This window comes from Mustelus asterias, chromosome 31, assembly GCF_964213995.1.
Source record: "Mustelus asterias chromosome 31, sMusAst1.hap1.1, whole genome shotgun sequence".
In the NCBI taxonomy this organism is placed as follows: Eukaryota; Metazoa; Chordata; class Chondrichthyes; order Carcharhiniformes; family Triakidae; genus Mustelus; species Mustelus asterias.
This window is the reverse complement of record NC_135831.1, coordinates 12460603-12532691: the sequence shown is the minus strand read 5'-3', so window position 1 is coordinate 12532691 and position 72089 is coordinate 12460603. Positions and strand designations below refer to the sequence as shown.

Here is a 72089-nt window from a genome sequence, read left to right as displayed (position 1 = left end):
GGGTGGCGGTCGGAACCAAGGTCCGGTGTGGCGGTCGGAACCAAGGTCCGGGTTGGCGGTCGGAACCAAGGTCCGGGGTGGCGGTCGGAACAAAGGTCCGGGGTGGCGGTCGGAACCAAGGTCCGGGGGGGCTGTCGGAACCAAGGTCCGGCGTGGCGGTCGGAACCAAGGTCAGGGGTGGCGGTGGGAACCACGTTCTGGGGTGGCGGTCGGAACCATGGTCCAGGGTGGCGGTCGGAACCAAGGTCCGGGGTGGCGTTCGGAACCAAGTTACGGGGTGGCGGTCGGAACTATGGTCCGGGTTGGCGGTCGAAACAAAGGTCCGGGGTCGTGGGCGGAACCATGGTCCGGGGTAGCGGTCGGAAACAAGGTCCGGGGTGGCGGTCGGAAGTAAGGTCTGGGGTGGCGGTCGGAACCAAGGTCCGGGGTGGCGGTCGGAACCAAGGTCCGGGGGGGCGGACAGAACCAAGGTCCGGGGTGGCGTTCTGAGCCAAGGTCCGGGGTGGCGGTTGGAACCAAGGACCGGGGTGGCGGTCGGAACCACGTTCCGGGGTGGCGGTCGGAACCCAGGTCCGGGGGGGCGGACGGAACCAAGGTCCGGGGTGGCGTTCTGAACCAAGGTCCGGGGTGGCGGTCGGAACCAAGGTCCGGGGTGGCGGTCGGAACCAAGGTCCGGGGTGGCGGTCCGAACCAAGGTCCGGGGTGGCGGTCAGAACCAAGGTCCGGGGTGGCGGTCGGAACCAAGGTCCGGGTTGGCGGTCGGAACCAATGTCCAGGGTGGCGGTCGGAACCAAGGTCCGGGGTGGCGGTCGAACCAAGGTCCGGGGGGGCGATCGGAACCAAGGTCCGGGGTGGCGGTCGGAACCAAGGTCCGGGGTGGTGATCGGAACCAATCCGGGGTGGCGGTCGGAACCAAACACTCGAGTCGTCAACTGGAGATCTTTCATTTGTCGATTTGGTGGCTCTTAAGAGCCTTGGTGCTCAAGGTGGGTTTTAGGCGCATACCCCGCGGATGCGGCGGGCCAGCTGGATGTCTTTGGACATGATGGTGACTCGCTTGGCGTGGATGGCGCACAGGTTGGTGTCCTCAGAGTCCCACCAGGTAAGCCTCGCTGGCCTCCTGCAGGGCCATGACGGCCGAGCTCTGGAATCACAGGTCTGTTTTGAAGTCCTGAGCGATCTCTCTCTCGCACCAGGCGCGGTGCGAGAGAACGGGAGCTGCGGAACTGACATTTCTGGGCGGCACGGTAGCACAGTGGTTAGCACTGCTGCTTCACAGCTCCAGGGACTTGGGTTCGATTCCCGGCTCGGGTCACTGTCTGTGTGGAGTTTGCACCATCTCCCCGTGTCTGCGTGGGTTCCCTCCGGGTGCTCCGGTTTCCTCCCACAGTCCAAAAATGTAAGGGTTCTGTTTATTGGCCATTCTAAATTGCCCCTTAGTGTCCTGGGATGCATGGGTTAGTGGGTAAATATGTAGGGACATGTGGATAGGGCCTGGGTGGGATTGTGGTTGGTGCAGACTCGATGGGCCGAATAACCTCTTTCTGCGCTGTAGGATTCTATGGAAGGGCAGTTTGCGGATCAGCAGCTCGGTGGATTTTTGGTAGCGGCGGATCTCCCTCAGAGCCACAGTGCCGGGTCTGTAAGCGATGAGGTTGTAAGCCCGTGGCTGGAGCGCTCTTCCGGGCCACTCTGGCAGCCAACTGTTTGCGAGGAGCTTTCCCTCCGGTCGATTTGCGCGCTGTCTGCTTGGTCCTGGCCATTTTCTGAGCGGATTCAGCACAATTTGAGACACAAAGACTGTTAATCCAGGGTCTGCGCTGCATCAGCCTGTTTAAACCCTGAGGAACCACCCCCAGCGGGAATTGGCCCAGGAAGTTTCAATCAAACTCAGACCAGGGAATTAATGTCTGTAACTCAGATTCTGATATTTTTTTAATCGCCCATTTCATAAATTGCACTATTTTCTCCACAGGAAATAACCGCCTGTACAAAATACGAACCAGGGAGCTGCAGCCTGACTCTTGCTCTGAAAACCAGTTAGTGCGCCCTTGTTGAAAGTGAATGTGTGGGAGAACAGGAGGAAATCAGATCGTGGGATTGGGATTTATTTTATTGAACCAGACCTTGAAAAGTGAAACAAACTGTCTGTCTGCGAACTGGAATAGGGCGTGATGTGGAGATGTTGGACTGGGGTAAACACAGTAAGAGGTCTGACAACACCAGGTTAAAGTCCAACAGGTTTATTTGGTAGCAAAAGGAATGGGGCTGACGGTTCATAGAACATAGAACATAGAACATTACAGCGCAGAACAGGCCCTTCGGCCCACGATGTTGCACCGACCAGTTAAAAAAAAAAACTGTGACCCTCCAACCTAAACCAATTTCTTTTCGTCCATGAACCTATCTACGGATCTCTTAAACGCCCCCAAACTAGGCGCATTTACTACTGATGCTGGCAGGGCATTCCAATCCCTCACCACCCTCTGGGTAAAGAACCTACCCCTGACATCGGTTCTATAACTACCCCCCCTCAATTTAAAGCCATGCCCCCTCGTGCTGGATTTCTCCATCAGAGGAAAAAGGCTATCACTATCCACCCTATCTAAACCTCTAATCATCTTATATGTTTCAATAAGATCCCCTCTTAGCCGCCGCCTTTCCAGCGAAAACAATCCCAAATCCCTCAGCCTCTCCTCATAGGATCTCCCCTCCATACCAGGCAACATCCTGGTAAACCTCCTCTGCACCCTCTCCAAAGCCTCCACATCCTTCCTGTAATGTGGGGACCAGAACTGCACACAGTACTCCAAGTGCGGCCGCACCAGAGTTGTGTACAGTTGGAACATAACGCTACGACTCCTAAATTCAATCCCCCTACCAATAAACGCCAAGACACCATATGCCTTCTTAACAACCTTATCTACTTGATTCCCAACTTTCAGGGATCTATGCACACATACACCTAGATCCCTCTGCTCCTCCACACTATTCAAAGTCCTCCCGTTAGCCCTATACTCAACACATCTGTTATTCCTACCAAAGTGAATTACCTCACACTTCTCCGCATTAAACTCCATCCGCCACCTCTCGGCCCAACTTTGCAACCTGTCTAAGTCTTCCTGCAAACTACGACACCCTTCCTCACTGTCTACCACACCACCGACTTTGGTGTCATCAGCAAATTTGCTAATCCACCCAACTATACCCTCATCCAGATCATTAATAAATATTACAAACAGCAGTGGCCCCAAAACAGATCCCTGAGGTACACCACTTGTAACCGCACTCCATGATGAATATTTACTATCAACCACCACCCTCTGTTTCCTATCCGCTAGCCAATTCCTGATCCAATTTCCTAGATCACCCCCAATCCCATACATCTGCATTTTCTGCAGAAGCCTACCATGGTGAACCTTATCAAACGCCTTACTAAAATCCATATATACCACGTCCACTGCCTTGCCCCCATCCACCTCCTTGGTCACTTTCTCAAAAAACTCAATAAGGTTAGTAAGGCACGACCTACCTGCCACAAAACCATGCTGACTATCACCTATCAATTCATTACTCTCCAAATAACTATAAATCCTATCCCTTATAATTTTTTCCAACATCTTGCCGACAACAGAAGTGAGACTCACCGGTCTATAATTCCCGGGGAAGTCTCTGTTCCCCTTCTTAAACAATGGGACAACATTCGCTAACCTCCAATCTTCTGGTACTATACCAGAGGCCAACGACGACCTGAAGATCAGAGCCAGAGGCTCTGCAATCACTTCTCTTGCCTCCCAGAGAATCCTTGGATAAATCCCATCCGGACCAGGGGATTTATCTATTTTCAGACCCTCCAGAATATCCTGCACATCCTCCTTATCAACTGTAATACTGTCTATTCTACTCCCTTGCAACCCAGTGTCCTCCTCAGCTATATTCATGTCCCCTTGCGTGAACACCGAAGAGAAATATTGGTTCAATGCTTCACCAATCTCCTCCGGTTCCACACATAACTTCCCTCTGCCATCTATAACTGGCCCTAAACTTGCCCTAACCAACCTTCTGTTCTTGACATACCTATAGAACGCCTTAGGATTCTCTTTAACCCTATCCGCCAAAGTCTTCTCATGTCCCCTTTTAGCCCTTCTAAGCTCGCTCTTCAACTCCCTCTTAGCCAATCTAAAGCTTTCTAGTGCACTACCCGAGTGCTCACGTCTCATCCGAACATAAGCCTCCTTTTTCTTTTTAACCAACAAAGAAACTTTTTTGGTGCACCACGGTTCCCTAGCCCTACCAATTCCTCCTTGCCTGACAGGGACATACCTATCACAGACTCGCAGTAGCTGCTCCTTGAAAAAACTCCACATGTCGGACGTTCCCAGTCCCTGTAATCTCCTAGTCCAACCTATGTTTCCTAATTCTCTCCTAATAGCCTCATAATTACCCTTCCCCCAGCTAAAACCATTGGCCCGAGGTTCATGCCTATCCCTTTCCATCACTAAGGTGAACGTAACCGAATTGTGGTCACTATCACCAAAATGCACACCAACTTCCAAGTCTAGCACCTGGTCTGGCTCATTTCCCAGCACCAGATCCAATATAGCCTCACCTCTAGTTGGCCTGTCTACATACTGAGTCAAAAAACCTTCCTGCACGCTTTGAACAAAAACTGACCCCTCTAACGAGCTAGAGCTATAACAATTCCAGTCAATATTAGTCAAGTTAAAATCCCCCATAACAATTGCCCTATTACTTTCACTCCTAAGCAGGATTGACTCCGCAATCCTTTCCTCAACCTCTCTAGAACTTTTAGGAGGTCTATAAAAGACTCCCAACAGGGTGACCTCTCCTCTCCTATTTCTAATCTCCGCCCATACTACCTCAACAGATAAGTCCTCATCAAACCTCCTCTCTGACACTGTGATACAATCTCTGACCAATAATGCTACCCCTCCCCCTCTTCTACCTCCTTCCCTACTTCGACTAAAACATTTGAACCCCGGGACCTGCAGCATCCATTCCTGCCCCTGCTCTATCCATGTCTCTGAAATAGCCACAACATCGAAGTCCCAGGTACTGATCCACGCTGCAAGTTCACCCACTTTATTGCGAATACTCCTGGCATTGAAGTATACACATTTCAAACCCTGCTCCACCCCACCTCTGCAATGCCGTGCATTGCAGTCCCCATCCATGCATCCCTCACTTTCAGCCCCACTACTCAGGATCCCTTCATATTGAATTAGTTGCAGCAAATTGATTCTTTAAGAGGTGTTGGGTTAATGCTTTCAGAGACACTGTCATCGTTTCTTAAAAGACCAGTGGCGCTTGTTTTTTGTGTATTCAGTAATTTAGTGAATCTATTTGGAGCGGGTGCAGTTGCTCAGTATCTGTGCCTCTTGCCTGACCAGCTCCGCGGGCAGCAGCAGCTCCATTCCTGTCCAGATGTGCGGGACACAAACGGCAAATCCCAATTATTGTTCATTGCTGCCATCCCCTGGTTGAACGCGAGTTGTGCAGCACGGTAACCATTCAATCAGAACCTTTTTAGATGGAAAGGAAAAGGAGTCAGTGATGGTGGTATAGTGATGAGCAGAGCTGCCTTCCAAGCAGTTGACTCAGGTTCGATTCCCAGCCATCGCATTGAGAATTTATTTCAACCCTTATCCACGGCCTCCTGGTTTAAACGCCCAATTTGACGACTATGAAGTAAACTGGTTTTATTTTTCAGACATTAAAAACGAATTGAACCCGAATTTTATGAAAGGTCATTGAAATAGATTCCACGATGGTGCTGGGGCGAGGCGATAGTGCCGGGGCGAGGCGACTCAAGCTGTGCCCAGCGTACCTTCTAATTCTATCTTTCACTCTCGTTCTCTGCTTCTAAAACTTCATTCTAACTCTTTTAAACTCTCTAACAATGCTTTAATGCAATTTCTTACGGATTTGGCGATCCTTAGGCTTCCCTGCTGCTGTCAGACTTTTTAATGGACTTGCCTTGCATTAAGTTGATCTTTCTCTACACCCGAGTTATGACTGTAACTCTACAAAGAACAAAGAAAATTACAGCACAGGAACAGGCCGTTCGGCCCTCCAAGCCTGCACCGACCATGCTACCAGACTGAACTAAAACCCCCGACCCTTCCGGGGACCATATCCCTCTATTCCCATCTCATTCATGTACTTGTCAAGATGCCCCTTAAATGTCACTACCGTATCCGCTTCCGCTAACTGCCCCGGCAACGAGTTCCAGGCACCCACCATAATCTGTGTAAAAAAGAAAATCTGCCTCATACATCTCCTTTAAACATTGCCCCTCGCAGCTTAAACCTGTGCCCCCTAGTCATTGACTCTTCCACCCTGGGAAAAGGCTTCTGACTATCCAATCTGTCCATGCCTCTCATCATCTTGTAGATTATGAGGGGTCGCCCCTCAACCTCCGTCATTCCAGTGAGAACAAACCAAGTTTCTCCAACCTCTCCTCATAGCTAATGCCCTCCATACCAGGCAACATCCTGGTAAACCTCTTCTGTACCCTCTCCAAAGCCTCCACATCCTTCTGGTAGTGTGGCGACCAGAATTGAACACCATATTCCAAGTGTGGCCTCACTAAGGTTCTATAAAGCGTCAACATGACTTGCCAATTTTTAAACTCAGTACCCCAGCTGATGAAGGCAAGCATGCCGTATGCCTTCTTGACTACCTTCTCCACTTGCATTGCCACTTTCAGTGACCTCTCTACCTGTATACCCAGATCCCTTTGCCCATCAATACTCTGAAGGGTTCTGCCATTTACTGTATATTTCCTATTTGTTTCCGACCTTCCAAAATGCATTACCTCATATTTGTCCAGGTTAAACTCCATCTGCCATCTCTCTGCCCAAGTCTCCAACCAATCTATATCCTGCTGTATCCTCTGGTCCTCATCGCTATCCGCAAATTCACCAACCTTTTGTGTCATCCGCAAACTTACTAATCAAACTACATTCTGCAGTCTCTCATTTCCTTCTCTATGAACGGTATGTTTTGTATAGTGCGCAAGAAAGAATACTTTTGACTGTATGTTAGTACATGTGACAATAAATCAAATCAAGAAACAGAGGAAGAAGTATCTGAACTCATAAATGAGTTTTCAGTCAGAGACAAATATATAAAATAAAGAGAAAGAGACACATTTACCTCACTGACTGTGATCTCTTTAATCCCGGTGCCTGATGAAGTTAATATGAACATTACGGAGGTGGTTACATCATTTTGACAAATAAGTAGCTGCGATGGCCGAGTGGTTAAGGCGTTGGACTTGAAACTGAATGGGTTCCCTGGGCAGCGTCGAACCCTGCTTGTAGCGAGTGTGATTGAAGCTGTTCACTCCGCTCCCCAGGGCTGCTTAGTAAAGTTTTTTAAAAAGTTTATAAGGCTTACATTGACACTGCAATGAAGTTACTGTGAAATTTCTCGAGTCGCCACACTCTGACGCCTGTTCAGATCAATGCACCTAACCAGCACATCTTTTGGACTGTGGGAATAAACCAGAGTACCCGGAGGAAACCCACTCAGACACGGGGAGAATGTGCAAACTCCACACAGACAGTGCCCCAAACCAGGAATCAAACCCAGGTCCCCGGCGCTGTGAGGCAGCAATGCTAACTACTGTGCCACCGTACCATACCATACCTTGAGAGTGAAACGCAATTCCCAGTTGTTAGTACCCTGATCAGCACTCTGAATGTTGTAAGCTACAGGACTCTGGGCTGGCTGCTGGAAGGTGGTGTTTGAAAGGGCACCTGGGTGTGACAAGATCGGAAGAGCCTCCTTCTATGCTGTAACCTTTCTGAGGCTCTCTCTGTGATTGTTTGTGTTTCAATTTTTGGTTAAAGTGGGAGCTGGAAATAGATATCTGACCGTGAAGATGTTACTGCTGCATCGCACAACTCAACTCAAGGAACAGTGCATGGATTGGGCTGTTTCCGAATGTCACACAGAATGTTTTAAACTCGCTCCAATCACCCAGTCAGCAGAAGCAGATTGGTGTATTACTGAAGTCATCTCAAACACTGTTTAAGCTGATCGTTTACAGGTAGTTCCTAATAACTAGTGTTTGAATAATTACATTGATAACTTTTATATCTTTTATTTCATCTGTTCTTCAGTTAAATTAATTGTTTTTCTTTTTGCAGGCAAATGTTTGAAGAAACCAGATGATTTCTTGAAGCAAGCAGCCCAATTTCATCAAGCCAGTTCCAACACAAAGCAGTTCCAGTATCACTCTCAAAGCACAGAGATACTGCCAGCTCATTGGGTTCACTGTCACAGAGAGAAGTATTCAGCCCCACACTGTTCCCAAGGTAAGAGGCAACTTTTCAATCCAAGACTTGAACAGCACAAGAGGCTGATTTTTTTTTTCATTCCCCTCCAAAATAGGAAGATAGAATCAGGAGTGGGCTATTCAGCCCATTAAATCTGCTCCACCACCAATATGATCACGCACTTCAATGCCTTTCTCCCACTCTATGTTCATGTCTCTTTATGTCTGGCAGGTGGAGTATAACGTTGGCAAATGAGGTTATTCACAATAGCAAATTGGATTATTATTTAAATGGAAAAAAATTACAACATGCTACTGTACAAAGGGAGCTGGGGGTCCTTGTGCATGAGTCGCAAAAACTCAGTCTGCAAATACAACAGGTGATCAAGAAGGCAAATGGGATGTTGGCATTTATCGTGAGGGGGATAGAATTTAAAAGCAGAGAAGTCTTGCTGCATCTGTACAAGGCATTGGTGAGGCCGCAGCTGGAATACTGTGTGCAGTTTTGGTCCCCTTCCTTGTGAAAGGATATATTGGCCTTGGAGGGAGTGCAGAGAAGGTTCACCTGGTTGATACCGGAGATGAGGGGTGTAGATTATGAGGAGAGATTGAGCAGATTAGGTTTGTACTCGTTGGAGTTTAGAAGGCTGAGGGGTGATCTTATAGAGGCCTATACGATAATGAAGGGGCTGGATAGGGTGGAAGTGGAGAGATTCTTTCCACTAAGAAAGGAAACCAGAACTAGGGGGCACAGCCTCAAAATAAAGGGGGGTCAGTTTAGGACAGAGTTGAGGAGGAACTTCTTCTCTCAGAGGGTGGTGAATCTCTGGAATTCTCTGTCCACTGAAGTGGTGGAGGCTACCTCGTTGAATATGTTTAAATCACGGATAGATGGATTCCTGATCGGTCAGGGAATTAGGGGTTATGGGGAGCAGGCGGGTAAGTGGAACTGTTTCGCTTCAGATCAGCCATGATCTTATTGAATGGCGGGGCAGGCTCGAGGGGCTAGATGGCCTACTCCTGCTCCTATTTCTTATGTTCTTATGTCATTGACATTTAGAAATCTGTCAAAGCCTATTTTAAAAATGCTCAATGACTGAGCTTCCACTGTCCTCTGGGCTAGAGAATTCCAAAGACCCACAGCTCTGAGTTAAAACAAAACACTCTTCTGATCTGTCTAAATGTGGTACCCCTTATTTTGAAATAGACTGCCAACCAAGGCAAACATCTTACCTGCACCTAACCTGTCTATATCGATAAGTATTCTGTAGATTTCAGTGATATACAGGACCAATTTCCCCAAAATCTCTTCATAGGACAATCCTGCCATCGCTGTACACATCTGGCAAACATTTAAATTCTCTCCCTCTATGACAATAATATACTTCCTAATGTAAGGGGAGCACAATTGCACAAAGTACACTAGTTATGGTCTAACCAAGCTGCTATACAATTAAGGCAAGACTTCACAACTGGAGAACGCAAATATTCCTGCAGTAAAGGCCATTTTCAATGAGGACATCCTGGTCCCTTTATACATCTATACTGAAGTCGGAAATTATACCTCTATAGGCTGATATGAGCCAAACATACAGTCAGGCTTTATTCTCACAAGCTTATGGAACTTGACCCCTTGAGAGCGGAAGCCAAAGTTCTCACTGAACACAAGAAGCATGGATATTTATACATCAGGGTTCCCAATACAAGTCATGAAGCAAAGTCCAGTTAACAGTCCTTGATCGTAAATTATAGTTCCTTTAACAGCTTCTGATAGTCTTTGGATCATGGTTAGAAACCATCTGGTATCCTTGGGTCATAAAGCACAATTCTCCTGGTCGTTGCAGTCAAGGTGTCATCTCTGGTCCCCTGCTCTTCCCGCAGCGTTTCCTTTGAAGTGACTGAGTGACTGAGTGCAACTGTCCCAGTGGGAGTTCTCCTTCAAACGGCCATTCTCGCACTCTACCATTTGGTGGCTGCTTCCTCTGCTTAAATCACAGACAAGCCTCCGGGAAAGCCTCCTAACATCTATATTCAAATGTCTGTTTTATCAGAATGATATAAACAAGCGAGAGAACCATGAACAAATGGCTTATACTAAAGTAAAAGATGAAAGACATGAACAAATGGCTTATGCTACTACCAGGAGCAATATAAAAAAGGGATGACTAGCCACAAGTAAACGATATGTTTATGATACATTCCAGATACAAAGTTCAACCTTTTAGGCACAAAATACATTGAGTACAAAAAAACATTAACCCTTTCCCTTCTTCAATACTTTCAGATCTCTTATCATTTGAGAAATACTCTGCACATCTGTTCCTACTACCAATGTGGAAAACCTCATATGGGGTGGCACAGTGGTTAGCACTGCTGCCTCACAGCGCCAGGGACTCGGGTTCAATTCTGCCCTCGGGTCACTATCTGTGTGGAGTTGGTACCTTCTCCCCATGTCCATATGGGTTTTCCCCAGGTGCTCTGGTTTCAATCAGGACAGAGACACACAGATCTGGGAGTATCCATCCACAGATCTATTAAAGTGGCAGCATAGGTGGAAAAGGTGGAGAAAGAAGCATATGGCAAGCTTGCCTTCATCGGACAGGGTATCAAATTATGTATAAAACATTGGTTAGGCCACATTTGGAATACTGTGTCCAATTCTGGTCACCACCACCACCAGAAGGATGTGGAGGCTTTGCAGAGAGTGCAGAGAAGGTGTACCAAGATGTTGCCTGGTGTGGAGGGTTTTAATTATAAAGGGAGATTGAATAAACTGGGATTGTTCTCCTGGAAAGATGGAGGCCGAGGGGGCGATCTGATAGAAGTTTATAAAATTATGAGAGGTATAGATAGGTTGAAGAGTTGGAAGTTTTTTTTCCAGAGCAGAAATGACAGTTACAAGGGGGCACAAATTCAAGATAAGGGGGGAAAGGTTCAGTGGAGATATGTGGGGAAGTTCTTTTGCACAGAGGGTGGTGGGGGCCTGGAATGCACTGCCAAGTGAGGTGGTTGAGGCAGTTACATTCCTTGGCCACATTTAAGACGTTATCTTGATAGGCATATGAACAAACGGGGAATAGAGGGGAATAATCGGTTAGTTTAGAGGCAGCTCACCTCCACCTTCTCAAGGGCAACTCAGGATGGGCAATAAATGCTGGCCAGGCAGTGACGCCCGTGTCCCACCAATGAATAAAAGAAATCGGTAAACGTGATTGGCGCAGGCTTGAAGGTTCGAAGCATCCAAAGATGTGCAGGTTAGGTTATTTGGTCATGCAAATTACCTCTGACTGGAAGCACCAGTCAGGTGATTTTAAACCGGAGCACCTGGGGAAAACCCATATGGACATTGGGGAGAAGGTACCAACTCCACACAGATAGTGACCCGAGGGCAGAATTGAACACGGGTCCCTGGCGCACAGGCGGCACGGTAGCACAGTGGTTAGCACTGCTGCTTCACAGCTCCAGGGATCTGTTACATTTGGCCTACAGGTAGATACACCAATCACAAGATTTTAAAATCACCCACTCAGACATAAAACACGATCGCATTTGTCACAAATTAACTAACAGTTCATAGCTAGAACAGACAAAAATACATGTACAATAATGAATAAATTGCAATTAATTTGCTCAGAATTTAGACAGATACATGTTATGATACACGTCGGTGGTGGGCAAGTTATTGGAAGGTGTGATAAGGGACAGGATCTACAAATATTTGGATAGACAGGGACTTATTAGGGAGAGTCAACATGGCTTTGTGCGTGGTCGGTCATGTTTGACCAATCTATTAGAGTTTTTCGAGGAGGTTACCAGGAAAGTGGATGAAGGGAAGGCGGTGGATGTTGTCTACCTGGATTTCAGCAAGGCCTTTGACAAGGTCCCTCATGGGAGGTTAGTTAGGAAGGTTCAGTCGCTAGGTATACATGGGGAGGTAGTAAATTGGATAAGACACTGGCTCAATGGAAGAAGCCAGAGAGTGGTTGTGGAGGATTGCTTCTCTGAGTGGAGGCCTGTGACTAGTGGTGTGCCGCAGGGATCGGTGTTGGGTCCATTGTTGTTTGTCATCTATATCAATGATCTGGATGATAATGTGGTAAATTGGATCAGCAAGTTTGCTGATGATACAAAGATTGGAGGTGTAGTGGACAGTGAGGAAGGTTTTCAAAGCTTGCAGAGGGATTTGGACCAACTAGAAAAATGGGCTGAAAAATGGCAAATGGAATTTAACGCAGACAAGTGTGAGATATTGCACTTTGGAATGACAAACCAAAGAAGAACGTACAGGGTAAATGGTAGGACTCCGAAGAGTGCAGTTGAACAGAGAGATCTGGGAATACAGGTACAGAATTCCCTAAAAGTGACGTCACAGGGTCGTAAAGAGTGCCTTTGGTACATTGGCCTTTATAAATCGGAGTATCGAGTATAAAAGTTGGAGTGTTATGGTAAGGTTATATAAGGCATTGGTGAGGCCGAATTTGGAGTTTTGTGTACAGTTTTGGTCACCTAGTTACAGGAAGGATGTAAATAAGATTGAAAGAGTGCAGAGAAGGTTCACAAGGATGTTGCCAGGACTTGAGAAGCTGAGTTACAGAGAGAGATTGAATAGGTTGGGACTTTATTCCCTGGAGCGTAGAAGATTGAGGGGAGATTTGATAGAGGTGTATAAGATTTTGATGGGTATAGATAGAGTGAATGCAAGCAGGCTTTTTCCGCTGAGGCTAGGGGAGAAAAAAACCAGAGGGCATGGCTTAAGGGTGAAAGGAGAAAAGTTTAAAGGGAATATTAGGGGGGGTTTCTTCACGCAGAGAGTGGTGGGAGTGTGGAATGAGCTGCCGGATAAAGTGGTAAATGCTTTTAACACTTTTAACATTTAAGAAAAACTTGGACGGGTTCATGGATGAGAGGCGTGTGGAGGGATATGGTCCAAGTGCAGGTCAGTCGGACTAGGCATAAAATGGTTCGGCACAGACAAGAAGGGCCAAAAGGCCTGTTTCTGAGCTGTAATTTTCTATGGTTCTATGAACCATTTTTTCTCAGAATCATAAGAACGTAAGAACTAGGAGCAGGAGTAGGCCATCTGGCCCCTCAAGCCTGCTCTGCCATTCAATAAGATCATGGCTGACCTTTTTGTGGACTCAGCTCCACTTACCCGCCCGCTCACCATAACCCTTAATTTCTTTACTGTTCAAAACTTTATTGCTTTAAAAACATTCAATGAGGTAGCCTCAACTGCTTCACTGGGCAGGGAATTCCACACATTCACAACCCTTTGTGTGAAGAAGTTCCTCCTCAACTCAGTCCTAAATCTGCTTCCTCTTATTTTGAGGCTATGCCCCCAAGGTCTAGTTTCACCCGCCAGTGGAAACAACTTCCCTGCTTCTATCTTATCTATTCCCTTCATAATCTTATATGTTTCTATAACATCTCCTGTCATTCTTCTGAATTCCAATGAGTATAGCCCCAGTCTCTCCTCATAAGCCAACACTCTCAACTCCAGAATCAACCTGGTGAATCTTCTCCCCACCCCCTCCAGTGCCAGTATATCCTTTCTCAAGTAAGGAGACCAAAACTGTACATAGTACTCCAGGTGTGGCCTCACCAGCACCTTATACAGCTGCAACACAACCTCCCTGTTTTTAAATCCCATCCTTCTAGCAATGAAGGACAAATTTCTATTTGCCTTCTTAATTACGTGCTGCACCTGCAAACCAACTCCTTGAGATTCCTGCGCAAGGACACCCAGGTCCCTCTGCACAGCAGCATGCTGCAATTTTTTACCATTTAAATAATCGTCCATTTTGCTGTTATTCCTACTAAAATAGATGACCTCACATTTACCAATATTGTACTCCATCTGCTAGACCCTCGCCCACTCACTTAGACTATCTTTCAGCCTTTGCAGACTTTCAGCATCCCCTGCATACTTTGTTCTTCCACCCATCTTAGAGTCATCTGTGAATTTTGACACACTACACCTGGTCCCCAACTCCAAATCATCTATGTAAATTGTAGACAATTGCGGTCCGTTAGACTGAAAGATGCAATGACAATTCCATTACTACAAACTGTAGAAATTACTTATCAGGCTGTGTATCCAAATGTTACCATTTACAGAGCTACAAATTCAATACTATTGCACAACTTGCGCACAACTACTGAATATTTGATTTGATTAATTGTCACATGTATTAGCATACAGTGAAAACTATTATTTCTTGCACGCTAGACAGACAAAGTATACCATTCATATGGAAAGCAGAGAGTGCAGAATGTAGCGTGACAGTCACAGCTAGGGTGTAGAGAAAGATCAACTTGATGCAAGGTAGGTCCATTCAAAAGTCTGAGGCAGCAGGGAAGAAGCTGTTCTCGAGTTGGTTGGTACGTGACCTCAGACTTTTGTACCTTTTTCCCCCAACGGAAAAAAGGTGGAAGAGAGAATGTCCAGGGTGCGTAGGGTCCTTAATTATGCTGGCTGCTTTGCTGAGGCAGCAGGAAGTGTAGACAGAGTCAATGGATTTGAGGCTGGTTTGCGTGATGGATTGGGCTACATTCATGACCTTTTGTAGTTTATTGCGGTCTTGGTCAGAGCAGGAGCCAGACCAAGCTGTGATACAACCAGAAAGAATGCTTTCTGTGGTGCATCTGTAAAAGTTGGAGAGAGTCATAGCTGACATGCCAAATTTCCTTAGTCTTCTGAGAAAGTAGAGGTGTTGGTGGGCTTTCTTTCTAGTGTCGGCATGGGGGGGACCAAGCCAAGTTGTTGGTGATCTGGACACCTTAAAACCTGAAGCTCTTGACCCTGTTTACTTCTTTCTATTCCGTCCCTATTGATGTTCTTCTCTACACTTCCTGAAGTCAATGGCAATCTCCTTCGTTTTATAAACTAAACGGTTTTATAAACCTTCGAATATAAACCATGATTATATAATTCATCAACATCCATAAGCTAATTTATATCCAAAGGAAAACAAATATCAATAAGTTAAATTTTAAGCAAGTAATCTCTAACAAAGTGCCGGAAATGCATGTAAATTTAAGGTACTGAAGTATCCCACACCAATACACCAGTGACACATGTATGAATATTGATTCCTACACTCAGAGATAACCAGAGAATCCCAGATGTAAAATTAATGCTCCATTCACAAACTCAGAGAGATGGACAGAAGAGCAAGGATTTCCAAAATGTCAACTAGAGTGATTCCGACATCCAAATGTTCATTACAGAAACAGTAAAACAAAACAATCTCCAACTCGCACAATATCAGCAAGTAATATTTATAGAATGAATCCTGCAGTCATGCACAATACCATAGACAGAGATACAGAAGAAAAAGCACATCCAGATGTCATACCAGAGACTGATATATACAGTATGAATCCAACAGTCATGTAGTTCCTCAATGACTGACTGCAGAACTGAAATCAAACTCACGTTGACTTCAAGACACTTAAGGGGACCAAAATTGTACACGGTATTCCTGCTGAGGCCTCACTAACCCTATAAAATTGCAACAAAATCTCCCTATTTTTTGAACTCCACCATCTTTGCAATAAAGGCTAGAACGGTTATTGCTTTCTTATCTTGTTGGATCTGCTTGCTAGCTTTTTTACATTCATGCATTGGAAACCTAGGTCCATTTGTACTTCACTCACCTGCAGTCTCTCTCCATTTAGATAATAATCTGCCTTTTGATTCCTCCTACCACAGTGCATGAGCTCACACTTACCCACATTAAACTCAATTTGCTATGTTTTTGCCCAGTCACCCAATCTATCTATATTCCATTGCAGATTCGCAATATCCTCATTACAACCTGCCCTTTCACCTGTCTTTACATAGTCGGCAAATTTGGAAACCTTACAATCCGTTCCTTCCTCCAGGTCATTAGTGTAAATAGTCAACAATTGCAGGCCAAGAAATGACCTCTATGATACTTCACTAGTTCCATCTTTCCACTCTGAAAAGGATCCATTTTTTCCAACTCTGTTTTCTCTGACAGTTTTCAATCCATGCGAACACTTCCTGCAATTCGATGGACTTTTGTTTTCTGCACCAGCCTCAAAGTCTTTTGGAAATCTATATGCACTATACCTCCAGGTTGATCTCTATCGATTCTTCCTGTAACATCCTGAAAGAATGAGCAAATTTGTCAAACATGATTTGCATTTTATAAAACCACGTTGACCAGGTTTGATACATTAGCTTTCCAAAATGATTAGCTATTTCCCCATTGATTATTGGCTCCATTATTGCCAATAATAGATGCTGAACTAACTGGCCTATAGCTCCCCGCCTTTTGTCTTTTTCCCTTTCTGAACAACAGAGTCACATCGGCTGTGTTCCAATCTGCTGGTAACCTCGCGGTACTTAGGTAGTCTGAAGCAGGGTCAATAAGTATAGGCAGATCGTCAATCAATAAAGGAATCAAGGGTTATGAGGATAGGGCAAGACAGTGGAATTTTGGATTATCATGTCAGATCCCTCATTGAATGGTGGAGCAGACTCGAGAGGCTGAGTGGCTTATTCCTGCTCCTAATTTGTTTGCTATCCCATCTTTCTAATAGATTGTAGCATTTTCCCTGCTATTGCTGTCAGGCTAATGAGTCTGTGGTTTTCCCTTCTCTCTCTTCCTCGTTAAGTAATCGGTTTACATTTACCACCTTTCAATCTGCAGGAATCATTCCAGAATCTATATAATTTGGAAAGATGACTACCAATGTATCCACCATCTCCAGTTTAAGTTTATTTATTAGTGTCACAAGTAAGCTTACATTAACATTGCAATGAAGTTACTGTGAAAATTCCTTAACTGCCACACTCTGGCCCCTGTTCGGGTACACTGAGGGAGAATTTAGCATAGCCAATGCATGTCTTTCAGATTCTGGGAGGAAACTGGAGCACCCGGAGGAATCCCACGCAGATTCCGCACAGACAGTGACCCCAGCTGGGAATTGAACCCAGGTACCTGGCGCTGTGAGGCAGCAGTGCTAACCACTGTGCCGCCCCTCATATCTGGCAGTGGTGGGATTCAAAACCACACCCCAAGAAACTGGAACCTTAATCCAGCACCTTAGACCATTCAGCCACACCACCACCCCTTTCAATACTCTGGGATTTAGATCAGCTTAAGGGGATTTATTAAATTTCAACCCCATGAATTTCTCCAGTCATATTTTTTCACTAATACTAACCTCTTTCAGTTCCTCATGCTCACTACTTCTTTGGTGTTTTCAGGGTGACTTCTGAATATTCCTCTGTGGAGACAGACACACATTGTTTAGTTTATCTGCCATTTATCTATTCCACGTTATAAACTCTCAAGTCTCTGCCTGGAATGGATCCACATTTGTCCTTGCTAATCTTTTCCTTTTCTACTACCGATAGGAGCTTTTCCAGTCGGTTTTTATGTTTCCCACCAATCTGCCAACATTGGATTATCATGTCAGATCACTCATTGAATGGTGGGGCAGACTCAAGAGGCTCCAATATCCCAATATTCTATTTCCTTTTCAGTTTCTTGGTCCTCCTCTATTGAATTTTAAAACAGGTTCCCAATTCTGAGGCTTACGGCTATTTTGGGCAGTCCCTTCCTTTGATCTAATGGAATCTTCCACTGTCCTTCTTAGCCACAGTTGCTTCACTTTGCTTGTTGGATTTTTGTTCCTTGAAGGAATCTCTAATTGTTGTATATATGTGAAATTAAAGTCTCCCAAAATTCCCAGAGGATCATAATGTTAAGACCCAGGCCAGAAACTCCAAGATGTCTTGTCAAGTTAGCCTAGACCCTAAATATTACATTTGATTTTGGCATTGGTGAGCATTATGTATTTCACTCCAGGCATGATTTAAGTGACCCACTTGGAAACTTTTATCAAACCAGGTTTATTTAAGAGCACAGTTGGAACATAACAGAAAAGATCAACATAACGTTTACCAATTACAAGACTTAAACATGACATGATAACTCTGAACAGCTAGTTGTCTCAGCTGTTCCAGTGTAAAGCACCATCCCACAGACATATTCCTTTCTTCAGCCTTAGTTAGCACAAAAACAAGTATGCTCACTGATGCTGGATTTTCAGCTTTGTTACACCTGTGGACAGAAATCTAAGTCAGCAGCTTTCAGAGAAGGATATATTCTGAAAACAGCAAAACCTCAGAGGTAAACACAGTCTCTGGCAGCTTCCAATAACAGCCACCCAGACAACAGAATCCCGAACTCCAGAGAGGGGGAAAAACACGGCTGTGTCTCTCAGCTCCAAGCAACTTCTGGAAAAACCAAACTAAAACTGGACTTCTGTGAAAATAGCTGTCCCTCGGCACACGACCTGACTTGTCAATAACCCCCGATTAGGCTCTAATCTGCAATCCCAGGGGAACACGGAAACAACAGTTGCACGATGGCACAGCGGTTAGTACTGATGCCTCACAGTGCCAGGTTTCAGTTCTGGCCTCAAGTCACAGTCTGAGTGGAGTTTGCACGTTCTTCCGGGTGGTCCGTTTCCTCCCACAGTTCAAAGATGTGCCGGTTAGGTGGATTGGCCATGCTAACTTGCCCCTTAATGTCAGGGGGATCATCAGGGTAAATATTTGGATTTTGGGGTAGAGCCTGTGTGGGATTGCTGTTGTTGCAGGCTCGATGGGCCGAATGGCTCCCTTATGCGCTGCTGGGATTCTATGGATTGTTCCATGGAAAAGAACACGGCATTAGTTTAGATTAAAATCAACATGGTGTCAATTATACTGCTTCAGGACCAATAGGGACCCTGGCTACAGACAGCATGGCTCAAAATCCCAGGGACTGCTAAAACATCTTGCAGAGAAACATGATTAAAATACATTTCTTAAAGGCACAGTATCATCACAATAGGCTGCTCTCCCCTTAGAGAGATAGAGAGAGAGCGAGCCAACAGGTTTTATGACAGGCTCATTTAACCCTGAAGGTCACCACATAGAATCATAGAAACCCTAAAGTATAGAAAGAGGCCGCTGGCCCATCGAGTCTGCACCGACCACAATCCCACCCAGGCCCTACCCCCATATCCCAACATACTTACCCGCTAATCTCTCTAACCTACGCATCGGAGGACACTAAGGGGCAATTTTAGCATGGCCAATAAACCTAACCCGCACAGCTTTGGACTGTGGGAGGAAACCGGAACACCCGGAAGAAACCCACGCAGACACGAGGAGGATGTGCAAACTCCACACAGACAGTGACCGAGAATCGAACCCAGGTCCCTGGAGCTGTGAAGCAGCAGTGCTAACCACTGTGCTACCGTGCCGCCCAAACATCTCAGGCAAGGTTGAGAAGGATAACACCCGCTGGTATGGGATTTGAATCCTTGCAGTTGGCATCACTCCACATCATGAACCAGAGGTCCAGCCAACAGACTGCCTTGGAAATGTAATATTTAATATTTAAATATAATATTTAATTATTAGCTATTGCCTGGCTCTCATCATACCTTTTAATATAGTTTCCCAGCCCACTTCCGACAACTTGCCGCTCATATTTAGATACTTTTCTTCAGTGAGAAAGACCCAGATAAATTAAACAAAAGAAGAATGTAACCACCACAGCCCATCTTCATGGCAATGTGGCATGCTTTGAGGGCTGCAAATGGGAGCAAAATGTCTTCCAACTTCTAAACACTTTCATTCTGTAATCCTTGTGAACTTTGAAACCAGATATTCGCAACAAGGCTCAAAGAGCATCAGGCCACTTGTGGAATGTTGTGGGAGCGGCCAGTCCAGCAAAAAGATAAAATTTCCATTGGGAGAATGAACAAAATGTAGTCCTGGATGTAATTGAGAATAGAAACAATAACTGTCCCTGTAATCACTTGTCAACTTGTTGGTATCTCAGCAGGTTGATGAGCTCCAAAATCTGTTCCCACACTGGGAGCAGGTGAACAGCCTCTCTGGTGTTTTTGTAGATGCCTTCTCCGACTCGGAGCAGGTGAATGGCCTCTCCTTGGTGTGAACTCGCTGGTGTGAATGCAGAGTGGATTGATGTCTGAATCCCTTCTCACTCAGAGCAGGTGAATGGCTTCTCCCCAGTGAGAACTTGCTGGTGTTTCTGCAGAGTGCATGAACGCGTGAATCCCTTCCCACAATGAGAGCAGGTGAATGGCTTGTTCCCGGTGTGGAGTTGCTGGTGTCTCTGCAAGGTGGATGAATATCCGAATTCTTTCCCACACAGAACAGATGAGTAGCCTGCCCCCAGTATGAACTTGCTGATGTAACTGCAGCTGGGATAACTGCGTGAATCCCTTTCCACACAGAGAGCAGATGAACGGCCTCTCCCCAGTCTGAACTCGCTGGTGTGACTTGAGGTTAGATAACTGAGTGAATCCTTTCCCACACTGAGAGCAGGTAAACGGCCTCTCCCCAGTGTGAATTCGTCGATGAGAGTGGTGGGAGTGTGGAATGAGCTACCGGATAAAGTGGTAAATGCTTTTAACATTTAAGAAAAACTTGGACGGGTTCATGGATGAGAGGGGTCTGGAGGGATATGGTCCAAGTGTAGGTCAGTGGGACTGGGCAAATAAATGGTTCGGCACAGACAAGAAGGGCCAAAAGGCCTGTTTCTGAGCTGTGATTTTCTATGGTTCTATGAGCTTCCAGCAAGATGGGAATCTGTATTCCTTCCCACAGTCCCCACATTTCGATGGTTTCTCTATGTTTTGGGTCTTCTTCTGTCTCTCCAGGACTGGACAATCAGTCAAAGCCTTGACCACACACAAGTGTACGATCTCCCCCTGCTGTGAATATGATATTTATTCAAGCTTGTAAGTGGTGACAATTCGTCAGTGCACTGGAACGCTGTCACTTGGGTGTGTGTCTGTCTTGATAATTTTCCAGTTACACTGATGTTTCAAAACTTTTGAAGCAGACAGAGAAACATTTCTCCTTCCAGATTCAAAGGCCGATGACATTCAGGACCCGAGGAATCGACTGAGTCTGTCAGAGCTTAACGTGACATTTGAGATTTCTGTCTGTAATTCCTCCTCTTCTGATATCCTGTAGAAGGAGTTTACAAAAAAAATCACTGTCAGTACAGGATAGAAATTCAAAAACAGACAATTATAGTTTCTATGGAACATTCTTTCCACTCTCATTCCCCAAAAGCTGTGAATTTCCATCCCACACACACTCCCTTTTCACTTTGCTGTACCGAATGTTCACCCTGACAATTCTCTTGAAGGCGCTGATTCATGTTGATTGACAACTCCATGCTCATCACTTCCTGTCCAGGGCACAAAAATCACAAGAAATAGGAGGTTCTGTTGGCCATTCAGCCCATCAAGCTGCTCAAGCATCAAGGAGATCATTGGCCAATCTACCTCAGCATCATTTTTCACACTGTCCCTCATTCCCCTCGATCTCCTCAACATCTAGAAATCCATCAATCTCTGTCTTGAAAACATATGACTGAGGTTCCACAGTCCTCTGGGGTCGGGAATTTCAAATCTACAGCACATCCTTGAACGAGGAAATCCCACTCATTTTAGCTTTCACTCCATTTTCCCACCTGTTCCCCACAACTCTTCACTCCCTCAATCAAAAACCTGCCGAACTAATCCATGAACATATTCAATGATTGTCAGCCTCCACTGCTTTAAAGCTTATTTATAGAAACATGGAAAGCTACAGCACAAAACAGGCCCTTCGGCCCCACAAGTTGTGCCGAACATATCTTTACCTTCGAGGCCTACCGATAACCCTCCATCCTATTCAGCCCCATGTACTCATCCAGGAGTCTCTTAAAATACCCTATTGAGTTTGCCTCCACCACCACTGACGGCAGTCGATTCCACTCGCCCACCACCCTCTGTGTGAAAAACTTCCCCCTAACATTTCCCCTGTACCTACCCTCCAGCACCTTAAACCTGTGTCCTCTCGTAGCAGCCAATTCCACCCTGGGAAAAAGCCTCTGAGAGTCCACCCGATCTATGCCTCTCAACATCTTATATACCTCGATTAGGTCTCCTCTCATCCTACGTCTCTCCAAGGAGAAAAGACCGAGCTCCCTCAGCCTATCCTCATAAGGCATGCCACTCAATCCAGGCAACATCCTTGTAAATCTCCTCTGCACCCTTTCAATCTTTTCCACATCCTTCCTGTAATGAGGTGACCAGAACTGAGCACAGTACTCCAAGTGGGGTCTGACGAGGGTCTTATATAGCTGCATCATTATCCCCGGACTCCTAAACTCAATCCCTTGATTGATAAAGGCCAGCACACCGTACGCCTTCTTAACCACCTCCTCCACCTGCGGGGCCGATTTTAGAGTCCTTTGGACCCCGTTATTAGTGTCACAAGTAGGCTTACATTAACACTGCAATGGAGTTAGTGAAAATCCCCTATTCACCACACTCTGGTGCCTAATTGTGTACACTGAGGGAGAATTTAGCATGGCCAATGCACCTGACCAGCACGTCATTCAGAATGGTCCCTGTGGAAGAGAAATCCAGAGACTAACACACTGAGGGAAGAAATGACTGAAAATAAAAAACATAACTGCAGTACAATATTACTGTGCAACAGAACCATAAATATCGAATGAGTATCACATAACAACAATAGACATATCTCTGTCTGATAGTAATTTACTACACCCTTAAATACCAGAGGAAACCAGCCCTTTAATTGTGAACATTAGGAAAGAGACAATCCTTTTAGCCCCAGACAAATAAATGAGTCAAGCTGAGGGACCAAATGATGTCAATGTCTTTAAGAGACAGAGAGAGCTGGGCCAATCTTTCCAGAGTCTGCAACCTCCCTGGATTCACTTCCTTTCCCTTCAGTTGCTGCAAGTCAACAATTTCCCCCCCCAGAATGAGAAAAGCAATGGAAAGAGGGAGAAAGGAAAGTGTTTCACTCACAGATGTTGGAGACAGGAGGACGTTTTAGTCTGTGTGAAGCACAATCTTCATTCAGAGAGGAGCAGCTCAACAACCTCAATGTCCAGCTTCCGCATTCAGACAATCTGGAGCTCTGGCTGGAGGACCAGCATCCTTCCGGTCCTCCAACTCTTCCCATAGTCGACACCTGTCAGGAGGTGGGCACTCCGCTGCCCATGCGCAGCCTCACCATTCCCTTGGACATGCGCAGTCCTTCGGCCGGTGGGGGGGGTCACCGATTAGCCTCTCACTTTGGCCGGAGCTGGCAGCCGGTTGCCTGGAAACCTTGGCTCAATGTGGATGAGGGGGTCAGGAGCAGGACGGGGCAACCGTTTCTCCGTGCCGGGCCTGCACATTGGAACCAAGTGACGTCACCGCAGAGCAGAGTGATTCCTATTGGCTGAGACAGGCCAGGCTCCATAGTGACGTCCAATGCGGACGTTGACCAATGAGCTTCAGACGGAACCTTCCTCCTCTGAGCAACATCTGGGAGAAAAGCAACGTTTCCCCCTTTCCATTGCTGTTCTCATTCCGGGGGAAATCGGTGACTTGCAGCAACTGCAGGGAAAGGAACTGAATCTAGGCTGTGTATTATACACATTTTTAATCCAGTAATATGGATATCCAGAACATAGAACATTACAGCGCAGTACAGGCCCTTCGGCCCTCGATGTTGCGCCGACCAGTGAAACCAATCTAAAGCCTCTCTAATCTACACTATTCCAATATCATCCATATGTTTATCCAATAATCATTTGAATGCTCTTAATGTTGACGAGTCCACTACTGCTGCAGGCAGGGCATTCCACGCCCTTACTACTCTCTGAGTAAAGAATCTACCTCTGACATCTGTCCTCTATCTATCACCCCTCAATTTAAAGCTATGTCCCCTCCTGCTAGCCATCACCATCCGAGGAAAAAGGCTCTCACTATCCACCCTATCTAATCCTCTGATCATCTTGTATGCCTCTATTAAGTCACCTCTTAACCTTCTTCTCTCTAACGAAAACAACCTCAAGCCCCTCAGCCTTTCCTCATACGCTTTTCCCACCATACCAGACAACATCCTGGTAAATCTCCTCTGCACCCTTTCCAACACTTCCACATCTTTCCTATAATGTGGCGACCAGAACTGTACGCAATACTCCATATGCGGCCGCACCAGAGTTTTGTACAGTTGCAACATGACCTCCTGGCTCCGAAACTCAATCCCTCTCCCAATAAAAGATAACACACTGTACGCCTTCGTAACAACCCTATCAACCTGGGTGCCAACTTTCAGGGATCTATGCACATGGACACCCAGATCCCTCTGTTCATCCACACTACCAAGTATCTTACCATTAGCCCAGTACTCTGTACTCCTGTTACTCCTTCCAAAGTGAATCACCTCACACTTTTCCGCATTAAACTCCATTTGCCACCTCTCAGCCCAGCTCTGCAGCTTATCTATGTCCCTCTGTGACCTGCCACTTCCCTCCGCTTTGTCTACAACTCCACCGATTTTAGTGTCATCCGCAAATTTACTAATCCATCCTTCCACGCCCTCATCCAGGTCATGAATAAAAATGACAAACAGCAGTGGCCCCAAAACAGATCCTTGCGGTACACCACTCGTAACTGAACTCCAGGATGAATATTTCCCATCAACCACCACCCTTTGTTTTTTTACAGCTAGCCAATTCCTGATCCAAACCACTAAATCACCCTCAATCCCATGTGTCCGTATTTTCGGCAAAAGCTTACCATGGGGAACCTTATCAAACGCTTTGCTGAAATCCATATACACCACGTCAACCGCTTTACCCTCATCCACCTCTTTGGTCACCTTCTCAAAGAACTCAATAAGGTTTGTGAGGCACGACCTACCTTTCACAAAACCGTGCTGACTATCCCTAATCAAATTATTCCTTTCCAGGTGATTATAAACCCTATCTCTTATCATCCTTTCCAATACTTTGCCCACAACAGAAGGCTCACCGGTCTATAATTACCAGGGTTGTCCCTACTCCCCTTCTTGAACAAGGGGACAACATTTGCTATCCTCCAGTCTTCTGGCACTGTTCCTGTAGACAATGACGACACAAAGATCAAAGCCAAAGGCTCTGCAATCTCCTCTCTAGCCTCCCAGAGAATCCTAGGATAAATCCCATCCGGCCCAGGGGACTTATCTATTTTTACCCTTTCCAGAATTGCTAACACCTCCTCCTTATGAACATCAATCCCATCCAGTCCAACAGCCTGCATCTCAGTACTCCCCTCGACAACACTGTCCCTCCCCAGTGTGAATACCGATGAAAAATATTCATTTAGTGCCTCTCCTATCTCTTCAGACTCCACGCACAACTTCCCACTACTGTCCTTGACTGGCCCTAATCTTACCTAGTCATTCTTTTACTCCTGACCTATAGAAAGCTTGAGGATTTTCCTTGATTCTACCCGCCAAAGACTTCTCATGTCCCCTCCTGGCTCTTCTTAACTCTTTCTTTAGGTCCTTCCTGGCTAACTTGTAACTCTCAAGCGCCCTAACTGAGCCTTCACGTCTCATCTGAACATAAGTCTCCTTCTTCCTCTTCACAAGAGATTCAACCTCCTTCGCAAATCACGGTTCAAAGAACAAAAGAACAAAGAACAATACAGCACAGGAACAGGCCCTTCGGCCCTCCAAGCCCGCGCCACTCCCCGGTCCAGGATTGAATCCTGAATCCAGGATCCCCGCCCAATTTTCCAGCCTATCTACATACTAATATCCTATCCACCGAGCTGTCCCTCACAGCTACGATGCTTTGTTCATCACAACCTATGAACTCACCCCCAACCCCCCCATTCCAGACCATGTGATCTCCAGGGAGAGGCGAAAACCCAGAGTGAAAACCCCAGGGCCAATATGGGGAAAACAAATCTGGGAAATTCCTCCCGACCCCCTGAGGCGATCGAAACGAGTCCAGGAGATCACACTGGCCCTGATCGGAAAATGCTTCCCAGCCCTATTAATTTCGACTTCCACGAACACCATATGAATTCCCTGCCCCCGAGACAGGTTCCCAACTATCCGCAGTCTCGCTCTGTACTGGCACCAGCAAGATGATCATAGAATGAAGCCTTGAAACGAGAAACAAGGAACAATTAGCCCGCGCCGCTCCCTGGTCCAAACTAGACCACTCTTTTGTATCCCTCCATTCCCACTCCGTTCATATAGCTGTCTAGATAAGTCTTAAACGTTCCCAGTGTGTCCGCCTCCACCAACTTGCCCGGCAACACATTCCAGGCCCCCACGACCCTCTGTGTAAAATATGTCCTTCTGATATCTGTGTTAAACCTCCCCCCTTCACCTTGAACCTATGACCCCTCGTGAACGTCACCACCGACCCGGGGAAAAGCTTCCCACCGTTCACCCTATCTACGCCTTTCATAATTTTATACACCTCTATTAAGTCTCCCCTCATCCTCCGTCTTTCCATGGAGAACAACCCCAGTTTCCCCAATCTCTCCTCATAACCAAGCCGCTCCATACCAGGCAACATCCTGGTAAACCTCCTCTGTACTCTCTCCAAAGCCTCCACGTCCTTCTGGTAGTGTGGCGACCAGAACTGGACGCAGTATTCCAAATGCGGCCGAACCAACGTTCTATACATCTGCAACATCAGACCCCAACTTTTATACTCTATGCCCCGTCCTATAAAGGCAAGCATGCCATATGCCTTCTTCACCACCTTCTCCACCTGTGACGTCACCTTCAAAGATCTGTGGACTTGCACACCCAGGTCCCTCTGCGTCTCTACACCCTTTATGGTTCTTCCATTTATCGTGTAGCTCCTCCCTACATTATTTCTACCAAAATGCATCACTTCGCATTTATCAGGATTGAACTCCATCTGCCATTTCCTTGCCCAAATTTCCAGCCTATCTATATCCTTCTGTAGCCTCTGACAATGTTCCTCACTATCTGCAAGTCCTGCCAGTTTTGTGTCGTCCGCAAACTTACTGATCACCCCAGTTACTCCTTCTTCCAGATCATTTATATAAATCACAAACAGCAGAGGTCCCAATACAGAGCCCTGCGGTACACCACTAGTCACAGGCCTCCAGCCGGAAAAAGACCCTTCCACTACCACCCTCTGTCTTCTATGACCAAGCCAGTTCTCCACCCATCTAGCCACCTCCCCCTTTATCCCATGAGATCCAACCTTTTTCACTAGCCTACCATGAGGGACTTTGTCAAACGCTTTACTAAAGTCCATATAGACAACATCCACGGTTCCCTCACACGTCTGCTTCCTCCCTGCCTGACAGGTACATATTTATTAAGGACGTGTAGTAGCGGTTCCTTGAACAAGTTCCACATTACAATTGTGCCCATCCCCTGCAGGTTCCTTCCCCAACCTACGCCAGCTAAATCTCGCCTAATCGCATCATAATTTCCTTTCCCCCAGCTATAACTCTTGCCCTTTGGTATATACCTGTCCTTTTCCATTGCTAAGGTAAACGTAATCGATTTGTGGTCACTGTCACCAAAGTGCTCACCTACCTCCAAATCTAAGACGTGGCCTGGTTCATTACCCAGTACCAAATCCAATGTGGCCTCCCCTCTTGTTGTTCTATCTCCATACTGCATCAGGAAGCCTTCCTGCACACATTGGACAAAAACCGACCCCTCTAAAGTACTCGAACTATAGCTTTTCCAGTCAATATTTGTAAAGTTAAAGTCCCCCAGTACAACTACCCTGTTACTTTCGTTCCTATCCAGAATCATCTTTGCAACCTTTTCCTCTGCATCTCTGGACCTTTTTGGAGGTCTATAAAAAACTCCCAACAGGGTGGCCTCTCCTTTCCTCTTTCTAACCTCAGCCCAAACTACCTCAGTCGACGAGTCCTCGTCAAATGTCCTTTCTGCCACCGTAATGCTGTCCTTGACTAACAATGCCACACCATAGAACCATCGAAAATTACAGCTCAGAAACAGGCCTTTTGGCCCTTCTTGTCTGTGCCGAACGATTTTTTGCCTAGTCCCGCTGACCTGCACTTGGACCATATCCCTCCACACCCCTCTCATCCATGAACCCGTCCAAGTTTTTCTTAAATGTTAAAAGCATTTACCACTTTATCCGGCAGCTCATTCCACACTCCCACCACTCTCTGCGTGAAGAAGCCCCCCCTAATTATAGACCGGTGAGTCTCACTTCTGTTGTCGGCAAGATGTTGGAAAAAATTATAAGGGATAGGATTTATAGTTATTTGGAGAGTAATGAATTGATAGGTGATAGTCAGCATGGTTTTGTGGCAGGTAGGTCGTGCCTTACTAACCTTATTGAGTTTTTTGAGAAAGTGACCAAGGAGGTGGATGGGGGCAAGGCAGTGGACGTGGTATATATGGATTTTAGTAAGGCGTTTGATAAGGTTCACCATGGTAGGCTTCTGCAGAAAATGCAGATGTATGGGATTGGGGGTGATCTAGGAAATTGGATCAGGAATTGGCTAGCGGATAGGAAACAGAGGGTGGTGGTTGATAGTAAATATTCATCATGGAGTGCGGTTACAAGTGGTGTACCTCAGGGATCTGTTTTGGGGCCACTGCTGTTTGTAATATTTATTAATGATCTGGATGAGGGTATAGTTGGGTGGATTAGCAAATTTGCTGATGACACCAAAGTCGGTGGTGTGGTAGACAGTGAGGAAGGGTGTCGTAGTTTGCAGGAAGACTTAGACAGGTTGCAAAGTTGGGCCGAGAGGTGGCGGATGGAGTTTAATGCGGAGAAGTGTGAGGTAATTCACTTTGGTAGGAATAACAGATGTGTTGAGTATAGGGCTAACGGGAGGACTTTGAATAGTGTGGAGGAGCAGAGGGATCTAGGTGTATGTGTGCATAGATCCCTGAAAGTTGGGAATCAAGTAGATAAGGTTGTTAAGAAGGCATATGGTGTCTTGGCGTTTATTGGTAGGGGGATTGAATTTAGGAGTCGTAGCGTTATGTTGCAACTGTACACAACTCTGGTGCGGCCGCACTTGGAGTACTGTGTGCAGTTCTGGTCCCCACATTACAGGAAGGATGTGGAGGCTTTGGAGAGGGTGCAGAGGAGGTTTACCAGGATGTTGCCTGGTATGGAGGGGAGATCCTATGAGGAGAGGCTGAGGGATTTGGGATTGTTTTCGCTGGAAAGGCGGCGGCTAAGAGGGGATCTTATTGAAACATATAAGATGATTAGAGGTTTAGATAGGGTGGATAGTGATAGCCTTTTTCCTCTGATGGAGAAATCCAGCACGAGGGGGCATGGCTTTAAATTGAGGGGGGGTAGTTATAGAACCGATGTCAGGGGTAGGTTCTTTACCCAGAGGGTGGTGAGGGATTGGAATGCCCTGCCAGCATCAGTAGTAAATGCGCCTAGTTTGGGGGCGTTTAAGAGATCCGTAGATAGGTTCATGGACGAAAAGAAATTGGTTTAGGTTGGAGGGTCACAGTTTTTTTTTTAACTGGTCGGTGCAACATCGTGGGCCGAAGGGCCTGTTCTGCGCTGTAATGTTCTATGTTCTATGTTCTATGTTCTAATATTCCCTTTAAACTTTTCTCCTTTCACCCTTAATCCATGCCCTCTGGTTTTTTTCTCCCCTAGCCTCAGCGGAAAAAGCCTGCTTGCATTCACTCTATCTATACCCATCAAAATTTTATACACCTCTATCAAATCTCCCCTCAATCTTCTACGCTCCAGGGAACAAAGTCACAACCTATTCAATCTCTCTCTGTAACTCAGCTTCTCAAGTCCCGGCAACATCCTTGTGAACCTTCTCTGCACTCTTTCAATCTTATTTACATCCTTCCTGTAACTAGGTGACCAAAACTGTACACAATACTCCAAATTCGGCCTCACCAATGCCTTATATAACGCCGGCATCTCCACATTATATAACCTTACCATAACACTCCAACTTTTATACTCTATACTCCGATTTATAAAGGCCAATGTACCAAAGGCACTCTTTACGACCCTATCAAAGAACAAAGAACAAAGAACAGTACAGCACAGGAAACAGGCCCTTCGGCCCTCCAAGCCTGTGCCGCTCCTTGGTCCAACTGGACCAATCGTTTGTATCCCTCCATTCCCAGGCTGCTCATGTGACTATCCAGGTAAGTCTTAAACGATGTCAGCGTGCCTGCCTCCACCACCCTACTTGGCAGCGCATTCCAGGCCCCCACCACCCTCTGTGTAAAAAACGTCCCTCTGATGTCTGAGTTATACTTCGCCCCTCTCAGCTTGAGCCCGTGACCCCTCGTGATCGTCACCTCCGACCTGGGAAAAAGCTTCCCACTGTTCACCCTATCTATACCCTTCATAATCTTGTATACCTCTATTAGATCTCCCCTCATTCTCCGTCTTTCCAAGGAGAACAACCCCACCTGTGACGTCACTTTTAGGGAATTCTGTACCTGTATTCCCAGATCCCTCTGTTCAACTGCACTCTTCAGAGTCCTACCATTTACCCTGTAGGTTCTACTTTGGTTTGTCATTCCAAAGTGCAATATCTCACACTTGTCTGCGTTAAATTCCATTTGCCATTTTCCAGCCCATTTTTCTAGTTAGTCCAAATCCCTCTGCAAGCGTTGAAAACCTTCCTCACTGTCCACTACACCTCCAATCTTTGTATCATCAGCAAACTTGCTGATCCAATTGACCACATTATCATCCAGATCATTGATATAGATGACAAACAACAATGGACCCAACACTGATCCCTGCGGCACACCACTAGTCACAGGCCTCCACTCAGAGAAGCAATCCTCCACAACCACTCTCTGGCTTCTTCCATTGAGCCAGTGTCTAATCCAATTTACTACCTCCCCATGTATACCTAGCGACTGAACCTTCCTAACTAACCTCCCATGAGGGACCTTGTCAAAGGCCTTGCTGAAATCCAGGTAGACAACATCCACCGCCTTCCCTTCATCCACTTTCCTGGTAACCTCCTCGAAAAACTCTAATAGATTGGTCAAACATGACCTACCACGCACAAAGCCATGTTGACTCTCCCTAATAAGTCCCTGTCTATCCAAATATTTGTAGATCCTATCCCTTATCACACCTTCCAATAACTTGCCCACCACCGACGTCAAACTTACTGGCCTATAATTTCCCGGATTTCTTTTGGAACCTTTTTTAAACAACGGAACAATATGAGCCACCCTCCAATCATCCTGCACCTCCCCCATGAATACTGACATTTTAAATATGTCTGCCAGGGCCACTGCAAGTTCAACACTAGCTTCCCTCAAGGTCCGTGGGAATACCCTGTCCGGTCCTGGGGATTTATCCACTCTGATTTGCCTCAAGACAGCGAGCACCTCCTCCCCTTTAATCTGTAAAGGTTCCATGACCTCCCTACCTGTTTGCCCTATTTCTGTAGACTCCATGCCCGTTTCCTCAGTAAATACGGATGCCCAAAAACCATTTAGAATCTCCCCCATCTCTTTTGGTTCCATACACAGTCAACCACTCTGGTCTTCAAGAGGACCAATTTTATCCCTCACTATCCTTTTGCTCCTAACATACCTATAGAAGCTCTTTGGATTTTCCTTCAGTCTGTCTGTCAAAGCAATTTCATGTCTTCTTTTATCCCTCCTGATTTCCCTCTTAAGTAGCTTCTTGCACTTTTTATACTCCTCGAGCATCCGATCTGTTCCTTGCTGCCTGTACATTTCATACAACTCTCTCTTCCTCTTAATCAGTGTTACAATCTCCCTCGAGAACCAAGGTTCCTTATTCCTATTTACTTTGCCTTTAATCCTGACAGGAACATACAAACTCTGCACTCTCAAAATTTCTCCTTTGAAGGCCTCCCACTTTCCATTTACATCCTTACCAGAGAACAGCCCGTGCCAATCCACACTTCCCAGATCCCTTCTCATTTCATCAAATTTGGCCTTTTTCCAGTTCAGAACTTCAACCCGAGGACCAGATCTATCCTTATCCATGATGGTTGAAACTAATGGCATTATGATCACTGGATCCAAAGTGTTCCCTCACACTCACATCCATCACCTGCCCCAATTCATTTCCCAATAGGAGATCCAATATCGCATCCTCTCTAGTTGGCACCTCTATATACTGATGTAGAAAATTCTCCTGAACACATTTTACAAACTCTACCCCATCTAAACCCATAGGGCCTCTGTAGACAAGCTCCCTAATCTATCGTGCCTGAGTACCGCTGTAACATTTTCCCTGACCAACAATGCCACCCCCCCACCTTTTATCTCTCTGCCTCTATCCCGCCTGAAACATTGGAACCCTGGAACATTGAGCTGCCAGTCCTGCCCCTCCTGTAGCCAAGTTTCACTAATGGCTATAATGTCATATTTCCATGTGTCTATCCACGCATTCAGCTCATCTGCCTTCCCCACAATACTCCTGGCATTGAAATAGACACAACTCAAAAGATTATTTCCACCACACTCTCCCCTTCCATTTGTGATTTTGCTTGAACTAACCTGTCTTTTTACCCCTGCTGCACTATCTGCTCTGGCACTCTGGTTCCCATCCCCCTGCAAATCTAGTTTAAACCCTCCCCAATAACACTCGCAAATCTCCCTGCAAGTATATTGGTCCCCTTGTAGTTCAGGTGTAACCCGTCTCTCTTGTACAGGTCCCACCTGCCCCAGAAGAGATCCCAATGATCCAAGAATCGGAAACCCTGCCCCCTGCACCAGTTCCTCAGCCACGTGTTCATCCGCCCAAGCATCCTACTCCTGCCCTCACTGGCATGTGGCTCAGGTAGCAATCCTGAGATTACTACCCTCGGGGTCCTGCTTTTTAACTTCCTTCCAAGCTCTTTGTCCTCACTCTTTAGGACCTCCTCACACTTCCTTCCCACGTCATTGGTACCGACATGTACCACGACATCTGGCTGATCACCTTCCCACTTTAGAACGCTGTGCACGCAATCAGAGACATCGCTGACCTTGGCATCTGGGAGGCAACAAACCATGCGGGAGTCTCTGTCCCGACCACAGAACCTCCTGTCCGTACCTCTGACCATCGAGTCCCCTATCACTACTGCTCTCCTCTTCTTCATCCCACCCTTTTGCGCTGTAGAACCAGACTCAGTATCAGAGTTACGGCTGTCGCAGCTTGTCCCAGGTAAAGCATCTCCCACAACAGTATCCAATTGAGTGTACCTGTTGTGGAGGGGTATGGCCACAGGGGAACCCTGCTCTCCCTGTCCTTTCACACTGCCATTTCCTCTCCTTACAGTAACCCAATTTCCTGTGCTCTGCTGCTTCGGTCTAATTACCTCCCTAAAGCTACTGCCTATATACTTCTCATTCTCCTGAATTAGATGGAGGTCATCAAGCTCCTTCTCCAGTTCCCTAACACGCTGTGCCAGCAGCTGCAGCTGGATGCATCTTTTGCAGGTGCTGTCTCCCTGATCTCCCACATCCTGCAAGAGGAGCATTCCAACATCTTGCCTGGCATTTTTTTTTACTCTGGGGGAAATACAGGAATAAACTTTCTGAAAAAGAAAACGAAAACTACTCTCGCCTCTGCCTGTTCTCGCCGAAGCCCGTTTTGAGACAAGGCCCATCAGCTCTCACTCTGCCCCCTGCTCACTCTGCTGCCCGCTCAAAGGTGCGGCCTGCTTTTAAACCCTCCAAAACCTTCCCAGGCTGTTGCTGGGCCTACTTCCTGTTTTGAAAACAAAACCTCCGATTTTTTTCACAAATTTAACTTTTTCACAAATTTAACACCTCCCCCTCTTTTACCACCTTCCCTGCACTTACTGAAATCCCGGAACCTGCAACAACCATTCCTGTCCCTGCTCTATCCATGTCTCCGAGATGGCCACAACATCGAAATCCCAGGTACCAGCCCATGCTGCAAGCTCACCCACCTTATTCCGGATGCTCCTGGCGTTGAAGTATACACACTTCAAACCGCCTTCCTACCTGCCAGTACACTCCTGCGACTCTGAAACCTCACCCATGACCTCACTACTCTCAACCTCCTGTACACCGGAGCTACAATTCAGGTACCCATCCCCCTGCTGAATTAGTTTAAACCCTCCCGAAGAGCATTAGCAAATCCCCCCCCCCAAAAGATATTGGTTCCCCTCTGGTTCAAGTGCAGACCATCCTGTTGGTAGAGGTCCCACCTACCCCAGAAAGAGCCCCAATTGTCCAGGTATCTGAATCCGTCCCTCCTGCACCATCCCTGTAACCAATCTATCTGACTGATGTGGAGATGCCGGCATTGGACTGGGATAAACACAGTAAGAAGTCTCACAACACCAGGTTAAAGACCAACAGGTTTATTTTCAGACTGCAATCCCACTCACCTGATGAAGGAGCAGCGCTTCGAAAGCTAGTGGCTTTTGCTACCAAATAAACCTGCTGGTCTTTAACCTGGTGTTGTAAGACTTCTTACCGTATCTATCTGACTGGCAGCCCGCTTGAAGATTTTCAGATGAATGTCCTGGACAGGAAGCCGGGAGCGTGGATCTGTCAATCAGCCTGAATCAACACCTTCAGAAGAATTGGGTGAATGTTAGATACTCTCCCTCCATTCTCACTCTGCTGTATGTCGGATAGAGATTTACAGCTTTGGAGGAATGAGAGAGGAAAAAATGTTCCACAGAAACTGGAATCGTCATACATTAATTTTGATACGAACCCGGGAACGTGGATTGGGAGCAGCTATTTGAGGGCAAATCCATGTGTGGCATGTGGGAGGCTTTAAAAGGCCAGTTGATTGAAGTGCAGAACATGCATGTCCACTCAAAAATGAAAGATAGAAATGGCAGGATTCAGGAAATGGCAGGATTCAGGAAATGGCAAGCTTAATTGAAATGACAACAAGCCTACAACAGGTTGAGGTAACTAAAAACTGACAAAGCCCTTGAGGAGTGTAGAGAAAGTAGGAAGGAATTTAAATGCGGAATTAAAAGGACTAAAAGGGGCCATAAAATGTCTTTAGCAAATACGGTCAAGGAGAATCATAGAAATCATAGAATCCCTACAGTGCAGAAAGAGGCCATTTGGCCCATCGAGTCTGCACCGACCACAATCCCACTCAGGCCCTACCCCATATCCCTACATATTTACCCACTAATCCCTCTAACCTACGGACACTTGGGGGCAATTTTAGCATGGCCAATCAACCTAACCCGCACATCTTTGGACAAAATCCCAAGGCTTTTGGTGCATATATTAGAAGAAAGATGGCAGCAAGAGAAAGCATAGACCCACTTAAGGACAGCAGAGGGAAGTTATGCGTGGAGCCACAGGAAGTGGGTAAGATCCTTAATGAGTACTTGTATTGGTATTCACCAAGGAGAAGGACATGGCAGATGCTGAGGTCAGGGATGGGTGTGTGAACGCTCCAGAGAATGTCTATATCAGAGCAGGAAGTGTTGGGTATCCTAAATTTGATTAAGGTAGACAAATTCTGGGCAGCACGGTAGCACAGTGGTTAGTACTGCTGCTTCACAGCTCCAGGGTCCTGGGTTCGATTCCCGGCTTGGGTCACTGTCTGTGTGGAGTTTGCACATTCTCCTCGTGTCTGCATGGGTTTCCTCCGGGTGCTCCGGTTTCCTTCCACAGTCCAAAGATGGGCAGATTAGGTTGATTGGCCATGCTAAAATTGCCCCTTAGTGTCCTGAGATGCGTAGGTTAGAGGGATTAGTGGGTAAAATATGTAGGGACAAGGGGGTAGGGCCTGGGTGGGATTGTGGTTGGTGCAGACTCGATGGGCCGAATGGCCTCTTTCTGTGCTGTAGGGTTTCTATGATTCTATGATTTCTATCCCTGGGGCCGATGCAATCTATCCCAGGCTATTGCAGGAGGCAAGGGAAGAAATAACTGGGGCCTTAACATATCTTCACATCCTCTTCGACCACAGGCGAGGTTCCAGAGGATTGGAGAATAGCCAATCTTGTTCCCTTGTTTCAGAAAGGAAGCAGGGATAATCCAGGAAATTATAGGCCAGTGAGCCTGACATCTGTGGTGCGGAAGCTTTTGGAGAAGATACTGAGGGACATATAGAACATAGAAAAACTACAGCACAAACAGGCCCTTCGGCCCACAAGTTGCGCCTGTCATGTCCCTACCTACCTAGGCTTATAAATAGACTTACCTATAACCCACAATCCTATTAAGTCCCATGTACTCATCCAGAAGTCTCTTAAAATACCCTATCGAGTTTGCCTCCACCACCACTGATGGCGGCCGATTCCACTCACCCACCACCCTCTGTGTGAAAAACTTACCCCTGACATCTCCTCTGTACCGACTCCCCAGCACCTTAAACCTGTGTCCTCTCATAGCAGCCATTTCAGCCCTGGGAAAAAGCCTCTGAGAATCCACCCGATCGATACCTCTCAACATCTTGTAAACCTCTATCAGGTCACCTCTCATCCTTCGTCTCTCCAGAGAGAAAAGACCGATCTCCCTCAACCTATCCTCATAAGGCATGCCACCCAATCCAGGCAACATCCTTGTAAATCTTCTCTGCACCCTTTCATAAGAACATAAGAACATAAGAAATAGGAGCAGGAGTAGGCCATCTAGCTCCTCGAGCCTGCCCCGCCATTCAATAAGATCATGGCTGATCTGAAGTGGATCAGTTCCACTTACCTGCCTGATCCCTATAACCCCTAATTCCCTTACTGATCAGGAATCTATCTATCCGTGATTTAAACATATTCAACGAGGTAGCCTCCACCACTTCAGTGGACAGAGAATTCCAGAGATTCACCACCCTCTGAGAGAAGAAGTTCCTCCTCAACTCTGTCCTAAACTGACACCCCTTTATTTTGAGGCTGTGCCCTCTAGTTCTAGCTTCCTTTCTAAGTGGAAAGAATCTCTCCACCTCTACCCTATCCAGCCCCTTCATTATCTTATAGGTCTCTATAAGATCCCCCCTCAGCCTTCTAAATTCCAACGAATACAAACCCAATCTGCTCAGTCTCTCCTCATAATCAACACCCCTCATCTCTGGTATCAACCTGGTGAACCTTCTCTGCACTCCCTCCAAGGCCAATATATCCTTCCGCAAATAAGGTGACCAATACTGCACACAATATTCCAGCTGCGGCCTCACCAATGCCCTGTACAGATGCAGCAAGACACCTCTGCTTTTATATTCTATCCCCCTTGCGATATAGGCCAAAATCCCATTTGCCTTCTTGATCACCTGTTGCACCTGCAGACTGGGTTTTTGCGTCTCATGCACAAGGACCCCCAGGTCCCTCTGCACAGCAGCATGTTGTAATTCCTTTCCATTTAGATAATAATCCAATTTGCTCTGATTTCTTTCAAAGTGAATAACCTCGCATTTGTTAACGTTATACTCCATTTGCCATATCCTCGCCCACTCACTCAGCCTGTCCAAATCTCTCTGCAGACCTACGCCCTCCACACGATTCACTTTTCCACTTATCTTTGAGTCGTCTGCAAACTTTGTTACCCTACACTCAGTCCCCTCCTCCAGATCGTCTATATAAATGGTAAATAGTTGAGGCCCCAGTACCGATCCCTGCAGCACGCCACTAGTTACCATCTGCCAACCAGAAAAGCACCCATTTATTCCGACTCTCTGCTTCCTGTCGGATAGCCAATCCCCAATCCATGCTAATACCCTACCCCCAACTCCGTGTGACCCAATCTTCTTCAGCAACCTTTTGTGAGACACCTTATCAAACGCCTTTTGGAAATCCAAAAACACCGCATCCACCGGTTCCCCTCCGTCAACCGCACTAGTCACATCTTCATAAAAATCCAACAAGTTCATCAAGCACAACTTTCCCCTCATGAATCCATGCTGCATCTGCTTCATCGAACCATTCTTATCCAGATGGCCTGCTATTTCTTCTTTAATGATGGATTCCAGCATTTTCCCAACTACAGATGTTAAGCAAACCAGCTTGTAGTTACCCGCCTTTTGTCTATTTCCTTTTTTAAACAGCGGTGTAACATTAGCCGTTTTCCAATCGGCCGGCACTACCCCAGGATCCAACGAATTTTGATAAATAACCACTAACGCATCCGCTATTACCTCTGACATTTCTTTCAGTACCCTGGGATGCATTCCATCCGGGCCCGGGGATTGTCCACCTTCAGTCCCGTTAGTCTACCAAGCACTGCCTCCCTGGTAACATTAATTGTATTGAGTACCTCTCCTCCTACCAACCTTCTATCGTTAATATTTGGTAAACAATAATTTCTACATCCTTCCTGTAATGAGGCGACCAGAACTGAGCACAGTGGGGTCTGACGAGGGTCTTATATAGCTGCATCATTATCTCCCGACTCCTAAACTCAATCCCTCGATTGATGAAGGCCAGCACACCATACGCCTTCTTAACCACCTCCACTACCTGCGAGGCCGATTTTAGAGTCCTATGGACCCGGACTCCATGGTCCTTCTGATCCTCGACGCTGCTAAGAATCTTACCCTTGATATTATACTCCTTCATCCCATTTGACCTGCCAAAATGGACCACTACACATTTATCCGGGTTGAAGTCCATCTGCCACTTCTCCGCCCAGTCTTGCATCCTATCTATGTCACGCTGCAGCTTCTGATATCCCTCCAAACTATCCACAACACCACCAACCTTCGTGTCGTCGGCAAACTTACAAACCCATCCTTCCACTTCCTCATCCAGGTCATTTATGAAGATGACAAACAGCAAGGGTCCCAGAACAGATCCCTGGGGCACTGCACTGGTGACCGACCTCCATTCAGAAAAAGACCCATCTACAACCACTCTCTGCGTTCTGCAGGCAAGCCAGTTCTGGATCCACAAGGCAACAGCCTCTTGGATCCCATGCCCTCTCACTTTCTCGAGAGATCTTGCATATTTGGATGAAATTGCACGAATTAGTGACAGGCAGCATGGTTTTGTATCGAGAAGGTCATGTCTCACCAACTTGATTGAGTTTTTTTGAAGCGGTGACAATGATAATTTATGAGGAAAGATCATAGAAACCCTACAGTACAGAAAGAGGCCATTCGGCCCATCGAGTCTGCACCGACCACAATCCCACCCAGGCCCTACTCCCATATCCCTACATATTTTCCCAACTAATCCCTCTAACCTATGCATCTCAGGACACTAAGGGCAATTTTTAGCATGGTCAATTAACCTGACCCGCACATCTTTGGACTGTGGGAAGAAACCGGAGCTCCCGGAGGAAACCCACGCAGACACGAGGAGAATGTGCAAACTCCACACAGACAGTGACCCAAGCTGGGAATCGAACCCAGATCCCTGGAGCTGTGAAGCAGCAGTGCTAACCACTGTGCTACCGTGCCGCCCAACTGTGCTACCATGCCGCCCTAACCCTAACCTAAAAGGGCTGTGGATGTAGTTCATATGGAATTTAGTAAGGCAATTGACAAAGTCCCACATGACAGACTGGTACAAAAACTTAAATCACGTGGGATTTGGGGTGGGCTGGCTAGATGGATACAGAGCTTGCTTGGTTATAGAAGCAGGGAGTAGCTGTGGAAGGGTGTTGTTCAGAATGGAGATCTGTAGCTAGTGGCGTTCCGCAGGGATCAGTGCTGGGACCTCTGTTTGCAGTATATATGAATGATCTGGAGGAAAATGTGGGTGGTCTGATGAGTAAGTTTGCAGATGACATGAAGATTGGTAGAGCTGCTGATAGTGCTGGGGATTGTCAGAGGATAACAACAGGATATAGATAAATTGGAGACTTGGGCACAGAAATGGCAGATGGAGTTTAATCTGGACAAACGTGAGGTGATGCATTTTGGAGGATCAAATTTAGGTGTGAATTATACTGTAAATGGCAGAACCCTAAGGAATATTAAAATAGAGGGATCTGGGCATGCAGGTCCACAGTTCCATAAAAGTGGCAACGCAGGTGGCCAAGGTAATAAATAAGGCAGATGGCATGCTTGCCTTTATAGGAACATAGGACATTACAGCGCAGTACAGGCCCTTCGGCCCTCGATGTTGTGCCGACCAGTGGAACCAATCTAAAGCCCCTCTAATCTACACTATTCCAATATAGAACATAGAACGGTACAGCACAGAACAGGCCCCTTGGTCCATGTTGTTGTGCCGAGCTTTATCTGAAACCCAGATCAAGCTATTTCCTCCCTATCATCCCGAAGTACTCCATGTGCCTATCCAATAGCTTCTTAAATGTTCCTAAAGTTTCTGACTCCACTATCACTGCAGGCAGTCCATTCCACACCCCAACCACTCTCTGAGTAAAAAACCTACCTTGGACATCCTCCCTATATCTCCCACCATGAACCCTATAGTTATGCCCCCTAGTTACCGCTCCATTCACCCGAGGAAATAGTCTTTGAACGTTCACTCTATCTATCCCCCTCATCATCTTATAAACCTCTATCAAGTCTCCTCTCAACCTCCTCCACTCCAAAGAGAAAAGCCCAAGTTCCCTCAACCTTTCCTCATAAGACCGACCCTCCAAACCAGGCAGCATCCTGGTAAATCTCCTTTGCACTCTTTCCAGTGTCTCCACATCCTTCTTATAGTGAGGTGACCAGAACTGCACACAATATTCCAAATGTGGTCTCACCAAGGTCCTGTACAGTTGCAGCATAACCCCACGGCTCTTAAACTCAAACCCCCTGTTAATGAACGCCAACACACTATAGGCCTTCTTCATGGCTCTATCCACTTGAGTGGCAACCTTCAGAGATCTGTGGATATGAACCCCAAGATCTCTCTGTTCCTCCACATTCTTCAGAACCCTACCTTTGACCCTGTAACCCACATTTAAATTTGTCCTACCAAAATGAATCACCTCGCATTTGTCAGGGTTAAACTCCATTTGCCATTTTTCAGCCCAGCTCTGCATCCTATCTATGTCTCTTTGCAGCCTACAACAGCCCTCCACCTCATCCACTACTCCACCAATCTTGGTGTCATCAGCAAATTTACTGATCCACCCTTCAGCCCCCTCCTCCAAGTCATTTATAAAAATGACAAATAGCAGAGGACCAAGCACTGATCCCTGTGGCACTCCGCTGGTAACCGGTTTCCAGTCCGAAAATTTCCACCACCACCCTCTGTCTTCTGTTAGATAGCCAGTTACCTATCCAATCGGCCAAATTTCCCTCTATCCCACACATCCTTACTTTCTTCATAAGCCGACCATGAATTATCGGACGGGGCAGTGAGTACAAGAGTTGGCAAATCATATTGCAGCAACATAAAACCTTGGTTAGGCAGCATTTGGGGTATTGTGTGTAGTTCTGGTTGCCACACTACCAGAAGGACATGGAATCTTTGGAGAGAGCGCAAAGAAGGTTCACCAGGATGTTGCCGGGTCTCAAAGGCATTGGCTATGAGAAGAGATTGAATAAACTAGGATTGTTTTCACTGGAAAGACGGAGGCTGAGGGGAGACCCTGATAGCGGTCTACTCCTTATGAAAGGAATAGACAGGTTGTTTCGTCAGAGGCATTTTCCCAGGGTGTAAGTGTCAATTCGAAGGGGGCACAGGTTCCAGGTCAGAGGGGGAAAGTTTAAGGGAGATGTGTGGAGGAAGTTTTTCACGTAGAGAGTGATCGGTGCCTGGTCCAGAGGAGTGATGGAAACAGGAACATTAGCAACATTTAAGAGGCATCTGGATGGGTACATGAATGGGGAGGGAATAGAGGGATACAGTCTGAGTCAGGGCAGAAGGTTTTTTTTGAAGTTTAGTCAGATCGGCACAGGCTTGGAGGGCCGAAGGGCCTGTTCCTGTGCTGTACTTTCCTTTGTTCATAGAAATCATAGAAACCATAGAATCAAGAAATCATAAATACAGAAAGAGGCCATTTGGCCCATCGAGTCTGCACCGACCACAATCCCACCCAGGCCCTACCCCCATATCCCTACATATTTTACCCACGAATCCCTCTAACCTACACATCTCAGGACACGAAGGGCAATTTTTAGCATGGCCAATCAACCTAACCCGCACATCTTTGGACTGTGGGAGGAAACCGGAGCACCCGGAGGAAACCCACGCAGACACGAGGAGAATGTGCAAACTCCACACAGACAGTGACCCAAGCCGGGAATCGAACCCAGGTCCCTGGAGCTGTGAAGCAGCAGTGCTAACCACTGTGCTACCGTGCCGCCCTGTTCGTTGTCTGTTCTAAATTTCTATCCTGTACTGACAGTCATGAGTTTTGTAAACCCCTCTTACAGGATATCAGAAGGTGAGGAATTACAGACAGCAATCTCAAACCAATCTTCACATCAACTTCTGACAAAGTCACTCAATTTATCGGGAGCAGAATATCATCAACCTTTGAATCTAGATGGAGAAATGTTTCTCGGTTCTGTCTGCTGCAGAATACTTTAAACACAAGTGTGACTGGAGACACACACACACACTACACTGAGCTTGTTCCTGTGAACTGACCAATTACACAGAAAAAATATCTCACCATTCACAGAGGGGAGAGACTGCATACTGTGGCTTCAACTGATTGTCAAACCAGGAGTGACACAAGGAACCCGCACCATGGAGAAACGGTGGAAATGTAGAGACTGTGGGAAGGGATTCAGGTTCCCATTTCAGTTTGAAATTCATCAACGTACTCACACTGGAGAGAGGCCATTCACCTGCTGTGTGTGTGGGAAGGGATTCAATGATTCATCCAACCTGCAGACACACCAGCACATTCACACTGGGGAGAGACTGTTCAGCTGCATCATCTGTGGGAAGGGATTTACTCAGTTACCCAGCCTACTCAGACATAATGTCACTCAAACCAACGAGACCCTTTAAATGCTCCGACTGTGGGAGGGATTTGAAAATCTCTCAGGGACTGATGTCCCACCAGTGCACTCACACTGAGGAGAGGCTGTTCAGCTGCTCTCACTGCACAAAGAGGTTTAGAAAGTCATCCACTCTGCGGGTACACCAGCAAGTTCACATCAGGGAGAGACTGCTCATCTGCTGTGTGTGGGGGAAGCGATTCAGTACTTCATCGCAACTGCTGATACACCAGAGAGTTCACACTGGGGAGCGACCGTTCAACTGCTCTGTGTGTGGGAAAGGATTCAGTCGGATATCAAGCCTGCAGAGACACCAACCAATTCACACCAGAGAGAGGCCTTTCCCCTGCACCTTGTGGGGGAAGCGATTCTGTCAGTCATCCCACCTGCTGACCCACTGTGTCACTCACACCAGCGAGAGACCCTTTAAATACTGACTGTGAGAGAGATTTCAAAAGTCCTCGGGAACTGATGTCCCACCAGCGCATTCACACTGAGGAGAGACCGTTCAGCTGCTCTCACTGCACAACAGAATTTAAAATGTCATCCTAACTGCAGATACACCAGCGAGTTCACACTGGGGAGAGACCCGTTCACCTGCTCTGACTGTGGAAAGGAATTCACTCAATTATCAAGTCTGCAAAGACATCAGCCAAGTCACGCTGGGGAGAGGCGCTAGACGTGTACCGTGTGTGAAGGGATTCAGTTATTCACTCCATCAGCTGCCTCACCAGTGAGTTCACAGGTGATTACAGGGGATGGAGTCTGCTGTTAATTTTTCTGCTCTCAATTACATCCAGGACAAGGGAGGAAGTGTTCGGTTTGTTAGAGAATATAAAGACTGACAAATCCCCAGGGCCTGATGGAATCTACACAAGGCTGCTCAGGGAGACGAGAGATGAAATCGCTGGGCCTCTTGATGCAAATCTTTGTCTCGTCACTGGACGCAGGTGAGGTCCCAGAGAATTGGAGGATAGCTAATGTGGTCCCGTTATTTAAGAAGGGTAGGAAGGATAACCCGGGTAATTATAGGCCGGTGAGCTTGACGTCCATGGTGGGGAAGTTGTTGGAGAGGATTCTTAGAGATAGGATGTATGCGCATTTAGAAAGGAATAAATTCATTAACGATAGTCAGCATGGTTTTGTGGGAGGGAGGTCATGCCTCACTAACCTGGTGGAGTTTTTTGAAGAAGTGACTAGAATGGTTGACGAGGGAAGGGCCGTGGATGTCGTCTATATGGACTTTAGTAAAGCGTTTGACAAAGTCCCTCATGGTAGGTTGGTGCAAAAGGTTGGATCTCATGGGATAAAGGGGGAGGTGGCTAGATGGGTGGAGAACTGGCTTGGTCACAGAACACAGAGGGTGGTAGTGGAAAGGTCTTTTTCCGGCTGGATGCCTGTGACTAGTGGTGTTCCGCAGGGCTCTGTATTGGGACCTCTGCTGTTTGTGATTTATATAAACGATCTGGAAGAAGGTGTAACTGGGGTGATCAGTAAGTTTGCGGATGACACGAAAATGGCTGGACTTGCAGATAGTGAGGAACATTGTCAGAGGCTACAGAAGGATATAGATAGGCTGGAAATTTGGGCAAAGAAATGGCAGATAGAGTTCAATCCAGATAAAAGCGAAGTGATGCATTTTGGTAGAACTAACGTAGGGGGGAGCTATACGATAAATGGCAGAACCATAAAGGGTGTAGATACGCAGAGGGACCTGGGTGTGCAAGTCCACAGATCCTTGAAGGTGACGTCACAGGTGGAAAAGGTAGTGAATAAGGCATATGGCATGCTTGCCTTTATAGGATGGGGCATAGAGTATAAAAGTTGGGGTCTGATGTTGCAGTTGTATAGAAAGTTGGTTCGGCCGCATTTGGAATACTGCACCCAGTTCTGGTCACCACACTACCAGAAGGACGTGGAGGCTTTAGAGAGAGTGCAGAGGAGGTTTACCAGGATGTTACCTGGTATGGAAGGGCTTAGTTATGAGGAGAGATTGGGTAAACTGGGGTTGTTCTCCCTGGAAAGACGGAGGATGAGGGGTGACCTAATAGAAGGTGTATAAAATTATGAAAGGCATAGATAGGGTGAACGGTGGGAAGCTTTTTCCCAGGTCGGTGGTGACGTTCACGAGGGGTCATGGTTCAAGGTGAGGCGGGGGGGAGGGGAGGAGGTTTAACACAGATACCAGAAGGACGTATTTTACACAGAGGGTGGTGGGGGCCTGGAATGCGCTGCCGGGCAAGGTGGTGGAGGCGGACACACTGGGAACGTTTAAGACTTATCTGGATAGCCACATGAACGGAGTGGGAATGGAGGGATACAAAAGAATGGTGTAGTTTGGACCAGGGAGCGGCACGGGCTTGGAGGGCCGAAGGGCCTGTTCCTGTGCTGTATTGTTCTTTGTTCTTTTGACTGTGTTGTTCATTGTTACAGTTGGTCAATGGGAAGGTGTTTTTCCCGCTGGACTGGCCAATCCCACAACATTCCCTCCACTGGCCTGATGCTCTATGAATCTTGTTGCAAATACCTGGTTTCAAATTTCACAAGGATCACAGAGTGTTAGGAAGTTAAGAGATATTTAGTCAGCATTTCTGTTTGGAACCACTCCCCCCAAATGTCCATCCAATTTCCATTGACGTTGTTTATCGTCTCCACTTCCTTGTAGGCAGCGTGTTCCAGGTCATTACCAGCTGCATCAAAATATCCTTCCTCACATCCCCCCCACATCTCTGTTCCCAAAACCTCAAATTTGTGCCCCCCTCATCCTTATCTCATCAGCTAATGGCAACAGTTTTACTTTGTCCACCTTATCTAAACCTGTCAGAATCTTGTCCACCTCTATCAAATCTCCCCTCAACCTCCTTTGCTACAAGGAGAACAACCCCAGCCTGACATCGACAATGAAGAACAAACTAACAAAATATGCTAACACCTGAAATCATATGAGGTCTTTAATTTCTGTTCTCAAGATATTGTGAATATATTGTCCAGGACAGTAAGGGAATTGGAATAACTCACCTTGAGTGTGGTTGAATGGAATATATCAATCTAGGATTCAGCTACATTCTAGTGAAAGTCCAGAATGTGTCACTGGAAATCCCTCCCTAACAGCAGTGTGGATGTACCTACACCTCAGAGATTGCAGCAGTTCAAGAGGGTGTTGGGGTTGACTATGGCCAAGGCAGCTACGTATAGCCACATATTCTGTTACAATTGAAGTACCGCAGATTGAATATGAGGCATTATAGGACTTGACTGACTTATCATAGAATCCCTACAGTGCAGGAAGAGACCATTTGGCCCATCGAGCCTACACCGACAGCAATCCCAACCAGGCCTTGTCCCTGTAACCCCACCTATTTACCCTGCTAATCCCCCTGACACCATTGAGGATGGCCAATCAACCTAACCCACACATCTTTGGAGTGTAAGGGGAAACCCACGCAGACATGGGGAGAACGTGCAAGCTCCACACAGACAGTCAGCCAAGGCCAGAATTGAACCCAGGTCCCTGGTGCTGTGAGGCAACAGTGCTAACCACTGTGCCACCACTGACCACATTCCTGTGACTGCCCAGTTACTGCGGTCACAGACCATTAAAGCTGCTGAGCAGGACCCCTCTTACCAGCACACAGGAAGCTGCACAGGGTAACCGACTTCTAACAGAATAGCTGGGATGTAGTGGAGATGACAAAGTTCTGAGTATCATGATTCATTGTGAACACCCAAGGACAGTTAATATAAGGTGCCTGGTACACATCATGAGATGGTCCAGAGCTGTCCACGAGCTGATCACACAGCAACATGATGCCAAATGGTTGGCTTGATTGGATAAGTATGTAATCAATTAATATTGTGGTTAGTTTGTAACCAGCCAAGATGGGCTGAAGTAAATGTATAAGAATGTGTGATTTGCTTTGTTCGATGGAGAGGTTGCATGGTAAGTCAGTGACTTGCTCCCTGCTGGTGTAAAATAATGACCATCTGATGATTGGAACTGACCTGAGTGTCGAGTAATTTATCTTCAGTCATTCTCACCTAAAAAAATTGGCATCACCAACAGGATATCAAAGGTCACACACCACTGACAGAGGATCGGGTGTCCTTTAAATTAAGACATTGTGTGCAATTAGCTAAAAACCCAAACCAATTTCATCATTGACAAGTTCTGCACCAATTGGCTACTTTCCAACAATTGGCTCAGGTGAGCTTCAACAGATGGAGTGGTAGTAAGAGTTTTAACAACACCAGGTTAAAATCCAACAGGTTTATTTGGTAGCAAATGCCATTTGCTTTCGGAGTGCTGCTCCTTCGTCAGATGGAGTCCCATCTGACGAAGGATAAGCGCTCCGAAAGCTAGTGGGATTTGCTACCAAATAAACCTGTTGGACTTTAACCTGGTGTTGTTAAAACTCTTAGTATAATACATAGATCCAAATATCCATAGACACTTACAGCAGAGAAGGAGACTATTCCATCGTGTCCATGCCAGTCAACAAAGATCTGACTACATTAATCCCATTGTCCAGAGCTTGGCCCATAATCCTGGAGGTTATAGCAGCGCAAGTGCATATCTAAATACTTCTCAAATGTTACGAGAGTTTCTGACTCCTTTCAGGCAGTGAGTTCCAGACTCTCACCACCGTCTGAGTGAACATCTTCCTCCTCAACTCCTCTCTTACCTTTCTACCTCTTGTACCAAATACACCTGTTGGACTTTAACCTGGTGTTGTTGAAACTCTTACTGTGTTTAAATGCATACACAGGGAAGAGGTTGCAATGAAATCTGTCGCTTTTAACCTGCACAAAAACAGAAGGCTCAGATTGCCAGGCCGCAGGAGGAGTCCATTCAAACAACTGAGCCCCTGCTATCACTTTGAAACGACTCTCTGATTCATCCAAGTGCTCTGCTCTTTTCCCACATTCCTGCAAATTCTTCCCTTTCAAGTATTAACCCTTTGGAAAGATACGATTGAATCTACTTTCAGGCAAATCAGAACTACTCACTGCATTAAAAAATAAAAGAAAACCTCATCTCCCCTCGGGCTCCTTTGTTAATTACTTTTGAGGGACTCACACTGTTAAAGGCCATGCCAACCCCTCTCACCCAGCCTAGGATGTGATTGACAGCAGCAATAACTGCAGAACCCAACCCCAGTAATCAGTGTGGATGGTTCACAAATGTCCTTTAGGAAAGGAAATATGCTGTCCTACCTGGTCTGACTGATGTGTGACTCCAGATCCACAGCAACGTGGTTGACTCTCAGCTGCCCTCGGACAACAAATGAACAGCCTCTCCCCAGTGTGTCTGCACTGGTGTGTCTGCAGATGGAGGAACCAAATGAATCCCTTCCCACACACAGGACAGGTGAACGGTCGCTCCCAGGACAGTGTGAACTTGCTGGTGTGTCTCAGGTGGGATGACACAGGGAATCCGGTCCCACAATCAGAGCAGGTGAACGGCCTCTCTCCATTGTGACTGCGCGATGAATTTCCAGCTGAGATGGGAACTCGAATCCCTTTGCACAGTCCCCACATTTCCACCATTTCTCCATGGGGCCCGTGTGAGACATCAGTTGAAGCCACACACAGAACACGTGCGCGATTTCTTCCCACTGTGAATGGTGCGATTTGTTTTCAGGCTGTTTAACTGGTTAAAACTGTTTCCACAGTCACTGCACTGGAACACTTTCACTCAGGGGGGGTGTGTCTCGGTGCTTCTTCACTCACTTGTTTAAAGTCTTCAGAAGCAGACGGAACAGACAAACATTTCTCCTTCCAGATGTAAAGGCCGATAATATTCAGGTCCTGATGAATTTGAGTGATTCTGTCATATCTTGATATAACGTTTGGTTTGAGTTTTCTGTCTATAAATCCTCTGATATCCTGTAAAGGAGTTTAGAAAAACGATCACTGTCAGTACAGGATAGAAATTCAGAAAAGAGAACTCTAGTTCCTGTGGAACATTGTGAGTGTGAGTGTGAGTGTGAGTGTGAGTGTGTGTGTGTGTGTCTCACCCTCTCAATTCTGCTGAAGGAGCTGATTCAGGCTGATTGACAGATTCACACTCATTGCTTCCTGTCCCGGACACAGACCTGAAAAGCTCCATGCAGGCTCCCAGACAGATATATGTCTATATCACTGGAATAAAAATGTGTTTTATTGATTGTTTCAGTTGGTTAAGATACAGAGGTTGTGATTGATCATGATCTCCAACTCGCTGGCCATGAGGGTCATCAAGCAGAGATGATAAATAATTTCTAAAGGAAATTAGATGGATGCTACAGGGTTACAGAATGGGACCCAATCGAGACTGACATTTTGCTCAATAAAGAACTGGCGTGGACCTGAGTTGCACCTGGAGTATTGTGGGCACTTTTGGTGTCCTTATCCGAGGAAGGATGTCCTTGCTCTGTCCGGCGTACACAGCGAATGTTTACCAAACTGATTCTTGGGAGGCAGGACTGACACAAGGAGAGACTAAAATCAGTCAGGATTATATTCATTGGAGTTTGGGAGTGTAGGAGGGGATTTCAGGGCAGGGTGCTAAATTGGGGGAAGGCTGACTATAGCCGGATTAGGCAGGAATTGGTGGATGTTGATTGGGAGAGGATGTTCGGGGGTAAGTCCGCGTCTGGCATGTGGGAGTCTTTTAAGGAACTATTGATAAGGCTGCAGGATAGGCATGTGCCTGTAAAAAGGAAAGATAGGAAAGGTAGGATTCGAGAGCCGTGGATAACCGGGGAAATTGAGGATCTGATTAAAATGAAAAGGGAGGCGTACATTAAGTCCAGGCAACTGAAAACAGATGGAGCTCTGGAGGAATACAGAGAGAGTAGGAAAGATCTCAAACGGGGAGTTAGAAGGGCAAAAAGAGGTCACGAGATGTTCTTGGCAGGCAGGATGAAGGAGAATCCTAAGGCATTCTATTCATACGTTAGGAACAAAAGAGTTGTCAGGGAGAAAATCGGACCTCTCAGGGACAAAGGAGGGGAATTATGCTTAGAACCCAAGGGAATAGGGGAGATCCTAAATGAATACTTTGCATCGGTATTCACGAAGGAGAGGGGCGTGTTAACCGGGAGTGTCTCGGAGGGAGGTGTTGACCCGTTAGAGAAAATCTCCATTACAAGAGAGGAAGTGTTAGGTTTTTTAGGGAACATTAAAACTGACAAAGCCCCAGGGCCTGATGGCATCTATCCTCGACTGCTCAGGGAGACGAGAGATGAAATTGCTGGGCCTCTGACGGAAATCTTTGTCGCTTCTTTGGACACGGGTGAGGTCCCTGAGGATTGGAGGATAGCGAATGTGGTCCCGTTGTTTAAGAAGGGTAGCAGGGATAACCCAGGAAATTATAGGCCGGTGAGCTTGACGTCCGTGGTAGGGAAGTTGTTGGAGAGGATTCTTAGAGACCGGATGTATGTACATTTAGAACGGAACAATCTCATTAGTGACAGACAGCATGGTTTTGTAAGAGGGAGGTCGTGCCTTACAAATTTGGTGGAGTTTTTTGAGGAAGTGACAAAAACGGTTGATGAAGGAAGGGCCGTGGATGTCGTCTATATGGATTTCAGTAAGGCATTTGACAAAGTCCCACATGGCAGGTTGGTTAAGAAGGTTAAGGCTCATGGGATACAAGGAGAAGTGGCTAGATGGGTGGAGAACTGGCTTGGCCATAGGAGACAGAGGGTAGTGGTCGAAGGGTCTTTTTCCGGCTGGAGGTCTGTGACCAGTGGTGTTCCGCAGGGCTCTGTACTGGGACCTCTGCTATTTGTGATATATATATAAATGATTTGGAAGAAGGTGTAACTAACTGGTGTAATCAGCAAGTTTGCGGATGACACGAAGATGGCTGGACTTGCGGATAGCAAAGAGCATTGTCGGGCAATACAGCAGGATGTAGATAGGCTGGAAAATTGGGCGGAGAGGTGGCAGATGGAGTTTAATCCGGATAAATGCGAAGTGATGCATTTTGGAAGAAATAATGTAGGGAGGAGTTATACAATAAATGGCAGAGTCACCAGGAGTATAGAAACACAGAGGGACCTAGGTGTGCAAGTCCACAAATCCTTGAAGGTGGCAACACAGGTGGAGAAGGTGGTGAAGAAGGCATATGGTATGCTTGCCTTTATAGGACGGGGTATAGAGTATAAAAGCTGGAGTCTGATGATGCAGCTGTATAGAACGCTGGTTAGGCCACATTTGGAGTACTGCGTCCAGTTCTGGTCGCCGCACTACCAGAAGGACGTGGAGGCATTGGAGAGAGTGCAGAGAAGGTTTACCAGGATGTTGCCTGGTATGGAGGGTCTTAGCTATGAGGAGAGATTGGGTAGACTGGGGTTGTTCTCCTTGGAAAGACGGAGAATGAGGGGAGATCTAATCGAGGTGTATAAGATTATGAAGGGTATAGATAGGGTGAACAGTGGGAAGCTTTTTCCCAGGTCGGAGGTGACGATCATGAGGGGTCACGGGCTCAAGCTGAGAGGGGCGAAGTATAACTCAGATATCAGAGGGACGTTTTTTACACAGAGGGTGGTGGGGGCCTGGAATGTGCTGCCAAGTAGGGTGGTGGAGGCAGGCACGCTGACATCATTTAAGACTTACCTGGATAGTCACATGAGCAGCCTGGGAATGGAGGGATACAAACGATTGGTCTAGTTGGACCAAGGAGCGGCACAGGCTTGGAGGGCCGAAGGGCCTGTTTCCTGTGCTGTACTGTTCTTTGTTCATAGAATCTTAGAAATATTCTGACAGGATTAGATAGGAGTGGTAGACTGTGTATGGAACCAAAAGAGATGGGGGAGATACTAAATGGTTTTTTTGCATCCGTATTTACTGAGGAAACAGGCATGGAGTCTACGGAAATAGGGCAAACTGGTAGGGAGGTCATGGAACCTTTACATCATAGAAATCATAGAAACCCTACAGTGCAGAAGGAGGCCATTCGGCCCATCGAGTCTGCACTGACCACAATCCCACCCAGGCCCAACCCCCACATATTTTACCCGCTAATCCCTCTAACCTACACATCCCAGGACTCTAAGGGGCAATTTTTTAACCTGGCCAATCAACCTAACCCACACATCTTTGGACTGTGGGAGGAAACCGGAGCACCCGGAGGAAACCCACGCAGACACGAGGAGAATGTGCAAACTCCACACAGACAGTGACCCGAGCTGGGAATCGAACCCGGGACCCTGGAGCTGTGAAGCAGCAGTGCTAACCACTGTGCTACCGTGCCGCCCCAACCACTGTGCTACCGTGCCGCCCCAACCACTGTGCTACCGATTAAAGGGGAGGAGGTGCTCGCTGTCTTGAGGCAAATCAGAGTGGATAAATCCCCAGGACCGGACAGGGTAATCCCACGGACCTTGAGGGAAGCTAGTGTTGAACTTGCAGGGGCCCTGGCAGACATACTTAAAATGTCAGTATTCACGGGGGAGGTGCCGGATGATTGGAGGGTGGCTCATGTTGTTCCGTTGTTTAAAAAAGGTTCCAAAAGAAATCCGGGAAACTATAGGCCAGTACGTTTGACGTCGGTGGTGGGCAAGTTATTGGAAGGTGTGATAAGGGATAGGATCTACAAATATTTGGATAGACAGGGACTCATTAGGGAGAGTCAACATGGCTTTGTGTGTGGTAGGTCATGTTTGACCAATCTATTAGAGTTTTTCGAGGAGGTTACCAGGAAAGTGGATGAAGGGAAGGCGGTGGATGTTGTCTACCTGGATTTCAGCAAGGCCTTTGACAAGGTCCCTCATGGGAGGTTAGTTAGGAAGGTTCAGTCACTAGGTATACATAGGGAGGTAGTAAATTGGATTAGACACTGGCTCAATGGAAGAAGCCAGAGAGTGGTTGTGGAGGATTGCTTCTGAGTGGAGGCCTGTGACTAGTGGTGTGCCGCAGGGATCTGTGTTGGGTCCATTGTTGTTTGTCATCTATATCAATGATCTGGATGATAATGTGGTAAATTGGATCAGCAAGTTTGCTGATGATACAAAGATTGGAGGTGTAGTGGACAGTGAGGAAGGTTTTCAAAGCTTGCAGAGGGATTTGGACCAACTAGAAAAATGGGCTGAAAAATGGCAAATGGAATTTAACGCAGACAAGTGTGAGATATTGCACTTTGGAAGGACAAACCAAAGAAGAACGTACAGGGTAAATGGTAGGACTCTGAAGAGTGCAGTTGAATAGAGGGATCTGGGAATACAGGTACAGAATTCCCTAAAAGTGACGTCACAGGTGGATAGGGTCGTAAAGAGTGCCTTTGGTACATTGGCCTTTATAAATCGGAGTATCGAGTATAAAAGTTGGAGTGTTATGGTAAGGTTATATAAGGCATTGGTGAGGCCGAATTTGGAGTATTGTGCACAGTTTTGGTCACCGAGTTACAGGAAGGATGTAAATAAGGTTGAAAGAGTGCCGAGAAGGTTCACAAGGATGTTGCCGGGACTTGAGAAGCTGAGTTACAGAGAGAGATTGAATAGGTTGGGACTTTATTCCCTGGAGCGTAGAAGATTGATGGGAGATTTGATAGAGGTGTATAAGATTTTGATGGGTATAGATAGAGTGAATGCAAGCAGGCTTTTTCCGCTGAGGCTAGGGGAGAAAAAAAACCAGAGGCCATGGGTTAAGGGTGAAAGGAGAAAAATTTAAAGGGAATATTAGGGGGGGCTTCTTCACGCAGAGAGTGGTGGGAGTGTGGAATGAGCTGCCGGATAAAGTGGTAAACATTTAAGAAAAACTTGGACGGGTTCATGGATGAGAGGGGTGTGGAGGGATATGGTCCAAGTGCAGGTCAGTGGGACTCGGCAAAAAATGGTTCGGCACAGACAAGAAGGGCCAAAAGGCCTGTTTCTGAGCTGTAATTTTCTATGGAGAATGGATTCAGAATGATTGTGCCCAACGGTGGGGGACTCCAGAACTAGGGGTCAGCATTTGAGGATAAAGGGTAAACCTTTTAGGACTGAGGTGAGGAGTAATTCCTTCAACCAGCGAGTGGTGGATGTGCGGAATTCCCTACTACAGAATGTAGTTGAGGGCAAACGTTGTGTGATGTCAAGAAGGAATTAGATAAAGCTCTCGGGGCTAAAGGGATCAAGGGATGGAAAGGGGGGGGGGCGGAGACAGATTGAGAGTATTAAACATTGACCCCTCTACTCAGGGAAAAGTTTTTTTCCTATCTACTCCATCTATGTCCGTCATAATTTTGTGCACCTCAACCAGGGCACAGAGATTAGCACTGCTCCTTCACAGCACCAGGGCCCCAGGTTTAATTCCCAGCTTGGCTCACGTTCTGTGCAGAGTCTACATGTTCTCCCCATGTCTGCGTGGGTTTCCTCTTGGTGCTCCAGCTGCCTCCCACAGTCCAAAAGACGTGCTGGTTAGGTGCATTGGCCATGCTAATTTCTCCCCCAGTGTACCTGGACAGTCGCCAAAGTGTGGCGACTAAGGGATTTTCACAGTAACTTCACTACAGTGTTAATGTAAACCTACTTGTGACTAATAAATAAAATAAAAATAAAAAAGCTCTCCCCTCAGTCTATCCCAGCCTATTCAGTCTCTTTTTATAGCTGAAATGCTGCAGCTCAGGCAGCATCCTGGTGAATCTCCTCTGCAGCCTCTCCAGTGCAATCACATTTTCCTCTCATGTGGCCACCATAACTGCACACAGTATTCTAGCTGTGGCCTAACGAGTGTTTTATACAGCTCCAGCATGACCTCCCTGCTCTTTTATTCTGTGCCTCAGCTAAAACAAAGTCAGGTAAGCGATATGGCTTTTAAACCACGTTATCTACCAGTCCCGCTGTCTTCAGGTTGCTATGGACATGCACCCCAAGGTCCCTCTGGTCCTCTGTACTTCCTCGTGTCCTACCATTCATTGTGTATTCCCTTGTCTTGTTACTCCAAAAAATGCATCATCTCACACTTTTCATTCCATTTGTTACTGTTCTGCCGATCTGAGTAGCCAGTCCACATCATCCTCTAATCGAAGGATTTCCTCCTGACTATTAACCACATCACCAATTTTTGTGTCATCAACGAATCTACTAATCATACCTCCACCCGCCTCCCCCACGTTCACATCTAGATCATTAATGTACACTATTAATTTAGTGTTCCCTGAAATGTCAGCCATCTCCTGGGGAAACCAGCCCTTTAATTGTGACCATTAGGAAAGAGACCATCCTTTTAACCTGACAGATAAAAGTCTCACATGGGATTGCAGATAATGTCTTGAGACGGATAGAAAGCTGGTCAGCAGATAGGAAGCAAAGAATTGGCATAAATGGGTCTTTTTCTGATTGGCAGTCAGTGACGAATGGGGTTCCACAGGGATCTTTGCTCGGACCCGAACTGTTGACATTTTATATCAATGATTTGGAAGAAGGAACTGAATGCATTATCTCCAAATTTGCAGATGATGTAATGTTGGGTGGGAGGGTGAGCTGTGAGAAGGATACAGAGATGCTTCAACATGATTTGGATAGACTGAGTGTGTGGGCATCTGAATGGCAGATACAATATAATGTGGATAAATATGAGGTTATCCACGGTGGTAGCAATAATAGAAAGACAGATTATTACTTGAATAGGTATAAATTGAGGGGGGTAGATACTCAACGACACCTTGGAGTCCTTGTGCATCAGACATTGAAAGTAAGCGCACAGGTACAGCAGGCAGTAAAGAAGGCAAATGGTAGAGTTCTGGTCGCCGCATTATAGGAAAGATGTGGAAGTGTTGGAAAGAGTGCAGAAGAGATTTACCAGGATGTTGCCTGGTATGGTGGGAAAATCGTATGAGGGAAGGCTGAGGTTGTTTTCGTTAGAGAGAAGAAGGTTAAGAGGTGACTGAATAGAGGCATACAAGATGATCAGAGGATTAGATAGGGTGGATAGTGAGAGCCTTTTTCCTCGGATGGTGATGGCTAGCACGAGGGGACATAGCTTTAAATTGAGGGGTGAGAGATATAGGACAGATGTTAGAGGTAGGTTCTTTACTCAGAGAGTAGTAAGGGCGTGGAATGCCCTGCCTGCAGCAATAGTGGACTCGTCAACATTAAGAGTATTCAAATGGTTATTGGATAAACATATGGATGATATTGGAATAGTGTAGATTAGAGGGGCTTTAGATTGGTTCCACTGGTCGGCACAACATCGAGGGCCGAAGGGCCTGTACTGCGCTGTAATGTTCTATGTTCTATGTATGTTGGCCTTCATAGCCAGAGGATTTGAGTACAGGTACTTTGCTGCAATTGTATAGGGCATTGGTGAGGCCACACCAGGAGTAGTGTGTGCAGTTTAGAAGAGTGAAAGGGGATCTCATAGAAACTTAGAAAATTCTGACAGGTTTAGGTAGGGTAGATTCAGAAAGAATGTTCCCAATGGAGTTCAGAACTAGGGGTCATAGTTTGGGGATATTGGAGAACTGAGGTGACGAGAAATTTCTTCATCCAAATTGTGGTTAATGTGTGGAATTCACTACCACAGAATCTAGGTGAGGCTAAAACACTGCCTGACTTCAAGAAGAAAGTAGATATAGCTCTTGGGGCTAAAGGGGTCAAGGGATAAGAGAGGAAGAGGGGATCAGGATATTGAATTTGATGATCAGCCATGGTCAAAATGAAAAGTGGAGCAAGCTCGAAGGGCCGAATGGCCTACTCCTGCTGGAGCGGCACAGTAGCACAGTGGTTAGCACTGCTGCTTCACAGCTCCAGGGACCTGGGTTCGATTCCCGGCTTGGGTCACTGTCTGTGTGGAGTTTGCACATTCTCCTCGTGTCTGCGTGGGTTTCCTCCAGGTGCTCCGGTTTCCTCCCACAGTCCAAAGATGTGCGGGTTAGGTTGATTGGCCATGCTAAAATTGCCCTTAGTGTCCTGAGATGCGTAGGTTAGAGGGATTAGTGGGTAAATATGTAGGGATATGGGGGTAGGGCCTGGGTGGGATTGTGGTCGGTGCAGACTCGATGGGCCGAATGGCCTCTTTCTGTGCTGTAGGGTTTCTAAGTTTCTGCTTCTAGTTTCTATATTTCTATGTGTCAAGCTGACGGAGCAAAAGATGACAATGTCTTCAGGACAGAGAGACCTTGGCCAACCTTTCCAGACTCTGCACCCTCCCTGGATTCGCTTCCATTCGCTTTAGTTCCTGCAAGTCAACAATCCCCCCACTCCCCACCCCCACCCTGAACGAGAAAAGCAATGAAAAGTGGGAGAAAGAAAAGTGTTTTACTCACAGATGTTGCCGACAGGAGGAGGTTTTAGTCTGTCCTCTTTTTAGGTCAAACCAAACCAAGTAAACAAACTCAGATTAAATCAGGGGAGGTTTTAGTCTGTGTGAAGCACAAATCTTCCTTCAGAGAGACAGAGGAGCACCAGCTTTGCTGGGCAGGAATGAGCTGTTCAACAAGCGCATGGTGCAGCTTCCGCATTCAGACAATAGGCGGCTCTGATTGCTGGAGGTCCAGGCTGCTTCCGGTCCTCCAACATTTCCCATTGGTCAATAACAATGAATGCAATTTGTTGGGAGCGGGAGTGGGTGGGAGAAACGCGCCGCACATGCGCAGCTGTTCCATTCCTTTGGACATGCGCAGCTGGTCCATTCCCTTGGACATGCGCAGTCCTGCGCCGGTCCGGGGGGGGGAGATCACCGAGCGGTTTCTCGTTCTGGCCGAGCCGGTTGCCTGGAAACCGTTGACAAAGAGTCATCTGGACTCGGAACGTCAGCTCTTTTCTCTCCTTACTGATGCTGCCAGACCCGCTGAGATTTTCCAGCATTTTCTCTTTTGCTTTTTGATTCCAGCATCCGCAGCTTTTCTTGCCGGAAACCTTGGCTTGTTGCGGGGGGCGGGGGGGGGGGGGGCGGGTGGGGCACCGGGCCTGCGCACTGCAACACGGAGACGTCACCGCGGAGCAGATGATTTCTATTGGCTGATTCAGGCAGGACTCCCCTGTGACGTCACAACGCGGAAGTTGACTAATGAGCTTCAGACTGAAACTGCTCTGAGCAACATCTGGCAGGAAATCAATGTCTCCCCCTTTCCATTGCTGTTCTCTCTCTGAGGGAAACTGGTGACTTGCAGCAACTGAAGGGAAAGGAAGTGAGTCCAGTCCGTATGTTGCTCACATTTTTCATCCAGTAATATCTGTCTGGCAGCCTGCATGAAGATTTTCAGATCTCTTCTGTGTCCAGGAGAGGAAGCAGTGAGCGTGCATCTGTCAATCAGCCTGAATCAGCACCGTCAGCACAATTGGGTGGATGGATGTTAGACACAGCAGAGTGAGGATGGAGGGAGAATAGGTCGGATGGAGATTTACAGCTTTTGGGGAATGAGGGGGAAAAAAACGTTCCTCTATCCTGTACTGACTGTGCTGAGTTTTGCAAACTGATTTTGCAGGAGTTTAGATTGGATGTTGAATCAAGATCTCACTCGATTAATCAGGACCTGAATATCGTGGGCCTTTGAATCTAGAAGGAGATATGTTTATCCATTCTGTGTGATTCAAAGTATTTAAAACATCAATGTGGCTGGAAAACATTGCTCAGTGTTTAAAGAGCTTTTACCAGTTACACAGCTGGTAAAATCATTCTACATTTCACGGAAGGAAAAATCATACACACCTGGACAGATACAAGCAGACCCACACCATGGAGAAACCCTGGAAATGTGTTGAATGTGGGAAGGGATTCAGATCCCCCTCCGTGCTGGAAACTCATAGACGCAGTCACACTGGTGAGAGGCCATTCACCTGCCCTGATTGTGGGAAGGGATTCAGTAATTCATCCAGCTTCCTGAAACACCAGCGAGTTCACAACGGGGAGAGGCCGTTCACCTGTTCTGAGTGTGGGAAGCGATTCAGTAATTCATCCCACTTTCTGACACACCAACAAGTTCACACAGGGGAGAGGCCATTCACCTGTCCTGAGTGTGGAAAGGGATGCAGTAATTCATCTGGCTTGCTGACACACCAACGCATTCACACTGGGGAGAAGCCGTTCTCTTGTCCTGAGTGTGGGAAGGGATTCAGTCATTCATCCAATTTAGTGACACACCAACGAATTCACACAGGGGAGAGGCTGTTCACCTGCGCCGAGTGTGGGAAGGCATTCATTAATTCATCCCACCTGCGGAAGCACCAGCGAGTTCACACTGAGGAGAAGCCATTCACCTGCTCTGAGTGTAGGAAGGGTTTTGCTCAATTATGCAACCTGCAGAGACACCAGCGAGTTCACACGGGTGAGAAGCCATTTATCTGCTCAGAGTGTGAGATGGGATTCAGTCAGTCATCCCACCTACTGACACACCAGCGAGTTCACAAGTGATTACAGGGGTTGGATGCTGCTGTTAATCACAACCAGGACTGAACCATGTACATTCTGGCAGTTGGTGAACTGGGAGAGTCGGAGGGTTTCTTATTGCTGGACTGACCGGTCTCACAATTTTGCTTCCAGTGGGCTGATGCTCTTTGAGCCTGGGAGAGCACATTTCAACTGAAATGATCCACAAAAGCTGATGGGCATTTATTTTATTCTGGAGAGTACAAAGAACAAAGAAAATTACAGGGCAGGAACAGGCCCATCGGCCCTCCAAGCTTGCACCAACCATGCTACCTGACTTAACTAAAAAATCCCACCCTTCCAGGGACCATATCCCTCTATTCCCATCCTATTCATGTATTTGTCAAGACGCCCCTTAAATGTCACTATCATATCTGCTTCCACTACCTCCCCCGGCAACGAGTTCCAGGCACCCACCACCCTCTGTGCAAAAGAATCTGCCTCGTACATCTCCTTTAAACCTTGCCCCTTGCACCTTAAACCTATGCCCCCTCGTAATTGACTCTTCCACCCTGGGAAAAACTTCTGACTATCCACTCTGTCCATGCCTTTCATAACCTTGCAGACTTCTATCAGGTCACGCCTCAACCTATGTCGTTCCAGTGAGAACAAACCAAGTTTCTCCAACCTCTCCTCATAGCTAATGCCCTCCATACCAGGCAACATCCTGGTAAATCTTTTCTGCACCCTCTCCAAAGCCTCCACATCCTTCTGGTAGTGTGGTGACAGTATTGAACACGATATTCCAAGTGCAGCCTAACTAAGCTTCTATAAAGCTGCAACATAACTTGTCAATTTTTAAACTCAATACCCCGGCCGATGAAGGCAAGCATGTCGTATGCCTTCTTGACTACCTTCTCCACCTGCATTGCCACTTTCAGTGACCTGTGTACCTGTACACCCAGGTCCCTTTACGTATCAATACTCTTAAGGGTTCTGCCATTTACTGAATATTTCCTATCTGTATTAGACCTTCCAAAATGCATTACCTCCCATTTGTCCGGATTAAACTCCATCTGTCACCTCTCCGCCCAAGTCTCCAACTGATCTATATCCTGCTGTATCCTCTGATGGTCCTCATCGCTATCTGCAAATCCACCAACCTTTGTGTCGTCCGCAAACTTACTAATCAATCCAGTTACATTTTCCTCCAAATCATTTATATATATTACAAACAGCAAAGGTCCCAGCACTGATCCCTGAGGAACACCACTTGTCACAGTAAGTAGTGGTTTTCCTACCACGACAGGTAAATCTAAATAAATACATTTCTCTCTGTTCCATTGAGTCTACAGCACAGGGCCAGCCAGTTGACTCAATTGGTCTATGTCAGTATTAATGGTCCACATGAGCCTCCACCCATCCCTCTTCATCTGCCTCCAGCAGCATACCCTTCTTTTCCTTTCTTCCTTATGTTCAATATATTCATGCTTTTTACATCAACTACTTGCTGTGGTGGTGAGTTTCACATTGGCACAAGTCGCTGGTTTGCGTGATGGACTGAGCTACATTCACAACCCTTTGTAATTTCTTGGTCAGAGCAGGAGCCATATCAAGCTGTGAAACAGCTGGAAAGAATGCTTTCTGTGTTGCTTCTGTAAAAATTGGTGAAAGTCGTAGGGGACATGCCAAAGTTCCCCAACCGGGTACAGACGCATATTTCCTTCCCTAAAGGACATTAGTGAAACAAGATGCATTGTTGTCACAATCATTTTTAATTATTGTGAAACTTTTATTTGCAGATTTTTATCTAATTTATATTTCATCCTTTGCCATGGTGGGATTTGAATCGAGGTGCCCAAAGTAATAACCCTGAGTCTCTGGTCCACTGAAAATACCACTACACCCCAATAAGGAAATGAATACATAGAAATACCTTTCTGGATATTGCACTCGACCACAAATTTTCTTGGAAATGACATATAAAATATATTAAAACAAAATAATCAAAGAGTATTGAAATCCTGAGTAAAACTAAATTGATATTGGATCCACAGTCATTAAACGCTTTGTATTGTTTACCTATTGTTCTGTGTTTAAATGATTCTTCAGAGGTTTGTAGAATATATTAAACTAATATTAATCCGATCTGCACGTTACAGAAAAAAGACGAATTGTAAGTAAAGTGAATTTTCAAGAACTAAACAAATGATTGATAAAATGTCCAGGTTTTGAATTTTATGGAGTCAGTTGAATTGAACACTGCAATTATAGAATCCCTACAGTGCAGAAAGAGGCCATTTGGCCCATCGAGTCTACACCAATGACAATCCCACCAGGCCCTATCTCCATAACCCCACTTATTTACCCTGCTAAACCCCTGACATTGAGGGAGAATTTAGCATGGCCAATCAACTTAACCCACACATGTTTGGAGTGGGAGGAAACCAGAGCACCCAGAGGAAACCCACACGGACACGGGGAGAATGGGCAAACTCCACACAGACAGTTACCCAAGCCAGGAATCAAACCCGGATCCCTGACGCTGTGAGGCAGCAGTGCTAACCACTGTGCACCCTGACGTCCTTAATAAATAATGCGATGGCTGGGAATCGAACTCAGGGCAACTGCTTGGAAGGCAACTATGCTCACGACTACACCACCCTCGCTCAGTCTAATGGTCTTAATTCTTATGTTATTCCTTGTTTAAGCTTGATTGGTCCTGCATTTTTGTGCCAAGGAAGGGTTAGAATTTTAGTTTAGCTTCATGCCAAACCAAGGTTCAATGATTTTGTATGAATCATTGGCTGAAAATTTGCAAAAAAATGCAAACGAGCCTCCCAACCATTGACTCTGTCTACACTTCCCGCTGCCTCAGAAAAGCAGCAAGGATAATCAAAGTCCCCACGCACTCCGGACATACTCTCTTCCACCTTTTTCCTTTGGGAAGAAGACATAAAAGTGAGGTCATGTATCAACCAACTCAAGAACAGCTTCTTCCCTACTGCCACCAGACATTTGAATAGACCTATTATGTATTAAGCTATTCTTTCTCTTCACCCTGTCTGTAAATGCAACACTATATTTTGCACCTTCTCCTTTCCTTCTCTGCTATATACACTATGACCAGTCTGTTTTATCCCCAAAGAAATTGTTGGGGTCTTGTCTGACGTCCTAATGTAATGGGTTTCTGGTCTAGCAACCCAAAACTTATACACCAGCTTCCAAACCCACAGTTACTGCCATCTAGAAGGGCAAGAGAAGCAGATACCTGGGAACAGCACCACCTGAATCACTCAAAATCCTGATTTGGAAGAACAGCGCCATCCTTCACTGTTGCTCGGTCAATATTCTGGGATTTCCTCCTTAACAGCACTAGAGGTGTACCGACACGTCAGGGACCGCAGAGACTCAATCTCACCATCAGATTCTCAAGGACAGTTAGAGATGGTCAATAAATGATGCCCGGCTCAGAAGGATGCTCTACCTGTCTGTACTGGCTCTCTGCGGGCACCTGGTTTCACTGTCTTGCCTTTTAACTGTTACCCCAACATATTTCCCTTTTTACGGAATATTCCAATTCCCTTTTGAAATCCCCAAGTGACTCTGCCGTGACCGCGCTCTCAGGCAGCATCTCCGCCTATGCTTCTTCTTTAACAATTATCTCCAATATCTGCCCTCTGGTTCTCGATCCTCCCAACAATTTTCTGTCGATCTAATCTGTCTCGACCCATCTGGATTGGAGTAACTTTCCCAATGTTCCTCTGAACCTTTTCTTCTCCAACTCAAACAGTCTTAACTTCTCCAGTCTTTCTCAGGAACTAAAGTTTTTCAGCAATTGAACAATTCTGGTCAAATACTGCTGCCAGTTCCCTAATAATAGAATCTTACAGTGCAGAAGGAGGCCATTCGGCTCATCGAGTCTGCACTGAGCACAACCCCATTCCATTCCCTATCCCTATAACCCCATACATTTACCCTAGCTAGTCCCCCTGACACTAAGGGGCAATTTAGCATAGCCAATCCTCCTAACCTGCACATCTTTGGACTGCAGAAGGAAACTGGAACACTCAGAGGAAACCCACGCAGACACAGGGAGAATGTGCAAACTCCACACAGACAGTGACCCAAGCCGGGAATCGAACCCAGGTCCCTGGAGCGGTGAAGCAGCAGTGCTAACCGCTGTGCTACCGTGCCGCCCGATATATATGCAGGGACTGGCCTCTTTAGAATTGAACCATGTATTTTAGGTTTTGTATCAGTTTTTCATCTGCTGTCTGAAACATTTTGAATGCCTTTGGAATTCTATGTAAACCACATCAAGAGCATTACCCTCATCAACACTCTCGGTTACCACTTCAAAATACTCAAAACAGTTGGCTGAAAACATTGTTCCGTTCGTAAATCCGAAGATTGGAAAATTATTTCCAGTCTCTTCACAATTACACTGATCATTTCCTTCAGTATCCTGAGGTGCATAACACCCGGTCCTAGTGTCGAATCAAATTCGGACAGCCTCTCCTTTATTGTGTTAATTACCTCTGGAGTGGAATGCCGAACATCACAAAGATTCACTTTCTGCTCAGTGAAACACCTGGAGCACAGTTAAAATATAATCAATTCAAAACTAAACTGTGTCTCCCCAGCTTTGATGTGGAGATGTTGGTGTTGGACTGGGGTAAACACAGTAAGGAGTCTAACAACACCAGGTTAAAGTACAACAGGTTTATTTGGTAGCAAACGCCACTCACTTTTGGAGTGCTGCTCCTTCGTCAGGTGAGTGGGAGTTCTGTTCACAAACAGGGCATATAAAGACACAAACTCAATTTACAGAATAATGAATAATGATTGGAATGCAAGTCTTTCCAGCTTATCAAGTCTTAAAGGTGCAGACAATGTGAGTGGAGAGAGCATTAGCACAGGTTAAAGAGATGTGTATTGTCTCCAGACAGGACAGCCAGTGAGACTTTGCAACCCTGCCACAGCAACCGCTGCAAGACGTGCCGGATCATCGACACGGATGCCATCATCTCACGTGAGAACACCATCCACCAGGTACACGGTGCATACTCTTGCAACATTGTCTACCTGATACATTGCAGGAAAGGATGTCCCGAGGCATGGTATATTGGGGAAACCATGCAGATGCTACGACAACGGATGAATGAACACTGCTCGACAATCACCAGGCAAGACTGTTCTCTTCCTGTTGGGGAGCACTTCAGCGGTTTCTTAGAATCTTAGAATCCCTACAGCACAGAAAGAGGCCATTCGGCCCATCGAGTCTGCACCGACCACAATCCCACCCAGGCCCTACCCCCATATCCCTACATACTTACCCACTAATCCCTCTAACCTACGCATCCCAGGACACTAACGGGCAATTTTAGCTTGGCCAATCAACCTAACCCGCACATCTTTGGAATGTGGGAGGAAACCGGAGCACCCGGAGGAAAGACTTGGGGCGGCATGGTAGTACAGTGGTTAGCACTGCTGCTTCACAGCTCCAGGGACCTGGGTTCGATTCCCAGCTTGGGTCACTGTCTGTGTGGAGTTTGCACATTTTCCTCGTGTCTGCGTGGGGTTCCTCCCGGTGCTCCGGTTTCCTCCCACAGTCCAAAGATGTGCGGGTTAGGTTGATTGGCCATGCTAAAATTGCCCCTTAGTGTCCTGAGATGCGTAGATTAGAGGGATTAGCGGGTAAAATATTTAGGGATATGGGGTTAGGGCCTGCGGTCGGTGCAGACTCGATGGGCCGAATGGCCTCTTTCTGTACTGTAGGGTTTCTATGATTCTATGAAATCCACGCAGACACGAGGAGAATGTGCAAACTCCACACAGACAGTGACCCAAGCCGGGAATCAAACCCAGGTCCCTGGAGCTGTGAAGCAGCCGTGCTAACCACTGTGCTACTGTGCCGCCCCATGGGCATTCAGCCTCTGATATTCGGGTAAGCATTCTCCAAGGCAGCCTCCACAACACATGACAGCGCAGAGTCGCTGAGCAGAGACTGATAGCCAGGTTCCGCACACATGAGGACGACCTCAACCGGGATCTTGGGTTCATGTCACACTATCTGTAACTCCCACAACTTGCCTGGACTTGCAAAGTCCTGTCTGGAGACAATACACATCTCTTTAACCTGTGCTAATGCTCGCTCCACTCACATTGTCTGCACCTTTGAGACTTGATTAGCTGCAATCACTATTCATTATTCTGTAAATTGGGTTTGTGTCTTTATATGCCCTGTTTGTGAACAGTACTCCCACTCCCCTGACGAAGGAGCAGTGCTCAAAAAGCAAGTGGCGCTTGTTACCAAATAAACCTGTTGGACTTTAACCTGGTGTTGTTAGACACCTTACTGTGTCCTCCCCAGCTTTGTCAGGCTGCAATTTCTTTCTGATTAAAATACAATTGAACATACGAAGCAAGGCCCCTGGCACGAGAAACAATGAACAGCCATGATTGGTTTATTGGGTTAAGTTTACAGTCCGGTTCCGTGAGCGAACATTCTTGAAAACATTTCTTCATTTCCTCCACCTGTGCTGCATTGAGAAAGTTGTCGCGATTGTCGCAGGATTCCAAACCTGATCTCGAGATATGGAAATCCCGCCATTTCAAAAGCAACATGGTTTTTTTCAAATAGACAGCTGGTATTTTCCAAAACTTGCAGCAAATGAGGGCTCAGCCGGGATTTGAACCCGGGACCTCTCGCATTCTCATACAGTGAAGGTCCCGAAGCGCGAATCATACCACTAGACCAACAAACCACTAGCATGCATTGTGCTCAGCAAATATATATTTACAATTCCGCTCAAAGCAGACCAGCTGTTTTTGCAAAGACATGGTGGAACAATAGAAAATGAAGGAAAGCACAGCAGATTCACAGGGAAATGTGATCCTGTTTGTCTTACACCCTGAATATTCAACCAGATGCTCAATGTTGGAATTGTAGTCTCTCTCAGCGAAAGAGATTCCCATCACGTCAGTTCAGGGATTGTTATGAAGAACTGACTTGAAAGACGTTGTGGAAGGTCACAGCGACGTGTGTTCCAATACAGAGAAGCAATGAATGCAACGATCCGGAAATGAATGATGAGACTGGGTTTTACACCCACCCGCGCAGAACACAATCGATTAACAGACCATCGCCAAAACCACTTGGCCATCTCATCAGCCACCCAGAAGCTTGTAAACCGTCTCCTTCCATTTGATTTTTTATCCCTGAAGAGTTGGGGAAGGAGGACACCCTCACCATCGCCTGGGTGTCCAGCCGGATGGAATATGTTGGAAATGTCGCTGCTGCAATACAGAGGAAGTTGCCATCCTCCATTGGATCGCCTTCTATGACTCATCTTTCATCCCCTCACCCTGCAGAATAAAATTTCCGACTTTCGATGCCTTTTAGCTTTGACAAAGGGGCATCTGGACTAGAAAGGTCAGCTCTTTTGTCTCCTTACAGATGTTGCCAGACCCAGTGAGATTTTCCAGCATTTCTCGATCGTTCATTAACATTTCTGATTTTGTTATGAAGAGATGGTTGATAAACTTTGGGAGACATTGAAAAGATATTTTCATGGGATTTGGTTACAGCAGTTGGCTCGTTGGTCTAGGGGTATGATTCTCGCTTCGGGTAATAACATCAACGATGCGAGAGGTCCCGCGTTCAAATTCCGGATGAGCCCAAAAGTGTTTTTACAAAATAAAAATTCTTAGCGATGGAAATGGCTAAATCCAAAGGCACAGAAAATGGGAAATATTTCTTCTGCAGCGTGAGGGGATTAAAGATGTCATAGAAGGTGGTCCAATGGGGTGGAAATTTCCTCTGTTTTGCAGCAGCTACATTTCCAACACATTCCATCCGGCTGGATCGGGTTGATCTCCCGAGTAGTCATGGCAAGGAATATATCTCTGCAGAACGCAAGAAGCAACCACACAGTCTGACAGAACTGGAATCCCATGGCTTGATTCTAACTTTTCCACATTTTGGTATCATTCTGGTTCTCCCACTGAACCGTGAGCATTGGTGCGTTTCAGCAATCCAGTTCAGGGGAAATGGCCAATCGAGATACAGACTCACGAATTTAGGAAATAGGGGAAGATGTGGGCCACGAGCCTGCCCCGCCATTCACTGAGATCATGGCTAATCTGTTTGTGTTTCAATATGCACATTCCCATCTACCCCCGATAATCTTTGATTCTATTGCGTAACAAGAATCTATCCACCTCCTCCTTCATAAATATTCAGTATCCCCCGTCCACCGCCTCCTGAGTTAGAGAGTTCCAAAGTCGCACAACGCTCCGAGAGAACAAAATTCTCCTCATCTCCGTCCGAAAAGAGTTTTCTTTAAGTGCCCGTTGTTTTGGATTCACCCACAACTGGAGTCGTCCGTTCCACGTGTACCTTGTGAAGACCATTCAAGATCTGATGTACTTCAAATAAGTTACCTCCCACTCGGAGTATCTCCAGTACACCACACCCAGTCAGTCAGCGCAACCTTTCCTCTTATTCTCTTTATCAAAGCAGTAAATCTTTTCGGAACCGTTTCCAGCGCATTTACATCCTTCATTGAATATGGATACCAAAACTTCAGACAATATTCGAGATACTTCACCATGATCTTTTCCTGTGCTGTAACTATTCTATGTGTAGGGTGTGGGAATCATTCTGTGTCACTTGGTGTGTGGAATTCATTGTCTGTCAATCACCGTGGGTGTGAATGAGTGACTGATTCATCCGGAATCCTGTCTTTTGTTCACAATGTGAGTGGGGATTCATTATTTTTTTCCCAGTCATAGAAATCATAGAAACCCGACAGTACAGAAAGAGGCCATTCGGCCCATCGAGTCTGCACTGACCACAATCCCACCCAGGCCCGAGCCCCATATCGCCCCTAACCAACACATCTCAGGACACTAATGGCAATTTAGAATGGCCAATCAACCAAACCTGCACATCTTTGGACTGTGGGAGGAAACCGGAGCACCCGGAGGAAATCCACGCAGACACGAGGAGAATGTGCAAACTCCACACAGACAGTGACCCAAGCCGGGTATCGAACCCAGGTCCCTGGAGCTGTGAAGCAGCAGTGCTAACCACTGTGCTACCGTGCCACCCCCAGTCTCTGAAACGATTTGTAAATCTAGAGTAAATCAAAAAAATATATACCGAAATGAAATTGGAACAATGTATTCTCATTGATAATCTGCTGGACATAACCCACCACCCAGACTATTTCATATAACATCAGTTTGTCTCTGAAATCCATTCTCCATAGAACCATAGAAAATTACAGCTCAGAAACAGGCCTTTTGGCCCTTCTTGTCTGTGCCGAACCATTTTATGCCGAGTCCCACTGACCTGCACTTGGACCATATCCCTCCACACCCCTCTCATCCATGAACCCGTCCAAGTTTTTCTTAAATGTTAAAGTGCATTTACCATTTTATCTGGCAGCTCATTCCACACTCCCACCACTCTCTGCGTGAAGAAGCCCCCCCCTAATATTCCCTTTAAACGTTTCTCCTTTCACCCTTAACCCATGCCCTCTGGGTTTTTTTCTCCCCTAGCCTCAGCGGAAAAAGCCTGCTTGCATTCACTCTACCTATACCCATCAAAATCTTAGACACCTCTATCAAATCTCCCCTCAATCTTCTACGCTCCAGGGAATAAAGTCCCAACCTATTCAATCTCTCTCTGTAACTCAGCCTCTTAAGTCCCGGCAACATCCTTGTGAACCTCCTTTGCACTCTTTCAATCTTATTTACATCCTTCCTGTAACGAGGTGACCAAAACTGTACACAATACTCCAAATTCGCCCTCACCTATGCCTTATATAACCTTACCATAACACTCCAACTTTTATACTCGATACTCCGATTTATAAAGGCCAATGTTCCAAAGGCACTCTTTACGACCCTATCCACCTGTGACGTCACTTTTAGGGAATTCTGTACCTGTATTCCCAGATCCCTCTGTTCAACTGCACTCCCTCCAACACTTAGCCAGCTTTCCATTAAATACAGCTGTGCTAATCGTCTCCAATGTTCCAGACGATAGCAATTTGCAAATGCTGCCGACTCAATGATAATTTAATAGTGATTTTTATGGTGGATTTAATGGATAAATTTCGAGGTCTATCCTATCTTACCCCATTATTAATTCTTCATATTGCCCTGTTCCTGCAACACTGACACTTGATTGTGAATGTCTTCCCTCTGTTGAAGTTCTGTTTTGCGGCCAGTAAGTGTCAGCACACTCGGGTAGAGCCAAGCTCACAGATCAGAGAGTGACAAACAGACAAGAATTGTTTGCATTCTATTGGTGGTGGGAAGTTTTAACAATACTAATATTGGACGTGGCTTTTAATTACATTTATTTTGTAACAAACAGTTGTTATCGCTGTCTGTCCCTCGATTCCAGGATGACATCCACTCAAGGCCGTGAGTGACTGCTCTGGGTCTTCATGTGAGTGAACAGGTCGATTCTCGGCCCACAGATCTTTGGACACATGGGGCAGGATGTCCCACGGGAGAGTGGGATCCGATGCGCAGGATTTGCTTCCTGTTACTTTCTTCTCTGCCGCTATTCTGCCTCATCATTAAGATCTTGTGACTCAAAACATGCTGCAGCTTGGGGACAGGTTTTGGCCATTTTGAACGAGGAGTAACAAACTCCTCATCAGCATGAACGCTGCCTCGCTTCAATCCGGAGGATGTCGGGATAGCATTGCTGATGGAATTTCTCTCACATTCTTCAGAGTCGCTGATATACTGGTAGTAGTTACATCAGTGTGCTAAAACCGTCAGCTGTCAATGAGAGTACGATGCATTCTTATCTCCCCTCTCTGGTCCATTTTATCGGAAGCAAAATTCTCAAAATCTTTCACTAATTTAAAGCCCAGCACAGCCTTGTTATTACAAGAGAAGAAAGATCCAAACTGTCACTCCTTTACCAGGCCTGTCCTTTTTACTGAATCAGTATTTTTATGGGCTGTGGGTGTCGCCTGCAGGATCAACAGGAGAGGAAAGAACGCGCTTGCAGACAGTTATAGTTGTCCTTCCCTCGTTGCCCTTCGACTGAGAATGGATTGTTCGGCTATTTCAGAGGGCAGGTAAGAGTCACCCACATTGCTCTGTGCCTGGAGTCACATGCAGGCCAGACCAGGTAAGGAGGGCAGATTTCTTGACCTAAAGTGCACTGGTGAACCAGATGAGGTTTACAACAATCGACGGTAGTTTCAAGGCCGCCTTTACTGAGACTAGTTTTCAATTCCAGATAGATCAAATCGGTGAATTGAAATGTCATCAGCTGCCGCGGTGCGATTCTCTCAGTGGCCGCAAATATTAGTTCGGGTTTCTGGATTACCAGCCCAGTGACATTGACTTTCATTCGTGTAAAGAGAAACAGTTCGTTCAGTTCATTATTAAACCTCTTCCTGTGGAGACTAAAATTCCCTCCACAGAACTCTATTAAACCGATTGCTGCAAAGCCTGTTGCTCCATTCGGGAACATCAATGATTTATTAAGATCACACAGATAAGATTGATTCATTCGGAGCTCAATAGAATAATGAGCTGAGAAAATTGAATGAACAAAACGACAAGGAAATACGTTCTGAAAAAGCAATGTTTGCAAGAAAATGCATAACTTTCAGCTGACGAGTGACATCGCGGTTTTCAGGAAATACCACCATATTTCAGCATAAAGCGACCGCGACAGGACTCGAACCTGCAATCTTCTGATACCATCGCCCCCATGATCACCGAAGTCAGACGCCTTATCCATTAGGCCACGCGGTCAACGCATGAGGCAATGCAGCGGGTGTTAGCACCAGTTGAATAACTACTGTGGTTGTATTTTTGGTCAGTTCTATTTTGGCTGCTCCCCTGATTTCCAGATACCAGAAAATTGAGAGGAAAGCTCCAGCTGCTGTAACCTGCAGTAAACTAAACACTACTTCGAACAGTCTTGGGTGCCTGTCTGTGTGGAGTTTGCACCTTCTCCCCGTGTCTGCGGGGTTTCCTTCTGGAGCTGCGGTTTCGTCCCACTTTCCACGAGGTGAAGATCAGGTGGATTGGCCATGATAAATTGACCCTTCATGTCAGGGGGATTAGCAGGGTAACGAAGTGGGGTTACAGGGATAGGGAGGGATTCTCTGTCGGAGAGTCAGTGCAGAATGACTGGGTCGAATGGCCTCCTTCCGCACTGTCGGGATTCTGTGCCTCCGACACATCCTGACTTAAATATTTAATACCTGTCTCGGAATCCTTCTGCTCGCAGCTAATGCAGCAACTTCCCGCTGTGCACCTTAGTTCAATTTGTTATACTCTTTACACATCTCTTACAGCACCATAGAGTGATAGAGGTTTACAGCATGGAAACAGGCCCTTCGGCCCAACTTGTCCATGCCGCCCATTTTTAACCACTAAGCTGGTCCCAATTGCCCGCGATTTGCCTATATCCCCCGACACGCATCTGACTCACGTAAATGTCTAAATCCTAAATCCAAAACAACATTGTGCCTATCTGTACTATACCTCTGGCAGCTTGTTCCAGACATTCACCACTCTATGTGTAAAACAATTGCCCCTCTGGACCCACTTGTATCTCTCCCCTCTCACCTTAAACCTCTGCCCTCTAGTTTTAGACTCCCCTACCGTTGGCTATCGAGCTGATCTATGCCCCTCATTATTTAACCAACCTCTATAAGATCAACCTTAAGCCTTCTACCCTGCAGAGAAAAAAAAGTCATGATGTGTAGGCCTGTGTTTCACCCTCTCTCCACTCACATTGTCTGTACCTTTGAGACTTGATTACCTGTAAAGACTCG

At 46.4% G+C, this 72089-nt stretch overlaps 2 protein-coding genes and 1 non-coding gene across 3 annotated transcripts; 1 reads left to right on the top strand and 2 right to left on the bottom strand.

Moving 5' to 3' along the window:
* Nucleotides 1-20444: 20444 nt before the first annotated feature.
* Nucleotides 20445-48770, bottom strand: LOC144481668 (uncharacterized). Its single transcript, XM_078200798.1, has 2 exons — nucleotides 48196-48770; nucleotides 20445-21338 (listed from the first exon to the last, which is right to left on the bottom strand). The coding sequence occupies exons 1-2, from the start codon at nucleotides 48526-48528 to the stop codon at nucleotides 21282-21284; spliced, it is 390 nt and encodes a 129-aa protein (XP_078056924.1). The 5' UTR covers nucleotides 48529-48770; the 3' UTR covers nucleotides 20445-21281.
* An 8850-nt stretch (nucleotides 48771-57620) lies between these two features.
* LOC144481634 (uncharacterized) lies at nucleotides 57621-64348 on the top strand. The gene is made up of 2 exons (XM_078200769.1): nucleotides 57621-59215; nucleotides 64209-64348. The coding sequence occupies exons 1-2, from the start codon at nucleotides 58627-58629 to the stop codon at nucleotides 64346-64348; spliced, it is 729 nt and encodes a 242-aa protein (XP_078056895.1). The 5' UTR covers nucleotides 57621-58626.
* Nucleotides 64349-70966: 6618 nt separating this feature from the next.
* trnar-ucg (transfer RNA arginine (anticodon UCG)) lies at nucleotides 70967-71058 on the bottom strand. The gene is given in 2 exon segments: nucleotides 70967-71002; nucleotides 71022-71058. It is a non-coding gene; the product is annotated as a tRNA-Arg (tRNA).
* Between the last annotated feature and the right edge of the window lie 1031 nt (nucleotides 71059-72089).

Bases quoted from the DNA above. Each gene is read 5' to 3' on its own strand.
- LOC144481668 (XM_078200798.1), bottom strand. From the start codon at position 48,528: ATGGTGGAAATGTGGGGACTGTGCAAAGGGATTCGAGTTCCCATCTCA. The intron at 21,339-48,195 runs GTAGGACAGCAT...CTCCTTCTACAG, and splicing joins TCACACATCAGTCAGACCAG to GATATCAGAAGAGGAGGAAT.
- LOC144481634 (XM_078200769.1), top strand. From the start codon at position 58,627: ATGGAGAAACCCTGGAAATGTGTTGAATGTGGGAAGGGATTCAGATCC. The intron at 59,216-64,208 runs GTGAGAAGCCAT...GTCTCCAGACAG, and splicing joins ACACCAGCGAGTTCACACGG to GACAGCCAGTGAGACTTTGC.